Source organism: Phaethon aethereus, assembly GCF_964289735.1.
Source record: "Phaethon aethereus genome assembly, chromosome: Z".
Classification (NCBI taxonomy): domain Eukaryota; kingdom Metazoa; phylum Chordata; class Aves; order Phaethontiformes; family Phaethontidae; genus Phaethon; species Phaethon aethereus.
In genome coordinates, this window is record NC_138577.1 from 77,388,495 (window position 1) to 77,460,583 (window position 72,089).

The 72,089-nt window shown below is 39.3% G+C and overlaps 1 protein-coding gene across 7 annotated transcripts; it reads left to right on the top strand.

The window, feature by feature from the left end:
- Positions 1–740: 740 nt before the first annotated feature.
- On the top strand, positions 741–57,579 carry ELAVL2 (ELAV like RNA binding protein 2; the record flags this gene model as incomplete). 7 transcript variants are annotated; one of them, XM_082012840.1, is made up of 7 exons in its annotated part: positions 741–827; positions 3,212–3,452; positions 23,526–23,629; positions 42,581–42,734; positions 45,231–45,456; positions 56,741–56,779; positions 57,249–57,579. In XM_082012840.1, the coding sequence occupies 7 exons, from the start codon at positions 756–758 to the stop codon at positions 57,577–57,579; spliced, it is 1,167 nt and encodes a 388-aa protein (XP_081868966.1). The 7 variants fall into 7 exon arrangements, with proteins under 7 accessions (XP_081868966.1, XP_081868967.1, XP_081868962.1 ...); XM_082012841.1 differs by having other exon boundaries at positions 744–827; positions 57,252–57,579; XM_082012836.1 differs by having other exon boundaries at positions 756–827; positions 3,215–3,452.
- Positions 57,580–72,089: the final 14,510 nt, after the last annotated feature.

Here is a 72,089-nt window from a genome sequence, read left to right on the forward strand (position 1 = left end):
ACTGTTCAATTCAAATCCAAATGGCTTTGCAATCATGTTTTATTTAAAAACAACAAGGATGTGCTTGTGGACAACCGTACCCTTACGAAGAACCCTCTTGCGTATTTTGTTTGTTAGTCCACTTGAGAGATCCTTAACTCTACTGCCACTTCTGTGTCCTGTGGTACTCTTAAAAACAGCTGTTGGAAGGAAACTTACTGAATACCATTTGTGCAAGATTTTAATCAATTTTTAGAACTCGGATTTTAAGAACAGACTGGATTGTAGTAAAGTAGTTCGTTGTCTTTCATATATTTCTTGGTGGGCTGGGAAAGGCATGTGAGGGGAGCTGTTTTTCAGTGGTGCATGGTAATCTTATGTGCTAATGGAAAATAAACTCACTGTGTTTTCTTTCTTCCCTCTTCCTTCAGTCTTGAAGATTTAAAAATTTGTCTTACGGTATAGCTCCTTTTAGGCATGGTGTGGTTCTGGAGGTAGTTTCCAGGGAAGATGCAGGGGTAACTAGACTGCATTATCTTTTAAATCTTCTTAAAAATAACCATCTTATTTCGTGTAAGAAAAAATAACTTTAGAACTGAATTTGGAAAGATTAGATTGGAATTGCCTCAAATCCAATTAAGCCACACTGTATGGACGTGCTGGGAATATAAATGCAATTACTGTAAATTTGTACAAACTGATTTGTTTCATTATCTTGCTAATCTAACATACGGTACTTTTTGTGTCCATATTGCAGACGGCAACTCCAAACTAACATGGCAGTCAGACTGTGTGATGTGGCTTCTCTGCTTAGAAGTGGTTCGTGGGCAGCAGAGCCTTGGACTGGGGTCTGTGGGACTTTTCTTAAATTCTGTAGGCTACTTTTTTACATGTTAATAGTGCTGAGGCCATACCAAACTCTTCAATCTCCCATTTGGAATGCTAACTCTCTTCTATGTTCTGTTATAGGCTGTAGGTTGTGTCCCTATTCTGTGAGAGCCTAGAGTGCACTGGCAGACCATGACAACTTTTTCTATAATGTGGTGATCTCCTGTAGAAATTATACTGCAGTGGCTTGCCTTTCTTCTAATGTTAATTAGATTTTAGCACTAATTCGAAATACCTGGTGGATAATTGAAGAGTAGTATTGTACTAAAATGGTTTTGGTATGGTCTGAATACTAAATTGCAGTAACTTTAAAAGCCTGTATACTGTGTGTTTCTGATTACTATTTTAAAAGTATATTTGTAAGTCTTATTCTAAGAAATTGTTTGAAAACTGTAAACTTATCTCTTTAAATATTTTCCATCCAGAAAAATAGTTTAACTGCTGAAGTGCTTTGTGTTTCATGAACAGTTACATTCAACCTATCAATGGAATATGCGTTATTTGTAAAACGTATTAGTATCACTTTATTCAGAGCAGATGGTTCTATAGCTGAGAAATGCTGTAATTTCAGCACACACAGGCTACTGCAGCTGTTCACTTGAATGTTGGCTTAGGATCTCATTCTTGCCACCTGAACGTGAAAATAAATGTGTGATTGTTTGTCCTTTCTAAATCCTGCTAATTTTGATCAATGAACACTTTAAATTTAGAGAAAAAGAGGGGGGGAAAAAGAATCCTAGAGAGCCTTAGAGCACAGCATTTGTGGCTGCTAGTTCTGCAAGATGATATACTAGGTTTTTTTGAAGAGTCATTTTTAATTGGGATCATCTACTTTCTCAGCTTTTCATCAGTGCCAGGACCAGGTTACCCCTTGGAGTTTGTCACAAGGAAAGAAAATGCAGTTCCAGTTGTAACTCCTCAGGAAACCTAGATCACATTTAATATAAAAATGTTCTTAATTGATCCATCTTTCCTTTTTTGTGTTGTGTTGAAGTAACCTCTTGGAAGATACTTCTGTAGGTTGAACATAGAAATGTGTGCCCAGGAATGTCTGTATTACAGTTTAAGACACTCAACTTACACTGTCTCATGTTTTTAGGAAATGCAGATCTGCAGTCCCTGAGTACAGTTGACCTAATCAACTGTTTGGGTATGCATTGATTGCATATGCTCCTTTGAACAGGACAGTTAGGACAGATGACCTCCAGAGGTCCTGACATTATACTGTGATTTTTACAATAGGCTTTTTTGTGGGAGAACTCCTAGAAATTTAAGTATGAGGTTGCATTTTAGTGATTGCTGAATTTTTTTAGTGAAACTTCTGGATGAGTTTCTTCTGTGTTGAAATGTTTTATTACTGGAGAATTAACTTACAGAATTTTCTATTGGACGTTGTCCTATATAGTTGGTCTCAAACAGGGTATGCTGCCATTAAAAATGCACTGTGTTTACCAGCTATTACCATTCAGTGACTGACTGAGATGGCAGATGCCTTTTGTACATGTGGTAGCTTGTGGGCAAGTACTGACACTTCTCAAAACGATTGCTGACTATCTGCCAGTCATACAGTCAGTTACTTTGAGGTGGAACACAATAGTTCCTGGAGTGGTGATTGCTCCCTGATTTTGATGTCTAAAAGTAAACAAAATTAAAGTATCAACTTTAACTATTTCCAGAGTACAGGGGATGGAAGAAGTGAGAACCGGGAATTGTCAGTTTAATCAAATAAAAGCATTTAGGAACCTATTTCAAACCTGTGGTGACAGAAGGTTGACCTAGAGGTTATCAAGGAAGAGTTTGTTTTTCATCCCAGCACATTCATATATCTCTAAGTATCTCTTTAAATTGCTAATCTGCTCTCTGCGATCGCTTATGAGAAGTAGGCTCAGGACACAGTTAACACTCACCTCTTGAAAATAACTGAATACTATCACTTTAAAATCTACGTTTCAGATCATTTCAGTTATCAGTTGTAAGTTAATAGAACTGATAACCCTTGCAACAGGTCAGTTCTGCTTGGTAACTTCTATACTAGAAAGGCTGTGATGCCCTTAAGTGAAGGGAATGGGGGAGGACAGAAAGTAAGCTTTGAGTGTTGACTTCATTAAGAGAGCTCCTAGCAGATTTTAGTGACCACTTTATTTGCCTGTAAATTTTCAAGTATTGCCTTGATGAACAGTTAAAATCCTTCTGTATTGGTGGGTTTTTTTCGCATATAGAGGTAGTATATGGCCCTGGCAGTACCACTTGGGTATAGTGACAGGTCTTTCAGATTCTTGTCCACACTTTCCTAGTAAATGGTGAAATATGAATTTTGACGGTTCTTGTTTTCTGTGTCTTTCAGCAGGTAATTGCTGCCATGGAAACCCAACTGTCTAATGGACCAACTTGCAATAACACAGCCCATGGCTCAGCCACCATAAACAATTGCTCATCACCAGTTGACTCTGGGAACACAGAAGACAGCAAGACCAATTTAATAGTCAACTACCTTCCACAGAACATGACACAAGAGGAGCTGAAGAGTCTGTTTGGCAGCATTGGTGAGATAGAATCCTGCAAGCTTGTCAGGGACAAAATAACAGGTATGTTGGTTTGGGGGCTTTGTGCATCTTTTCATTTTCCAAGCAGTGACCTGTCAGATGGTGTTTTGCAGTTCTCTTAAATCATGGAATAAAGGCGGAAGAAACCAATGCTGATGTTGCTAGTCAGAAGGAACTTAGGTTCATTATTACCTAGATTCTACACACCAAAATGAAGTGTCTATATTTGCATTTCATCCAGGTTTGTGTGAGTACTGTAAATGCGAACAGGGCATTGAAATCTTCGGAGCTGTAGAGTCTTTTGGAAAGAAGATCCAAGTGTGGAAAAGCAGGTGTTTATATAATGTTTACTTGAGTTCAGCTCCATTGGAGTCATGACTTCATGAGTCTAAGTTGATGCAAAACTTCCTTTTTCAGGGATGCAGGTAAACCTTGTACCTTTGGAAAATGGTGGACTTCATTCGTTCAGCCTTGTAGGTAAAGCTGCTTTAGCATTGCAGCACTTGAGCAGTTTCTTTAGCATGCACACTTGAATCAGTATGTGCTGTTTTGAGAGCGTATGAACTGCAGTGTGATGTATTCTGTTAGTATGTTATTGTAGCAACTGCTGATGCACAGATTACATGTATTTACAGCAGTTGTTGAAATTTGAAAGAACTACCAGATTGATGCCTACACTTTAAAACAAGAATGAAAGTATAGTTGACAAAGTTCAGTTTGCCTCATTTCCGTTTTTCAACTCTAAGCACTCTCAAATTGAAAAACATTGATGTACGACTTATGTCAACATTTCATTAGTTTTGTTCAGAAATGCTGACTTTAGTACTTTATTTTCTAGCCTTTTGTTGTTGTTGCAGAATCCTCAAATATCAAGCTTTCAGGAACATATTTTATGTTCTTGGTTGCAACTCTTCAGTGTGCTGGTTAGTTTCTGTGTGCTTAAAACTACACCTCTTCAAGGCTGCATGTTCTCTATGCTTTGGTTTAAGGGATGGAAGTCAATACTTTTCTATTGCGAAAAGGTAGTGGCAGAACACAGATATTTTTCTCACATTAAATAAACTTTTTTGTGACTCTGTTCCCTGAGCAGCAACAGTGGGAAGACAAAAGCTTTAGTTGACACAGATTGCTTGTGGCTTCAGCCACTACTGTACATATGTACCTATTTGTGTTGACGGCTTGGGTATGCTGGAGAGATGTGTTCCCCAGCTGTGTACATCAATAGTGGAGGACAAGGCCTAAAAACCTTCAGGCAGCTCTGGCACCAGCCCCAGGACTTGTCTTTGGTATGCAGTGCATGCTTTTTTCTCTTGCCTTGATGACATATTTGTACCTCTAGCATGGCTGAAAGAAGTTATGCCACCTTTTCCCACATTGATGTGGACACAATTGTATAATCGGTACAAGGATGATGCTTAAACAAGAATCTGGCAGCAAAAAGATACTAAGGGGAATATTTCCTGAGTGTTAGTTTATCTACGTCTGTACTTGCTGAGGGTTAGCAGAGTGACCTAATTTAGGGATCTCTTCTCCTAAATTTGACCATCTAGTCTGCTGCCCAGTAAGACTTACTTGAGCCAGAGCCTGTACCTTTTTTGAATAATAGTTTAGTTGCCAGTGCTCATACTTGAATTCTGCTAATACACAACTACTGAAAATACTGGTATGAGCTGAATAATGTCTGTATCTTTTGAGGATGCTTTTTTATGTCATCATTCTCTGCATGCTGGAGACAGTGTGTGTGACCATGTCTGACAGTTTTTTACTTGTCCATGGTATGTTAATAACATGTTACATATAATGGGATGTTTTTGGCATTGGTCACTCATGATGTCACTCATGATTATAGGTCTTAGCTACTCTAATAGTTTTATATATACAGTTTTTTGTCTCTATACAGTTTTTTTGTCAAACTATGCTTCTGTGTCCCCAGTCACAAGGTGGATTCTCAAGCCCTAGTTCTTGAACTTACTGCAGCTCAGCTCTATACAGCATCAGTCAGTTTTGTACTTGACTTCAAGTGCATTACAAAGCAGAAATGAAAGAGAAGGCAAAATGTCCACACTCAGGCCTACAGAGGTGATACTGTACTTCTGAGGCTGCAAGAATGTGATTTTATGTTTCTAAGTCTTGATCTTTTCTACTGACTATTCTACACAGTTTAATTTAAAAGCAAATTGCCCCAAAACAAGGGAATCCCACCTGAAGAGTATGACTTAAAAGATGACTGCCAGAACATAGACTTCTGTCTTGGTGAATTCACTAGACCATGCTTCATGTCTGTTCCTCATTTCAGTTAGTGATGGCTGACAAGTTACCCTCCCTGAGGTAGGGACCATTTAGTGGAACAAAAATGAGTCAAGCTAACTTGAAGCCCAACGCTGATCCTTTGGCTTCCTTCTTATTGAATAGTCTATGGTTCAGGTTGGTGCCTTTGAATGAAGGTTGATTTGCGTCCCTTTTGGATCTGAACAACCAGCACTTCCCATGGCAGCAGGTGGCTTGCTCTTAAGACGTTAGGTAGTGGAATGGTTAAATCTGTAAAGTACCCTGCTTCAGCACGGTAGCCTTGGCTGCTGGAACCACTGCTTTTAATCCTTCTGAGCTGACCAAACCTCAAATCAATCTCTGCTCTTCATTGTGAAGGCACCTGAAGTGCTTGGGGGATACCAAAGAAACTAGATTGGGCTGATGCCACACCTTGCTGTCTTCAGCTGAAGACTGGTTCATGCAGAAAACAAGCCTGTCTGCTCTATAGGTAACAACTTAAGTGCTTCAAAACAAAGTCCTTTACTTAGCTGTTTCCTGACCCTTTGTTCCAGGAGTGGAAAGATATAACTGGTACTTGATCAGTTAGTGGGATGGCTATTTGAAGTGTTTATCTGTCTTGCAGATCTGAGTTCACATGTTTGGCATTCCTTATTAAAGTTGCTTAAGGATTACATGCTTCTCCCAATTAAGAGGCTGCTGCAGGCATACAGGCCTCGGGACCTTAATGATGGATGTGCAAATTGCTCACATCCTTAAATTGTATTTTACATGCTAGAAGCTCACATTGCTGCTTAGTGTCAAGACTCCTTGCCAAGGAATGGAATGGAGCAAGACTTAATTGCAGACCTTGCTAGAAGGTGTGATGTGTTCTGTATAGCATAAAGTGATGCCTAGGAAGGATCCTGAATTTAAACTACATTCTTAGTAGGTGGGAACTCTAGGGTTGGAACTATTGGAGATACAGTTGGTGCCTCTCATTTATCCAAGAGCAGCTTCTCAGCTTTGAGGCATACTTAGAGCTGCCAGGAAAAACATAGCATCAGTTTTGTTCCAAGAGGTTTTAGTGCAAATGAGATTGAGAAATGTGTTTGATCTTACAACTCCTTTGCAGCAATACTTCAATTTAAATTGCCTGGAGCAAGACTACCTTGTGTTTGTGGATGCTGGGGAGACAATGCTGTAGTTCCAGTCCAGTTCTTACTAATTTTCATGTTTCCCCCCCGAGTTCTTGAAAAGCAAATTTTCTTGTTCTTTCCACAATTCCAAACAGGTATTGTTACCAGGTTTCTGTGAAGGAAGAGATTTGGCATGCATTTCAGAATTATGTTGGTTTAATTGCTGTGTTAAAATAGTAATCTTTTGTGATTGAATGAACTGTCATGAGTACTAGATACTTGGTGAATATCTTTAATTGATGAGAAGTTTAGGGGAGCATAGGAATTGAAATGCATTTATACAAGCTAAACTGCAAATGAGAATTGAGGGGCAAAGCTTTGGTCAGCCTTTGACTGTCTAATTGAGGCTGGCTCATATCAGTATTCGATGCATCCTCTGGCTACTTCAGGAGGTGGAACTTCATTTATGACATGCTGGAACTGAGAGCTGTTTGCCAAGCAGTTAAGACAGCTGCAGTATAGAAATGCTAATAAGTTTCATAGTATCTGCATGGGTGAATGAAATGAGCCATGCAGGTGAACCACTTCTCAGCAGTGAAATGCTATGTGATGAAGAAAACAAGAAGTTCTAACCTGTCTGTCCATATTAGCAGGCAGTGTCAGAAGCCCAGGCCATACCCCACTGATATGATCCACTATTTAAGATACAAAGAAGCCTGCTATATACTGGATCAGCAATGCCACATGTTGAAATTCAGAGGGATCAAGGATGGCTACTGCTGTCTTGACCCAAATACTTGTCAGAATATCCTGTGAATTTGAACCAAATTATCTCCCATGCTGTTTAATATTCAGTCTGGTCACATCTGTAACACTGGAGTGCATTTAAGACTGCCATTTTAGCAGTGCCCCAATTCCTTGAAGCTGTCTGCACACCTTAGGACTGGGATGAGTTGAGCTTGAGGGCCTCCCTGCTTCTGGAAAACCTATTGGAGGGAACAGAGACAGCCTGCAGCTCACTTTTTAATTCTATGTGAGCAGTCTGAAGCCCTGTTCCTTAAAGGGCTGTTGTAGTAGTTTCAGTAATGCTTTTACCATTGACTGGAATTTGCTAAAACGACTTCTCAATTGTTTCAACCAATGGTTGTAGTTCCTTGCAGTGTACTGTCAACATAAAGTTTGTGTCCCTTACTGATTTTCGTAAGGGTTTAGATGTGGGGGAGGTAGAGAAGAAAGATGAATTGCAGAAGGTTCCTGCTGGTATCTCCAAGCATGCAGTTCATGGACAAAACTTGCTTTTGTGGCAACGTAGGTAGCTAAAGTGAAAATTACTTGCTCAGCTAATGGAAAAACACTGAAAGTGCTCTCAGCAAGAATTAAAATAGCTGATTGTTCTGTTGTTCTACTAAAGGTAGAGAAATTAAACCTTCATACTAATGAAGATTTTTAAAGGGTGCTGAACAAGAGTCTCCATGTGAGAATCCCATCAACAAGAGCAGCATGTGAGAAGTGGGGCATGAATGTCACTTATCTTCACTTGCTAAACCAGAGAATGTCTGGAATGAGTCATTGTGCCCAGATATTTTAAAGTTTCTGTTAACTCTTACATGCTTTTGACTAATGCAGATGTACGTATATACAAGGTACAAAACTACTACATGAACCAATTATAGTTGTACAATATGTGGGAGACCCTGGTCTCAACAAAGCAGCATAACTGAATTCTTACCAGCTGCTCTAGTTAGTGGTTTAATTTAGTTTAAGTGCTTTTACATATTTGAAAGCAGCAGATAACATTTTACTTAATGTTAAGCATGTATAATTATAAAAATTAAACTAAAAATACTTTAAATGTAAGGGAAGAGGGTAAAATGGGATGAAGTCTAGTTACCAAACTTCCCCTGTTCAAGTATGTAAAAACACAAGCTTTCTGCTTGTGCAAGACAGATGGATTTAGCAGCTCTTGACATAATGCAAGGGACTGTAGTAGCTACCACTTAAAAATGAACCTTAGTATGGAAAACTGCATTTTCTAGACCTACCTTTCTGAAACTTGATTTAGGTAAAAATGGCAATGGTGTCCTTACAAAAAAAGACTGTTCAATGCTCACTGTCTTTAGTGCCAATTCAGTTGTACATGTGGAAGATAAATGCCTAGTTTTCATGTTGTGGAATAATCTCCATGGTTTCATGCCTTTGCTTCTTTGTCATTTACCCAGGGGTACTTAAGGAGTTGTTAACTAAACTCAAACTGTGGAATTCCAACTCTTATTTTGGAGAGCAGCTGAAATCAGATATCATAAATTTGGGAGAATTTCTTAGTTTTCTTGGCTTCAAAGTTCCTGTACTGTTCTCCTATTATTATTATAATATGCTCAAAATTCACAACTTGGTTTCTGTGAAGGAAAGTTTCTTGATAGGGCAGTTTTTCTTGTCGTCTTGACAAAGTGTGTTTGAACTGCTAATAATGCATAGATGTAGACTTTGTTTATGGTTTAGCATGCCTGCTTTTACTACCTAGAAAATGAGGCAGGATGTGTTTAGAGATCTAACCTGGAACAGTATTTCACATTCATAGATGTGTATAGCTGTGAAGCCATGGTAATAGACTCTTCCATTTATTACCAGGAGCCAGGTGCTCCCCACCTGAAGGTTTCTTTTTGCATTGCTTCCTGCTGTCAAACTTCCTTCAAAACCTGAAGACAAAGAGAAAGTCTACTACAGGACATTCTTGCTGATCACTGTTATGTGGGCCTGTTTTTCAAACTTCATCCAACTGCCTTGCTGTGAAGCTTACATGTTGGTTGAAAGCCTGATCCTATTGCACACCTTTTTTTCCAGAAATCTGTTTCAGTTTGGCCTGTGGCTGGTAACTGTCTTGTCACATTGCAGTGGGGTTTCTTTTATCCTCAACATTACAGGCTCTCAGAGTGAAATTCTTCAAGTTTTATGTGACTCCTAAAAAATTTTTTAGACTTACAATCTAGAAATAGTAGTGTGATGGACAGGCATGTAGTGAAAGGGTTGCGTTTCCTTCTCCTTATGTTGTGTCAACTTTAGTCTTGTGGAAATGGGCATATCTGTCTTGTTTAATTGCGCATATTTCATCTTGCCTTCTGCAGATACTAACTTCTCAAATACGTCAAGTATTGTCCCATTACTGCTTTGCACATAGTGCAGATGCAAAATGCAGCATGTAACTCAGTAGGTGTCTAGAACTACAGTTCTAGAAAAATTGCCTAGAAGTTCAATACTTCCAGAAAATTGATGTGGATGTAATCAGTATATTTGCAGTTAAAGTTTGTACAGAAATAGTTTTTAGTTGTTAATACTGAAATTTCTCATGCGTATTCTCTGTTTTCATTGAAGAACCATGGTAATAAATACAAAGGATTTTAGGCTGGTCACAGAAAAAATGTATGGAGTTGAATATGATGTCATTAGAGTTGAGCTCATGTTGTTAACAGCAGTAATAGTTCTAGTAATATTGATCATAATTCAGTATGCAATGTATATGTATACAGTCAGTGCAATGTTAGGGACTCTGCTGTCAATTCCTTGGTTGTAGAGTACTCTCATATGGTGTGGAGTCTGAGGAAACACCTGGTGACAATGCTGAACTGTAGTCTGCCCAAAACCTGATGGTATGAGATGGAGGAGGATTCTTCTGTCTGTGAGGTGGGTGCTCTGTCTCAGCAGAGCATGGGTAAAACACTGGTCTCTTCGTAATAGCTCCTATGCTTGTTGTGGCTTCTACAGCAATCTTCAGGTAATCAAGGCTGGAAATGTTACCTGTTGCCAGTGCTAAGTTCCTAATTTTTTTTTCTGTATGTGAACTTTTAGAGTGATGTCATTGTTCAGCTGAGCCTAGCCTGGCAATTTCTTTCAAGTCTCTTTTCTGTTGCATTAAACAGTGTTAATTAGCTTACTCTTCAACTCTAAATCTTTTACTTGCCTTAATGCAAGACTAATTCTAGGGCATCTAAACTAACATTACAGGAATATGGGAAGAAAGTATGGTCATATACTTAATGCCTTAATTGGAGATTCTAGACTTGTTGCTGCCTTGAAGTATGTGGACATGAGGTAGGAGACCAAACTAGGCAAGTCGTTTTTCCTTTTTTTCATGTCCCAGAGGAAGGACGAGGAAACAAATAGTATAGCATATCTGTGGAGTGGCATAGTCTGCAAAGTGACTATTCATTTACCATGTAGAATGTGTTAAACATGCCCATGATAAGAAAATGAAAATTTTGAGGATGGTAGGGCAGTGAGTAGCTGGAATTCCAGGTATCTGCTTATATAGCACAAGTGCCTGATACAAGGCACAAGGGGGGGCCATGTGAATGAACAGACAACTACAACTTTACCATTTTCCAAAAGAGGTTTGCTATTTTTGTGAAACTCCCCAGCTCTTTTTCCTTCTCAGCCTTTATTCCCAATGTGCATGATGTTTGCAGTCCTATACCACTCTAATCCATCAGATGTTTCTGCAAGGTTTTCAGTGCGCTTGTGGTGGGAGAGTAGAGTAATTTGGCAGCTGAAGGAGGAGCTAGCTAAAGCTGGATGCGCTTTTGTGGTGTCAAGTCTGTGAGGCGGGGGTTCTTGCTAGCTGCTGCTTAGTGGTGTGCTGAGATAAGGAATGAGTTCTGGAAGCCTGACAGTTTCTGACTGGGGCAGAGATGTGGGCAAAAGGTATTGCCTGGCAAACAATCTTGCCAGCAGGATGACTTCTGCAAACTTTGACTACAATGTGAAATTAAGAATAAAAACCCAGTGGGATTGGAGGCAAATTTATATTTATATATGGTGTTTGACCTCTTTTCTGGAGCAACTTAAGACCTTGAAGCATAGATTTTTCTAGGGGTGGGTGTGAAGGGGAGGATTGTTTTTAACATCAGCTTTTTACTTTTCGAGATAGTCCATGTTTTGAACTCTGCAGCTGTTAAAATGCAGTCTCTGATGTGGCCTGGGGCCTTGGTGTGTTGTGGCATGAAGGTAATAAAGTAGTTTTGAACTTTGTGTGCTTGTTGGAAGAAAGTGCAACAGCAGAGTGTTGGCCTACTTACTGGTGGTTGTGGTAGTGTCCTGTTTGCACTACAGGAATAATCCTGAAAGCTCAAACGACCCTCGTGTGTGGATCCAGAGCACTATTAATAGGGACTTGTGTTAAGCCTGTTAATACTGTATCGTATAGTTACTCTTCTCTGATTCTGCGTATTGGTATTTAATGTTAGTGAACAGGACTTAGCGGCATTTACTGGGCTTTGTCATCGTAAACTGTGTAATTTATTGCACTTCATGTCTCCTGGAAATGAGTCATGCAAGCAGGTGATGTTAACCAGGATAGCACTTGGTTGTCTTTGCAGTTCCATGTACTTGTTTTTCACTCTTTTGCTGACACTGTTTTGACCTTTCAGAAGTTTATAGGCTTTGTTTTTAAATAAAAAGGTAGCAAAAAAAACATTTGACTAAACCTGCATAGTCTGTTCCAGGGATTCAATTAAGTTGCCTGGTTAGTGAGTTCTTACTACTGACACTGGAAACAAGCTGTGTTTAAAATGGTAAACAGTTTATTCATCCATATATTAACCTGAATTAATGAGCTAATCTCAATATATACAGCATAAGCAAGGACTTCACATTTTAAAACTGGAACTCTTTATAAGGCTAAATATGATTAGGGACCTCTCAGTGTAGTGAATCAGAACATTTTCATTAAATCACTCTGCAGCAAGCACTGTACTTTTTGATGGGAATTAATGCAATATACATTCTCTGATGGTTTTCTGCAGACCAAATTAAAAATCACTTTTGTCAGTGATTGTGGTAACTTAAAAGAAGCCTGTGAAAGTGTTGGGTCTTGCAAATTGGCACTGGTCCTCTAGTGATGTGGAATATCGTGTACTTCTAGCAGAGATAGTGTGCTTTGCTTCCTCCTTGGGACTCTGCAGGCTACCTGTTTGGCATGTTTTACCACTCCTTACTCCGCCATAGGTGCTTGTAGAGTATATGATTCTGTTAATGTCCTAGTGATCCTAGGCCAGCTGTTTGAATAAATGTTCACACACTAGTTTCCACTAGAATTAAGAGACCTTGAGTAATCTGAAGGTTTTTTATGGGCATCACTGTCTTTCAGGGTAACTGTGCTATGAGATTAGTGCAATATATTTATAATGAAGGTGTGTTTCAGTGAAGTCTACCTCAGTTTGGGTAGCAGTGTTACTGAGCTGCCCACCATAAAGCCCTTTCACTCTAAGGATGTCATGTGGCTTATAAGGACCTGGGTATCCCTACAGAAAGTGGGTACTTCCTCTCAGCCACCACAAGCAGAACGGTAACTAATAAAACTACAAGCTGCACATGGTCCTAACTGGTTCATGGTTGGTCCATTATGTATTGAAGCATTTAGTATATTGCATTGTAGAAGCAAGACCTTAAACATATGCAAGGAACTTTGTTTAGTTTCATGTATTTATATTTATTGTCCTATATAGAAGCACTTTATTTCTATATTTTATATTCTTTCATCATGGTAGACTTCAACTGGCAGTTGCTAAAATACAGTTTTGCCAGGCTGACATCATATTTCTTGGTGCACAAGAAAAGGAATTACTATTTTCTATGGATTTTTTGTCTTTCTGCAACATGCCAAGTGTAAGTAGGAGTAGGTAGAAAGTTGTAGAAGGCAACATAAAAAATTGCAAGCCTCTGGTTTTAGTGACATAATACTTTAATCCACGTGTAAAGGGAAAAGAACTGACACAAATACAGCTCAGATCCTGCATTTATTTTGATTCCTTTAATTTTCATAAATCCATCAACTCCCAGAGTTATCAAAGACAGCCATGTTATCTTCAAGCTTTCCACACTATTGACTAGTTGTTTCAGTAACCTTGTTTTTATCTTTTTCTTATTTGAGACATTTGGTAGAACTGGCTGAAACAGGAGACTTGTAGTCTGAATTCTTTGTCTTCTGAGTTTCTGGAGCTACTGAAGATAAAAATGGATTCTTTTCCTCCTGGTCTTTCTGGTACCTGTGGCTTCAGGCATGTTAAGCCACAGCCCTTTTTGAAATGTATTTGAAGCCTGATGTTGCTGCACAATAGTTAGGAAGTCTTACATCTTAGCAAGATACATTGATTATTCCCGCCCCCACCTTTTTTTTTTTCCCCAAATAAAAAGAACCGTGTTCCTGTAGAAATTACTTTGGAGACATACTTCAGATTAAAGTAATGAAAATGTCAGCTTTTCTCTGCATATTCTTTTCCTATGTGTATTTACCAACTACAATGAGAAATGGCTTGTTTTCTACTACTTGACATTGCAGATTAGTAGTTGTTCTTGTTTGTTAATCACATCTATTAAAACTGAAAGAAGTATATTCCCCTTTGACATACTTGCAAGGACGTATTTTTTTGAGCTGACAGTTAACACTTAGGCTAGGGAGAGAATTTATCTTTTGACAACAATTTATCATTTTGTCACTGTTTTTCAATTGTCAGTAAAGACAGGAAGGAAAGCCATGTTTGAAAGCAGAACTGCAAGTTAACTTTTCTGAAATGTGCCCTAGGCAGGGAAAACAGTTTTAAAGCTTTTCATCACGGCACAGTTCAGGATGTCTTTCAAAACTCGGATTAGGTAGCAGATAGAGTCTGAAAGAAACACAAAATGAAACCACAACAATAGTATTTTTTAAGAAAAGAATTTATGTTCAAGTGTCATGCTGTTTTTTACTTGGATGCACGGATTACTGCATGCTTCTAAACACCCCAGCAGCAGAACAAGGTGCTTTATCCACTTGCATATTACTTAAGGTGACTAGGTGGTACAACAGGATAGAATATTTAACACTGCTGTCCATATTCCTGACAAGGAACAAATTTACTGCAAAGGACAAAACTTCTCAGCTGCATAGAACGTTACTACTAATAGTGGTAAAAATCAAAGATTTAAGCCAGCTTTCAGAAGAGTAACTGATTCAGCGAATTTCATGGTATACTTTCACCTTAGCATACTAAGGAGCTTCTACTTATGACAAGCTAGTTTATAAGAAAGCATGCTCCCTAGGTCAGTCATCATTATTTCAAGCAGTTCGTGGTTGTCACTAGTTAGTTTGAACACAAGAGCAAGACTATTGATGTTCAACCTCCTGTAGTATCCGTAAGGTAATGTCCTGTTACTTTTGCTTGTGCAACAGCATACTCCTTTACCATGCAGTCCCTGTTTCCAACTGTGTGTTTTGTGGTTGAAATTTCCTATTTGGACATGGTGTATCTTAGTAACCCTCAGTTAATGTCTTTCCTGGCTTACTTGAACATCTTTGATCAGATCCGTGTAAATCTTAGCATCCACAATACTGCCTACCTTTGACTTTCTCTGCCTCCTGTGGGGAAGAAACAGAGCTGCACCCTCATCTTTGTATCTAACATGGAACAGATACAGATTGTGTTGATGAAGCAGCAGATGATGATGTTCTTCATGTGTGAAGAACCATGCAACATGTAGGGCAAGAGGATAGCACTGGGTTAATAAAAAGGTAGAATTGAACCTGCTTGAGATGACTTCAGTTTCTCTTCCTGAAAAATTCTGATTTTTAGGATAACTTAGAGCTTTGTTAGTAGCTATTTGATTACAAAATGATCTTACTGTATGGCAGGATAAACTGTCAAGTACTTTGATCAGTGTTTGATCCTTTTCATTCAGTCTTCCAACTTCCATTTTTTCCAGATTCAGAGCAATAGCTGAGAAACTGGGTTTGGAAGAAAGAGGCATCAAAGTATCAAATACTGAAATCTAGTAGTGATCGTGGTTTACAGCTGTTTTCTTGCAAGCTACTTAGCTTGCTAGCTCAGTGCTGTATGAGTTATGAGTGTTCAGTAAATAGAATCCTACTGGAACTATAAGCAAACTGCATTTAAATTGGGGATTGCTTAGTGTCTCAGGTGGTTTCTGTCATTTTGCTGAAGCTGCTTTTAAAATGCAGTTCAAACCTTAATGCAAACTTCAACAGACTGTGAAACTTGAACAATAATCTGTGTTAAAAATGGGAAGAAAACAACACTGATATTCTGTGCTTATTGCTTTAGCCCTTCTTGTTAGAGACCATAGCTATACAGGTGGTTCTAGGTACAGTTCTGCAATTGAGTTGCATGTCTGGGTATGTCCTAGCCTTATTCAGTGTAAAAGTAATATAGTGGTAATCTCAGTGCCTTAGATGCAGTTGTTAATGGTGATTTATGAAGATGCGGTAACTTTTTTCAAAGAAGAACTGGTATCAGCTGAATGATCCCTGCATCTTGGCACACAAGTGCTTTGTGGGCTTGTCTCAGGAGGATCAGCCTAGCATATTGTGGAGCATTCTGATGTCTTGAATTGCGAAAACAGACAAGCAAAAGCTTTGAGCGTTTCATACTCCTGTATCTGAAACTCCTTATCAAACTTTCTATGCTCCTGAGCTGTACTACAGGCCAGAAGTGCTATGGATCTTTCCCATGGCCACACTGGCTTGCTTTCGGTAGGCTGTGACTACTTGCATTTTTTTGATAAATCTTAACATAATGCTGCGTCTGTGAGGGCAGTCAAAAAATTTTTGATTTTCTAGAGTATGATTAGTGCATGGTTGTAGTAAATTGTTGTACTAGACTATGAAACTAGTTTTGTAGCTTAGTGTCTATGTTTGGTCTGCAGACCTTGCAGGAATGTTTAAGAATACACGACAAGGTGCAGGATTAGCTGGGTGCTCTAATCAAGTCCTTCCAAAAGGTACCTTGCTCAGCCCTTGCATTAGGTATTCCGGTAGCTCTGATGGGGAAACAGCAGCCAAGGACTCCCTCGTGTGGTGGGTGTGCCAAGGTTTCAAAGGCATCTTGCTGCTTTGTTAAAAGGCAAATGTTCTGGTTCATGCAAGTAGGGAAGGGACGTTGAAATAATGGAAGGATTTGACCCCTGGAAGAAATGCAGCAGTAGAAACTCCTCTAGTACCGAAGATGCTGGGTTTTAGCACCTGTCAGTCATCTGCTAATAATACCATTGTATACTAAAGGACCAGTGCTGAAAAAAACCCACCAGCTGTGTGCTCAAGCAAAGATAAAGTTCTACAGTATTGGCTCTGGATTTTGTCTGGGAAGTCAGGCTTCTCTCAATCATGTGCAAAATTAATTTTATCTTCAGGAAAATTATTTTCAGCAGTAACTATTTAGGGGGGAGAATCATGAGGACACAGATTCAGTAGACAACCGGACAGCAGGAGACTTCAAGAGCAGAAGATAAGTAGGCTTGATACTGGCCAGAAATTTCTGAGATCTGACTTCATGTTTCTGCCCAGAAAACATTCAGAGAAGACCTAGTAACTTACCAAGATATTTTAATGAATCATGAAATAAAACTACCATACTAATCTGCTTCTCTCTAATCATGGTGTTATGCAGAAAACAATACACATTCTTTTTCAAGAGTCATAAAATGTTAGACTACTGAAAACACAGCATTCGAGTTCACTTGTGCATTTGTCACCTCACAGGGACTCTTCCTATGTGATACAGCTCTCTCAGTATTTCAGAAGTAGCTTTTGAAAGGGCTTACTTAACATCCCTTAAACTAAAGCTCATACTTATCTACCTTTCAAGCCTTTCTTTTAAGGTGTAACAGATTGTAAATGGCACTGGAGCACTTTCAGGCAATCTCTTATTATAGTTCAGATGACTGAACTGTCTTTTACTATGCATCCAGTCCAGTACCATTGAGTAAAGACCTGCTTAAGATGCTGCCTTTGGCATTTATGTCTGAAATAGTATTTCTTTTTGATCTGAAATGCCTACAGGCTTTAGGGAATGTTCCTCCTGAAGCCAAGTGGTAGCTCGTAGGTTGAAAACATAACAGAAGCATTTTACAGCCATTCTTCACTCCAACGTCTGTTATAAAACACACTGTCATCCTTTGGCCACTGCAGAAGGGAGCAGCTACACGGGGACATTCCTGCATATCTGTCTAGTTACTGAAGTTTTCTCTTGTTACATGCTGTAGTCCCACTTTTTCACTTACTTTAACTTGTTTTGCAGGTTTATGGGTATAGTAGTCAAAGGGAGAGGATCTCTCTAACAGGCCTTCAAAGAAGCTGTCAGATCTGAAGGCTTTTTGTCCTTTTGGAATTGCAGCATGGAGAAATTTTAGCTGTTAATGTGGCAGGTATATTAATTAAAGCTTTAGAAAACTAGCCACTGTCTGTGGCCGTTGCAAGCTGCTTTCAAAGTGAAAAAGGAAGGAAATGAAGGTTTGTGAGTATACTTGTTCTTGCAAGAAAAGCTGACAGGCAGGCTACTTCCCAGGGTGGTTTAGAGGAGAGGCTGTAAAACATCTTAATTGCTGGCCTGGTGTCCTCAGGCTAAATGACCCGGTTCAGTGCTTTGTGTAACTCCTTAACATAACAGTAGAATCTTAATACAGGTTTGTTTGAAAGAAGAAAACAGGCTTGGTGGAGGTAGATAATTTAGTCTGGAATGTCTTTCAGTTTTTCTTACTTTCCAGTGTAATTGAATTAGTGTTTGAAAGTAAGTTCTGGATTTTCCAGAGAAACGGGAAGCTTAAACACAGAAAAAATTGAGAAAACAAACTGCTAAGAGGTGGTAAATAAATACAGATTATCTAGGGAGAGTAAAACCTTTGCCAGTTTATGCTTTGTCTCTAGATCTCCTATTCCTCCCGAAGTTTATGATAGCTTTGCATAAGTAAGTAATGGTGATCAAGTGAAGAAGGCTGGCTTGTAATAGCTTTTGAGCATTCAGGAATTCAGCAGTAACATCTTTTAGATGGTGTAAATAGCTGTGCCTTATGGAAATGTACAGTGCAGTATAGTGATGCATGTTTTATCCCACAGTCCTTTACTTTTTATTTAATGTTAAATTACTTTGTCCAAACTTCTAGTATGCAGGTGGAACTCTACTCGGTCTCTTGTAGTCCTTTCAAAGACTGGTTAGAAGTAAATTGTTCAAAATTACTTTTTGCCCCTGTCCTCTCAAAATCTACTTTGCATATTGACTGTAGTGCCAAAAAGTAACATGGCATTATCTAATAAATTACTCTTTAATTTGCATCATCATTATATATATATGCATCATCATAATATATATTCTATATTACATACATATATATCATATATGTATATGTATGTAATATAGAATATATATATTCCTATAATACTTAGGAAGCTCATAAACTTGAAACACAGTTTGTGCCCTTAAAATGAATAGCAGAGTGCTGTCCAGTTCATGTTTCATGTTTTCTCTACACGTGTAGAGGTTGAACATTTGTCAGTGACCCACTCAGCGGTGGATATAGCATGCCTAGGTTCAAAGAGGCGCCTGGCTGAAAGGATTTTTTTTTTTCTTGCCACTTACGCTTGAATTTGACTTTGTTGCAAGTGTCAGTTACATAAAACACAAAATTAATTAATGAATATGAACTTTAAAATCATAACCTTTGCTTTTAAGTCCTTTGCTGTCTTACAGGCTTGTGCAATGCACTTCTGCTGTGTGGGGTTTTTTTAAATCAAATTTTGTTGAAGCAAAATTGAAGTCAAACTGCTTTTCCTCATTCATTTCTTCACTGCTTCCAGATCATTTCATCATTTTGTCTTTTCCTGCTTCAGGTGACTTCTTTTTACTAATCATTTAGCTAACTGTCATTTTATTCTACCTTGTTTAATAGTCATAGTGTCCCAAGGATAAAAATCTAGTAGAAAATGTACAGAAACTGCTTTAAACAGCTGTGAAATAGAACTATTGAGAAGAAGCTGAACTGATAGTTTGAGTATGTAACTTCTGAAGTATTGCTTACTTCTGCAAAGGAGGGGAGTATTCCTGTTGAAGGGGGTGAGTGTTTCCTTCTTACTGCCATGAGTAATAACACACAAAAATAAAACTCAGTCGCTCCTTTCTTTAGGATAAGATGCGTTTAATACTGTTCATATATGACTTATGGAGTAAACAGCTGATGTGCACAGATAGTCTGTCTGTGTTGAGGTTGAGTAGGCCGTAATTTTGAACATCTAGGAATGACTAAACTGGATATTCATAATATATAAACATGTAATAGCTGTCCTGGTGTGCTCCATGTACTAACCTGGAGAGGTGTCAGAGGTTTTTCAGACTACAGTGTCACTAAGCACAAATTGGAAAAACAAAGCTGAGGCAGGAGCCTGATGGAGCTGACTGTCTTAAAACAGTAGGAGACTAAGCTGCTTTTTGATAAACATTTAAATCAGAGGATTATTTAACTTGTGGACAACTATAGATTTATCTTCTTTCTTCCGTTACCCTGTTGTGGACTCAAGACACATAATCTACTTCAAGTGTGTTACTAGTCTTAGAAGCAAGTATGTGTTCTGCAGGAGATTTCTGTCTTGACAAGTAGAGTTTGTTGTAGAAGAGGCACAGATGGAAGAGTCCAGAGGTGTTTTCTGTTAGTATTCAGTTTCTTTGGCTTCGAGCAATACAATTAGTCATTGCAATTACTAAGTAATGAAGTTACTCTTTTTAGATATTCTACGTGGTGTCTAATTTGGTGTAAGTGCATCTAGCTTCTACTTGGTTTGTCTTGAAAGCAAAAAGTTTAGACACTAAGAAGGGGAGGGAAAGTGGCACAGAAGGAAAACTTGTTTGAATTAAGCTGGCCAGGTGCCTCTAACTTTATTTGAGTAAAATTTGTGTGCAGCGGGCATGCTGATCTTTCTCCATCTGAAATTCATAATTAGATGGGACTTCTGTCTGGCTTGCACAGCTGCAGTGGTTTAGCATTAAGTTTGGACTGAAGTCCCTGAGCTTCTAAGTTCTTGCAACCCAGTTGGCACTTCCCCACCAAGTGAGAAATACCACCAGCTGTCAGACATACTGTACAATAATTGGGATATCTAATGGGTCTTTTGAAATAGCTGCTTCTACTGCATTTGGTGAAATGCTTGTCTGGATTTTCTAAAACTCATCCATGTGCATATGAACTGACAAGTCTCTTAAAGAAGCATCTTCCTGATGCAAGCAGAAAGACTTCAGAGGTCTCTCAAGCATCCGATTCCAGAAATCGGGTTCAATTCACTTGTTGAGAGCAGAGATTCATCTTTCTTCTGTGTTTCTGTGAAGAAAATGATTTTTTGAATGATAATGTGTAATTGAACCACTAATTGTCAGGCACAATTTGGACCTTTTTAAGAAGTTTTACCTTCTCTTAATCTTTTCAAATATATAAGGCCTTTGGAATGCTAGATCTGAACACCTTTGAATTTTAGATGATAGCCAAAATTAAACAAAACTGAATTAAATAAAATAAATAATTCACAGAATTTTTGAGGGTAGATGGACTTCTGGAAATAATATAGTCAACTGCCCCTCCTCAAGAAGGTTCTCCCTAAATAGGTTGCCCAGCACTATGTCCAGCCAGATCTTTAATCTCCAGGAATGGAGACATCACAGCCCCTCTGGGTGGCCTGCTTCAATGTTTCACCACCCTCACAGTGAAAGATTTTTTTTTTTAATTGCAAAACTGCAGAAATTACTTCAAGCTTCTCCTGAATAAGTTACTGGATTTTGTTTGTGCAGCTTCCTAGGTTAGTCTACTAATAGTCATCAAGCTTAACTAATAGAATGTCTGCTGAAGAACTGGGCATGAATGATACCCTTTAACAGCTGTGTATGCTCTTTGCCTATAGTTGCCTGGGTGGTGTTAATGTGAAAAATAGATGACATGAACAGAGGGGTAATAGAAATAACTTCTGCACATCTTTTTCTGTTCACTCTGGAATTAATGAGTAGTGTATAGGGAACTTCTTACATGAAATAGCTTTCTCATGTCTTTCAAGGTTGTGGTTTAAATGGGTTCCTTCATAGGAGATTAATAGCACCAAAAATCAGCATTTCTGTATTAGGAGATAAAACCAAAATAAGCCACGCACAAAGAGACATTCCTTTAAGTTGCTCTTTTTTGGAGAAAATGCTGGGAAGAATTTCCCCACACAGTGGGAGTGATGGAGGTGACAGATACAGAAATTCGTGTATGGTAATCAAACTAAGAAGGAAGAAGGTACTTCTAGGATAAGGAGCAAGGTAGAGCTGTAAATTAATACAGAAATGCTTCTGCATATTTCCATAGTTTGTTAGAGAAACACCAAATTTCTCAGGTTGGAGGCACTTCTGGAGCTTGGGTAGTCCAACCTCCTGCTCAGAGCAGGGTTGTCTAGAGCAGGTTGCTCAGGACTTCGTCCAGTTGGATTTGAGATGTTTTTTGTTAATAACTATTAACCTGCTCATGGCTTCATCTAGCCAATTTGTTTGTGTGTGCAGTTTTGAGGAGGAGATTGGGATGAAGTGGGGTTGCTTCAGGGGTTGGTGGTGGTATCCTCTAACTTTTGGTGCTATGGTAGACAAATTTGTACAAAATGATGAATGCCAGCAGTGGTGGGCTTGTTACTAAATCCCCTCTTATATTATTCAGTCAGCTACAAACTTCCCATCGGTTTTTTTGCTTTATATACAGAATGTATTAAGTAGTATAGGTACCATACAACTCAATACGGCATAGGTTCCTTTATGTGTTTGCTGGCAATGAATGAATTTGCTATTTGTGCTTTAGGTAATATTGTTTATCCTTTCATATTGTTGTATCTCCAAGCTAATCTTAAAAAAAATAGCACTTGGTGAATTGGATATGTTGGATGCTTCCCTTTGGCTTGCTGACTGCTTTTTGTACCTCACCCCTTTGTTTCAAAAAAAAAAGTCAGGGAATATGGGGCAGTGTTTCTGAAAAGGTCTGTGCTAATAAAGGACAGTATTCTTACTAAGTGGTATCATTTTGCTATGTAAAATTCTTCCTATGTAAAATTTTTCTACCTACTTGCATTCTTATGCACTAGAAATATTTTTAAAGGGGTATGCTGAAGGCAGCTAGTTAAGGATGGTATACTTCAGGTTTTGAAGTTGTCAAGAGATGGCTACTGCTAAACTCTCAAGTGTTTTAAGTGCTTAGATTACACTGTTAGAAATGGGCTGTGGTTCAGTGATTAAAAGGTAATTAAAAATGCTTTATGTCTGTCTAGCATCTGAATTACCAATGCTAGAAGAACCTCAAAATGTTGCACCTTGGGATGATATTTAGCTTATGACAAGTTACTTGTACCAGTTGTTTTGAATATAGGAACAAAATGAGCTCTTAAACTCCTTGTTACTGAGAGGCTCTATTTAGTGTGTGAATAACATCTGTAGAGATGTTCGGCTTCAAATTTGGAACAAATTCTGATATTGACGTATACTTGAAACGCTCATTTTCAAGCACTCATCCAGAATTTTGGCATTTACTTGTAAAATTGAAATGTTCAAAAGTGAGTAGTGGATTTTTTGATGTCACCTTAACCTTGAAGCTCCTTCACTTCCTCTAACAGATCGTAACAAAATCCTGAACCTATTTTGCATAGCAATTTTTAAGTCTTTCATTAAACCTACTGTAGCTGTTTTTGCATTGAACTTAGGGCAGCCCCTGGGAACAGAGGAAGCTAGTTAAAAAACACTAACCTTACTGGAAAAATTAGGTGTTGTGAGCCTTTGAAACTTTGTTATCTGTGGCAGATACTGTTCTTTAATATAAACAATTTTTGCTCAGTGCGTCCGTACAGATTTTAAATGCTGTTAGTTATCCATTGTGTAGCACTGCAGTACTAATGATCACTCTTCTCCCTCTTTTTAATCAGGACAGAGCTTGGGTTATGGTTTTGTGAACTACGTTGAGCCCAAGGATGCCGAAAAAGCTATCAACACTCTGAATGGATTGAGACTTCAAACTAAAACCATAAAAGTATGTAGTGTTACTTATGATTTAAAGAAACTGAAGTGTTTTGACTTCTTGTTGAGCACATGCATGATTTTTTTTCCCTTTCCAAGTGTAACTTAAGCATTCTGCTAATGTTGTTAGAATAGACTAGGACTTCACCATGTAGCAGGTGGTTAGTCCTTTCTAGTCTGTTTAGCTCTACAGGTATATTATTAAAGGATAGAAAATTTTGATCTTTTTAATGCACTTAACATTTTAGATACGAGCTTGAATTGTTTTAACTGAGAAATTGTCGTATGCGTTTGCAGAAATGCAGTATTGCGTATGGTGTGACCACCATATGCGTGCTTCCTCCTTACTTTATCAAAGATAGCGTAACTTGCTTATTAATACACCCTTTTTTAGGTTGCTAGTGTCTTGTTTCTCTTACAAATCCTTAAAATGAAATGCTGAAATTACTGTTTTGGTTATCTATGAATTACTGGACTCCTAGGGCTCTAGTATCTAGGTCTCCAATGTTTGGGATTCCCGTTTTTTGTGTTGTAACTCCTGTATCTCATGTTTACTAAATTCAGTTTCTGAATTTCTAGAAGCAGAAATCTTAAGAGTTACTTTTTCTCACCTACCATCTTACTCCATTATCAGAGTGGCAATACTCATTTGAGCAATTGTCTGGGCTCTGAAATCTTGGGAGAGGAAAGGAAATAGATTCTATCAGGGAATGCAGACCTCTGAAAATGTTTCACAGGTGTTGGTGCCTGAAGGCAATCCATGTTCCAGCCATCTCATTCTTTCTCATTACACAGCAGGGTTTGCTAGCTTGAATAGTGACTGCCCTTTAACTAGGATCATGTTTGAGCCATAAGATAAAGCTTACTTTTAAAAAGGTTTGAACTTAAAGCAATGCAGAGCCTCTTAAAAATGACTGAGACAAAGATAAAATGGCAGTAATTATGGTTAGAATGCTCTACCTGTTCTGGATTCATAAGATGTAATGAAGTGGATTACACTATTAGAAACTTAAATACTGCTGTTTAACAAATGGTGAATGATGACTCACAATAATGGATGAAAGACATGGATAGATGCTTTGCTGTAGAAAGCTTGCTGTGTGCTTCTGGCAGACTTCTTGCCCACAGGCAGTCACTCCTACTTTCTGCTTTGGGGAAAATTGGGGAAAGTCAATGGTCCAGTTTTTTTGAAGCTCTTTTGGGTGGTGGTGAAAAAGGGAATAGGTTTGCATTCCAGTAGTATTGCAGGTGCACTGTATCTTTGCATTTAATGTCTTGGATTGGACAAATAAAAAACACATCTGTCCAGGGTGATAAGTTGGAAGTTCTCGTGACTACATAGCTAGGCTAAAAAGGATATTGTTCTTAGAGAATCAAGCCAGGTCTCCCAAATCAAAATGATCCCTTAAGGGCTTTTCCAGTGACTGACTTTATGCTGCCAGTATATGAATTCTTAATCCTCTTTTACCTTGCTAAGTGGTTAATGCAAACAGTCTCTGTATTTCTGCAACTAAAAAGTGATTGTAAAAAAGGTCGGGGTGGGGTGGAGAGAGGAGGAAGTGAAAATGGAGTAGACAGATGTGGGTAGTGACACTGGTGCTTTTCCTTTCCTGCCTTACCAGGACATGAAAATGGAATTGTAGGTTATAAACAATACAAGACAGTGACCCTTGCAGGGAGACTAAAGCTGATGTGTAAATTTTCAGGGATTTGTGCCTTAGATGTTCTTAGCTCCTTAGCTAAAGAAAATTTGAAACATTGGAGTTGTCACAAGCCATAAATGATGACCTCTTCACCAAAATAAACAAAAGCTCTTTCTTCAGAAAAATACCTGTAAAAGTCTTACTCTAGATACCCACATTCAGCCCTGTTTACCTTCAGCAGCACTTTCTCAGTGTTAGTGTACATGACTTGAGGGGAAACACTGCTGTAGTCCTTTATCCTCTACTTACCTTCCTTCGTGTACACAAGCTGGATTTCAGGACAAGTTTTCATGACTGGATTCTCTCAAGATGCTGTTGAAAGAGGCTGGTTTTACCCCTTTCCACATTTCAGAAGGGGCAGAGGCTAGGGGAATCCTTAATATGTTTTAAGACTAAGGCTTCTCTTATTAAAAGAACTAACAGTTCTTCTGTTACTAAAAGAACTTTTAATAAGTTCCTTCTCTTATTAAAAGAACTAAGATGTCTGTGTGGCAGTTACTCGAAAGGAGACTTAACAAGAGTGCCTCTATCTGTGAACCAGTAGAAATGTTCAGCCTACTGTGAAGCACTTCGTAAATTACATACTCTGCAGATCAGCCTGGAGGCAATATTGAGCAGAGGCAAAGTTGATGTCTGAGGCGTTTGCTGCCTCTGGGGGCAACATCTAGGATGGAGAGAGTCGCTTAGGAGATCTCAGTGCCAGGACCTTTGTGGAGACTACTTGCAGTTTATAGACCACAGTGTTGCTATTAGTCTAGGGGTCATACTTAAATTTAAAAAAAAAAACAAACCTGTTTGACTAACTCAGAATCCAAACCTTAAGACTTAGTTTCAGCTTTAGAAAAATGGATGTCTCTTAGATTTTTGTATATACATTCACATGAAAAAGGATGGATAGTGGATATTTTGACTTCAAAAGAAAATTAGATGTTTGTTCTCACTGTACATTTTTAGGAGTTCTGTGGAAATGTTTACTAGTTCACTAGATTGATGGTTGAAAGGCTTGTTTCCTGTCAGTCTACAAAACTGGAACAAACACCGTTGATTAGGTGATGGACCCTGACATTGTGGCTGAACTGAGAGCATTCCTGCTGAGAAGGAATTGTCATCATCCTGATGTGTGATGTTCTAGATTGGGGCCATGACACACAGCTCTGATCCACGGCTTCTGTACTAGACTGTTAGTCACTGGATATATTCCTCTGATCCCTAAAAGGGGATCCACCTGCTGTTTTCTTGAAATAAAATATTTTGAAAAGGTGAATTTGCGAAATGCTGGCTTAAGTTTTTCTGTACAGGTAGCAATATTAAAACCTATTATCTGATACCTTTCTAAAAAGAACATCCTATGGAATACTTCACTGAATTATTAGCAAATTATCTTGATCAAATTTCAGATCCATACCTCTAAAGCAAGTCATAGCAGTCTTAATCTTGTCTAGCCTGCTGCCACTTGTGTTGCCTTCTGATTTGACCTGAATCCTAAAACTGTGGGGTGGGTGTGCATTGATGTTGAAGGCATGTTTAGGTTTGTTAGATGACCTGAACCCCTCTCTACTAGGCGATACACATACACATATTGGATGGTGCCCTCTGTGGCATAATTTGATTTATTTGTGATGTAAACAGGCTTGTGTATTGCAGGTAGCCTGTGAAGTTTTGGCTTCATTTAATTATGCAACTTCAGTGTGAAAACCAATTGTATATTAGAGGAGGTAAAACATTTTCTGTGGCTTTTCTTTTGGAAGAAGCTGCTGCTGCGAAGCTCTTTGGCTCTGTTCTGTTTAAGAGGTAGTGGAAATGCGTATTTCTGTGCATGGATTGATTTTTCTACTTACACACTTGCTTGTCCATGACTTTTTTTCATTTGAATTGTCCTGGAAAGATCAGTTCTTCCCAAACATGGAAAACTCAGAGAGGCAAACAGCATATAAGAATCCCTAACTTGCATATAGTGATAAGAAAACTCAGTGCATGTCTTGTTGGCTTGGCTTCTGCTTGGGAGAGGGGAAATCCCTCCCCTTGCTACTGGGAAAACTCCTTCAAAACAAAAAAGATACAGGTGAATTTATTGTGAAGTTACCTGAATAGAAGTATCTTCCAGTTTGGTGTAAAAGACTTTTACATTAACAACAAAGTGTGGTAAGATTCTCTATCTAAAGAAGAGTGGGCAAACAAATGGCCTATGCTTGAACTGGCATAGAGCTGTTTAAGATGCTGAGTAGGAGGTAGATTTTTACCTAGGGATAGCAGGAGGACACAGGAAAATCTCTTTGGCTTTTCTGTATGGGTGCTAGACTGCTAGAATGACAGACATGGTTTTTTGTGGATTGTACCTGCCAAGGGGACACTGCAGATGGCAGTAATGCAGTGCTCCTTCCTCCCTCACCAGGTGAGCTGGGGCTGAAGAGCATCTTTGCTTTCCTGTCCCCAGCTCTCCAGTGTGAGAGGGCCTGAAGTGGCAGAGCCTCTGCATATGGGAGCTGGCAGACAGCTTTCTTACTAATGCTGGTGGTACATGCATAGATGTGTATGCAAATATATGTTGGAAAGGGAAAAAATAGTTTATCCAGGCCAGAGGCCTAGGAGTTGTCCTTTTTTGTAAGATAGCATTGATTATCTAGCTGTATTTTACTTAGCTAGTGCTTCTTAAAAATCAGATTTAGTAAGGTTTCCTCCTCTTTTAAATTCTTTAGACTATTAGGGTGTTTACATGGATAATTATCACCTGTCAGGGGAATAAAGATTTAAGAAATATTTTATCTGAAGTATTAAATGTGTAGGTTTTCTTCCCACTCCTTTATAGCTTTGCATATTTTTAAAAAAATAAAATCAGGCCTAACATGTACCATTCTTTCAACTTCTTGTTGGAATGAAGTTTGACAAATTCTTTGTCTATAAGCATAGATGTCCCACTTTGCCATCATCACCTAGTTAACTGCCCTACTGTAGACAGCTGTACAATGAGAAGAGCTAGTTATGACTTAACCTGAAGAGTGAATACTGAACTGTCAGCTTTTGCAAATGCCCAAAGAACTGCGGTACAGCAAAGGAAGACTTGAAGTGAGGGATGTGCCACAACTTCTTCACTGGTGTCCTCTGAGGCAGAGTGTCCTTAAAAATAGGCATTATGCAATGCAATTTCACTTGGTTCCTTGAACCATTAGTTAGATTTACAGTAAGATTAATTTTAAAGGAATTATCCTCTAACTTAACTGCTCAAGATCTCCATCCCTATGAACTTCTGCCTATGATAGTGCTCTTGAAAATGCTGTGTACACTTAATGGAAAAAAACCAAAAAGCTGAAAAAACAAACATGCTAATTTTGGTTTCTGAGTTAGTGCAGCAGGTAAAAGATCAAGATTGTTCCTATCTCCACCATTGATAACTTGTAGAGGAAAATTTTAGTAGTGTCACTTTTTGTAGTAATTTTTTCATTAACTAATGTCCTTGGGGAGCAATGAAATATGAGTTGTATAAAAAGTCTATTAAAATACCAGAGGCAACCGAGCTGTGAAGGTGAGAGAAACCCTCCTTACCTTGATTTTTTTCTTCCAGCACTAAAGAACATTGATCTACTGAGTAGCAAAAGAGGCTTTTATTCGGAGGTTTAATTAAAACTACTGAGTTTTACTGATGCTATCAATCAGCAAAGACTGAGAGAGGGGGCATGGTGCTAGATCACTTAGTGGTCTTGACAGGGTAATTAAATACGTCAGGACTGTATTCTCAAGGTAAAATTGAAGTGCTGTAGCAGATATGAAGCAGAAAAATTTGTCTTCAAACAGAGGAAAAGGTTTGTTTTTCCCTTAAATTTCTGCAGGAGTTATATAAATGGTAATTATACAATCTTTTAACTATGTTACACTTAAAACTTTGACAGCATTTCTATTTTAAACCCCCTCCCCACTCCACACATGCCTCTTCACCCCCAGGTAAAATTTGTTATTCACTGAAAATCAAATCCCCTCAGACTTTGAATGTTACTTAACTAGCTTAAGCTGGCTGCTTGTTTTTCATGTTGCTGAATAATACAGAGAGGAGGATTCAATCCTGAATGCGTATTGCTGTCACTTCCTGTAAACCACATTACAGCCACACAGTTGCTCATTAATGCCTAACCACTGTGAGGAAAATAGCACAACAACTGAACTACAAAATGTGCTAGTCTTACCTTAAGCAACTACATAGCTTGTTTTCTGTTTGGACCTCATGTGCAGTGTTGCAGCTGATTAGAGTTTCTTGCAGGAGTCTTGTCTCTGCTTTCCCTGGGACAGAGGATCCTTAGACCAGTGCAGCTCACCGTAAGGCTGCCAAGCAAGCTTGCAGCCAAAAACCTCCATGGTTTGAGCCTGCACAGGGAGTTTCTGACACAGAAGTAGAGATGTTAAAAGAGGACAGCTGTATGGAGCTGAAGGAAGACTGCAAGTGTTGCTCAAAAGCCAAGCTCTAAGCAAGCGAAAAAAGCCAACAAAACTATCAAAAACCTGCTTCTTAGTGCTGAGCTTGATGCATCTTCCTGTCCTCTGACCTCCTGATGTTATGCAAAGTGCTTTAAGCAGAACATGGCTTTCTGCATGGGTCCAAAATGCTGCAAATGCCAGGTGTGGAGATCTGTCTGGGTTTTTTCCAAATCCAAATAGTTTTCTTTATAAGAATGCTTTTACTATTGTAAAACATGTCTACACTTATTTTTGAAATTATAGAATTCATGAGACAAATTTATCTCTAAGCAGGTGGCTTTCAAGTTTTTTGACATATTAATTAAATATTGACTCTGGGTGTCTTTCATCCATTCAGTAGTAGTTTTTCCTGAAAGATTGTAGGATATTCCAGTGAAGCAATAACTGTAAGTGGCAATGGATATGAGTTTTGTGCATTTCTATAAGATGTGTCTGTGGAATGAATTATGCAGGAGAGACTCAAGGGATATGCTTGCCAGTGTCTCTGGCAGCAGCAGCATCTCCCTAGACACAAACATGCAGAAGATGAAGTTGTTTCCTTCGGAAGAAGGGAAAACTTGTGAACAAATTAATCTCAACTCAAAAAAACAGGAGGAGAATTGGGGTCTGCTGTTTTGAGATTTTGGTCGTGCTATTCCTGTGGAAGGCTGGATATTATCCTGTGTGCTCTTGTCCTCTAAAGTATAAAATTGTGTGGTTTTTTACTGGAAGTGTCTGAAGTTTGTGGTGCTTATACCCACTCATTGGGCATGAGTGGGGAGGGAGTGTTCATCAGATCAGAATCAGGAATACAAACCAGGGAGGAAGGACTTTCAGACTATTATAAAGCGAGAAGTAAGAAACTGAAAATGTTTGGAGATAGGATCTCCTTTAGTTTCTTACCTTGTCTTTGTACTTAAATTTTAAGTTAAGTATGTCTTATTTTTAATGAGACAATGATAATTATGACTGCAAAATTTAAAGTGTTCTTCTATATTAGTCCTTCTAAAGTTGAAACAGCAGAATCATTTTTGTGATTAATAGTGCATAATTCTCATCTCAGTGTAGAAAGGAGTTGAAGTTAATTATTATCTTTCTCTTAAAGTGGTATGATAAGCTTCTGATAAGAGGTGAACTGTTTTATTATCTTGAGCACTTCTGAGAACCTCTGATACTGCTTTCATCCATAGCAGGGTTTTCAGTTGGTTTCTGTTGTTAATAGTACCTACATATTACGCTTGCATCTGTTCACCAAATGGCATTTTGGATCTCATGTATCTGCTTCAGACCCGGTCTTGTGAAAACCTATTTCTGGTGTTCCTTTGTGGTATGCACAGCAGCAGTTTTATGAGGTCTTCCTCTGAGCAGTGTGCTGTCCTTATTCAGTTACTTTATTCTTCCTTATTCTTCTTATTCTTCTATTTCTTCTATTTCTTAAGGAAGAATACCGGTCCCCTTCCTCTCAGACATACGAAGACTGGTCTTAAGTCTAAATTCTTCCTGGAAGAAGGCTGTTATAAGAGAAAGCTAGCATAATGGAAATGTGTAGGCCTTGAAACTAGTAAAGAGAAACTGAAGAGAAAACCACACAAAAAACAGAAACAAAACACAGAAAAAAGGAATACAATCAAGAGCTAGGAACTAAAGCTGCCAACTGGAGATGAAGTGCAATGTCAAATTAAAGTTGGAGAAGAGCTAACCAACAAATGTGGCGAATTCTGTATTTCACTTATCTCCTCATCCACTTTTTTCTTGCAGTAGCATACATGTGTTTAGAATACAGAATTAATTTAATAGAAACAATGCAGTTTTAAAGCCCATCCAAACTAGCCATCATACCTCTCCTTCCAAATCTTAACCTTTGCAGCAAACAGCTCCTTTTGTCTTCATCAGTGCTTATAGCAGGAAATGGAGAAGGAAAGCAAGAGCACCCTTTGCAAGGTCAATCTCTATTAATCTAAAATTCATTGAGCCATCCTTGCAGAACATGGTAACTATTGTTCAGAGGTGTCCTCTGGCTTGATTGCTCTTTCAGTCTGAGAACACAAATGCAGCTTTTGCATAAGCTGGCTATATTTGAAATACATTGTGCTGCCATTTTACAGTGGCCCTTAGCCTAAGCAAGGCCAAAAACAAATTTAGGAAGACTGCTTTTTCTCTGTAATGTTGGAAAGTCCTGATCTGGTACTGTGACATGCTCTGTAAAGATCCTTTTGTTAACTTTGGTCATGGCTTTGACTTTTTTCAAAGTCTAGCCATAAAGAATTGGAAGGACTTCAGACTCTTCAGGCATATTCTTAGTCTGTCACTGATGTTTCTGAGGAATGTTTTCAGAGAGCTGGTAGAACCATACAAACATGCAAGATACCAGAACAGTGCATTTCTTAAGAGCAAGATGAGTTTGATCTGTTCTTGCTTGCAGAGTCACAAATATACCACTCTTACATGAAGTAAATTCAGATAAACTTCTTTTAGAAGCTATGTTCCTCCTGAGAACTATGAAACAAGGGATTATTTTCTGCTACAAAAAGTCAGAACAAGCCTGCTGATCTAATTGAAGCACCTCCACTACCCAAAGAAACCTTCTGTTGCTTGCAGACATCCTTGTCAGACAGCCAGTGAACTCTAGTTGCTATTTCTCTCTGGCTTGTAAGAGAACCAAGGGTGTAAATCCTTCTGGAGCAGGTTTAGCTGCTGGGAACTGCTACACAGGGTGATGCCTGAAATCCCGTAAGACTCACTTTCCTTCATGACTGCTGCATTTCCAAATGAAGGATGGTTCTCTTGGATAACATAGTCTTATCCACGAGTGTAAGACTGAGCTAGAATTGAGTGTCCTTGAGTCCGAAGCAAAGGTATCCATCTCGCTGGGTACTCTCAGAATAGGGTGGAGGAGGGAAAGGGTCCGTTAAAGTCTGGTTTGTCTTATGTGTGTCAACATGAGTGCTCTCGTGCTTTCCTCAATATCATACTAAGTCTTCAGCATGTTGGAAAATAGCTTGGCTTCACAAGAAGTCATTTTGGTACTTCATTTCAAGATAACCTGGGGAAAAATGCTTCCCAGACTGGAAAATCCCCTGCTTTCTTAAACATATAATATCAAGAAGAACTGATTATGGGCTTTCTCAGCTTCTCAGTAGAGTTGTCTTTAACTTCTCACTGCTATCCTAGTCCTTCATCAGTCTTCTCATCCAGACAATACTTGCTCATGGTCAGAGTTCTTTAAAAGGAAAGTTTTAGTTCCTCTTCCTTTCTTTGCTGTGCTGAACTTGCTGCTACCTGTGCTTTAATGATGGCTAAATCATGTTCCATTCTAAGGAAATTGCAAAGGTGAGAGGGAGGAGCAGATTAAAATGCTGAACTGGGACTTAGAGACAGAATTGAAAACAGAATTTTCCTTAGGTTTCATGCTGATCCAAATAACCCAAACTTCTTGCTCAGTTTCCTAGCTTTGCTTTGTAACTAGGGCTTTTGACCCACTGTCTGCTGGAAAGTGGGGTGAGCATGGGCTTTGCTGCAGGCAAGTAGCACAAGTGGCTGTGGTGGTTGTTTTCTGACTGACGAGTGTCAAATACAGAAATATGGTCAAAGAGGGATGAAAGTAAAAAGAAAATCTGAGTTCCAGTACTTGTATCAATGATGCTCCTCTGTGTCCAGTAATTAATCTGAAAATTGGTGGAAGTCTTAGAAGCTGGAGACCTATCTAGTGTCCATGCTGTGCATTAACATGCTTAAGAGTGAAGGTCATAAATATGTAGAGGTGAAGGACTTTCCTGTGAGCAGCTACTTATCGAAAGCTGCAAAAGACTACATCAGTAAGGAGACTTCACTTTATTTTAGTGGAAGTTGCTTGCAGAGAGGTCATTCCTTAGTTGTGAAAAACACATCCATGTATTGTTTTTCCCGCCAACTCAAAAACTGTGTTGGATTCATGCTATGAATCTTAGAAGGTGTGGTGTTTTTAGCTTACAGCTCTTTGGCAAATTCATATTATCTAGATGAAATTATTCTAGTTAAAAGGTGGAGCTTTATAAAATACAGGTACTCCTCTGGCTAGTCATGCTCATGTGAACTACTATGCCCATCAGTAACGACTTTGAACACTATCTTTTAAGGTCTGCTCGTGTAAGAAGCTTGTAAAGGAACTGGAGCTTCAACACTGTTCTAGCTGGGCTGTTTATTCGGGCATGGAAATAGCTGCCATGGTCAATGTAGCTCTCTTTGTGTGCCAACTGACATGATTACTCTGTGCTGCAATATTCTGAGAGAATTACTAACTTTACAGATCTCTTATACATGTACCCTGTTCTGTACAATCCTTGAAGATAAACAGGTATCAGGGTAGTGCACTGATGAGCCATTTGTCTCTGAAGTGTAGCTCATCATGACCCCCCAACAGTTAACTTCATGACCAGATCTGGTTCTAATTGTCTGTTTTGTGAAGGAACAAACTGTCAGGTTGGTCCATTCATGCCCTCAGCTGCATGGGCACAAAACTGACATGAATCCCATGGGTGACCTCAGGGCTCCAACTCTAGCACTGGCTGTAGTTTGAGCTGGCAATCTTCATGAGATGTGGACTAAAAATAGCAAAAATCTTCTGATGGTGGTGTTGAAAGGCTGTTAGTTCTGTGTCCATTTTTTAGTTACTTATTGCAGGGTAGGCTGTAAAAGCAAATATAACCATATGCCATACAACCTTTATTAACTTAATCTACACACATAAGTGAAGCTGTATGACAAGTATGTTTTCATAGCTTCACAGAGTTGAGTCTAAATTGCCTTTACAGAGGGAAGTCTATTGTGTTTCCAGTTTGCTTTGCCTACAGAAACAACTGCTGCTGCAAGCTTGCACCACAAACTCAAACTGAGCATGTATGTTTAAGAAGGCAATCTTGTGTATACTGGGAAAAATGGCCTTAACGCTTTGTTTGGCATGGAACTGTAATTTGAGGGGAGACAGAAAGTAAACTTGATGAATATACAGTAACATACTCTCCTGTCTTGGACAGCAACCTATCACTGGCTAGTGACAGCTGAGACCTGGTCTCTGCTGTGTGCTGCAGCACCTTGTTACTAGAAATCAAATTAAGAAGAAGAGTTCTTGAGTCATGGTGTCTCACATACTAATTTAAGTGCAAGTTAAAAACACTTGCCTGGCACAATGGTCTCCAAGAACATTGCTGTAACAAAAACAAAGAAATATGTCCTTGTTTTTATTATGCTTGCCAAGGGGGCTTATAATGTATTCCTCTTCCCAATATAAACTTGTCTGGCTTGAAGGAAGATTTAATCCATTTTCATCTGCACAGACTGCATGGTAATTTATTTGGATTTTTTTGTTAGATTTTTTTAAAGAACCCAATACTATCCATAAGGCAAACAGTGTGCTAAGCTGAAAGTTTACACTGGAAATTATTGGAGGCAAACATGTACTTAATACCTGATTTTAACACTTAAAGATTTCAGATTTAAAGACTCATAGGAGAGGTGTTTCGAATTTAATCACTTCTTTCCTATAGTTCTTGCAGGTAATGAAACACTCTGTTTGCCCTCCATAGTACTAATAAGTAATAAGATAAAAGATGGAAGTATGGTGCTGAGGTGTCTAAAGGTAGCAGCAGATAGTAAGAAACTGAAACATTCATTTGTAGGTACTGGGTCTCTATTCTTTTTGGCAACTTCTTTCTTTAACCTGTTAAATTTAACAGTTTTGACTTGAAAATTGTAAAACAGTTCACCTTGATGTTAAGAAATTAAATATTTAAAACAGTGAAAATAATTGGATTTGGTGTAATGTTTGAATTTCTAGAAAAAAGTGTCTTTCCTACTAACTGCAGTGGAAAATTCCAGTAAAACTGTTTTTAAATTAGTGTCTCCAGAGTAACTGTGTTCAGTGTTGTACAGTGTGTGTCATCATTAAATATTTAAAACTGTAGGCTTTCTGATTGCTGCTTGACTTGCATTGTGTTTGCTGGTTTTGACATTGCATAACCTTAATGTTTATCTATTAAATAGTCACCTGTTGAAGTAGTTATGGAAGCAGTATTTTAGCACAGCTGTTAATTCAGTGCATATGTATATTGTTTGAAGAGATTAGAGCTATGGGCAAGTAATTACTGAATGAGCAAACTGACAGGATAGAGGTTGGGAAATCAATGTGGAGAGTCTCTGCTTTAAATCTATATCACAAGTGCAATAGCTGGACTTTGACATCAATAATGAATAGAAACTGTATATCCCATACTGCAGGCAAGCTTCTTTTGTGTAGAAATTAGTACTGTTAAACCAGTAACATTTTGTGGTGTCCTTGTTTTTTTTCTAGTGATGCTGACTTGCAGTAAACACAGATTACTAGTAATGGTTTGTGAAAGAAAGTCGAACTTCAATTACCTTGGGTTTCTGAAGTTCTGTGTTTCTTTTAGATTTCTTGCCTGGGCAGAATTTCCAGTGCTTAGCAAGATGACTAGAGATAGTGTTTGGATATTGGTAATGAAGTAGGGATTTCAGTTAGATGTATGTTATTCCTATGATTAATCTGCCCAGATCCCAATATGTATCAGTCAGGATACAGGAGTAGTCACTGGGGTACTTTCCATGTAGGGAAATCTTTGATCAGCATATGCTCTTGGACGTGAAAAATATCTTACAAATGCGATTCACTAATTTAAAGGGAGTAACACAAACTGAACTTGTAATAGTAGTATTTACTGGTTAGAACTTACTGCTTTCATTTACTTGCGTTCTTTAAATTGCATTAGGTACAGGCCTTGACTGCTATGTCAAACTCCATTTCATTTGGATGTAGATATAGCATTTACCAGCGAGGGCACAGGCAATAAACATCACTGGATCAACTGTCACCATGAAAAGTCATACTCATTTGACAGAGGAAAAGTGAGAGAGTTTTGCAGATACTGTTTTATATTTTGACAGATACCAGTTCTGTAGCATAAAGTAAACTTGGCAGTAAGTTAGCAAACATTTTTTGTGGATTTCCCTTCTGAGGAGCTCAGATTGAGTTTATATCCTTGATAAGTGACAGCACATATCCAGCAGTGTGAATTCCCTTTTGGAAGAGTGTGTCTCTATTTTTTAATTCCTCTTGGAAGAAACTGGGGGGAAATGACTGTATCACTGGTTTTATACAAAAAGCTGAGTAGGAATCCTCTGTCTTGGCTCTTGTTACCTTCACTTGATTCAGGTTACTTCCGCAGTCTGTGTAGAAGTCCATTTCAAATAATTTTCTTACAGCTTGTTGTGTTGTTGCAGAATTGCAGAATGGCTGAGGTTGGAGATACCTCTGGAGACCTCTAGTCAAACCTTGTGCTCAGAGCAGGTTCACCATAAGAAGGTTGCTCAGACGTGTGTCTTGATGGGTTTGGAACATCTCCAGGGTTAGACTCTACAATCTGAGTAACTTCTTCCAATGCTTGACCACACTTTGCCATGAAAAGATGTTCTCTTACGGAATCTTCTTTACTCCCTTTATCAGATTTTTATGGCTAGGATCCTGCTGAGCTGCCTTTTCTCCCCACTGAGCAATCCCTGTTTTCTCAGCTTTTCCTTGCATCAGAGGTGCTCCAGTCCCTTAATCACGTTTATGGCCCTTTGCTGGGCTCACTCTAGTTGTAAAGATCTGTCTTCTATCTCCACCCCTGAGCTGGAGACAGTCTCTCAGAAGCCTCACCAAAGCTGAGTAGAGAGGGAAGATCACCTTGCCTTGCAATTACATCCATCATCTCCCGCAGCACTTGTGGTTGCAATCTTTCAGGCCCTATGGACTTTTGTCTGTGCAATTTAAATATTCCTTGGTGTGATCTTCCTCCAGTAGTGTAAGTATTCCTTGTCCCAGACTTTGTCTTGTGGGCGTGGGGTCCCTGAGACCCAGTTGTACTGGTATAGACTGAGGCAGGGGAAGTACCAAGTATCCTGTCCTTTTCTGTGTCCCTGGTTGGCAGTTTCCCTGCCTTGTTCAGCAGTGCGTTAATGTTTTCCCCAGTCTTCCTTTTGCTGCCAATATATTTGTACAGATGTTTTTGTTGCCCTTCAGATCTCTCACCAAATTCAAATCCAGGTGGGCTTTACCTTTTCTAACCTCCTCCATGTGTGATTGGACACAATTTTTATATTCCTGCTTTTACATCCTCTACACGTGGTTTTTTTATGTTGGACTTTAATTCCTTCTTCATCCAAGCAGGTCCCCAGACACCTTTGTTTGATTTCCTGCTTGCTAGGATGGGACCTTAGCTTTGGAGGTGATCCTTCAATCACTGGAGATGGTGAGCAGGGACATCAACAGGTTTTGTAGACCTATAGAGCTGTTCTAGCTGCTTTCTTTGTAAGAACTGTGGTACCCGTAACAGTGCTGCTGGACTGTGGTAATCACCAGGGAGGTCCATCAGCATGACGTGTGTAAGAAGTGTGAATTTTTACTTTCATTCTCAGCACTACTGAACTTGAACTATGGATCAGGTAGATCTTGTGAATTAGTTATTTGCTTCTAGCCTACTTTAATGTCACTGACCAGGAAGGAAAGAAGTTTATCTAATGTGTCAAATCAGAATGACTTTGACAGTTAGTAGGCAGCTGGAGGGAAAATCAAATTACTGCATTAGATTGCTTAAATAGCTCCATTTTCTATCAGCATGTGTAGAACTACTTTTAGAGCAAAGTCTAGATAATTTGGAGACTGGGAAAACAGTAGCACCATAAATTATGACGGAGGGATCTTGGCAGGCCTCTGGTATCTTCTATTCATACAGACTTCTTTCATCCTGTTTGAAAAGACTTTGTGAGGCTTATGTTCTGCAACCTCTGTTCTGAGTGCCTGTAAGCATGCAAGCTTAGAAAATAGCTTTAACAGGTATTTATTTGAATTTGAAGCTCATGTGAAGTCTGCAATACCTCCTTAATCCTCAGGAAACCGTAGGGGTTTTTTTTTTTTTTTCAGTTTCTCAGTGAAATGTTGTTTGACCAGCACTTGCATAGGTTTTCTTGTTAAAGATAAGTCCCTGCTTTTCTTCCCTCCTTAGCTGATTGATCACTCCCAGGAATTCTGACTTCTCTCCAGAAGATCTGACCAAATGCATATGGAAAGAAAAATTTGTTTGACAGCTTACATAGGACTGGATAGAACAGTTTTCAATGTATCTCAATTCCAGAGAGAACTAAAAACTTAGAGGTAAAATTGAGATGTGCCAGTGATGCATGCTATACATCTAGTTTATAAACCAGTTAAACTGTACATCTAGTTATCTATAAGTAGTGCCTGTCCTTGCTTGCTTCCACTGGTGTCAAATTTTACATGAATAACACTTGTGTTCAGTTACAAAATGGACTTTGCTGTGCCCTTCTACCACGTAGAGTTAAATATGGGGGTGTGGAAGATTCCTTTTGAAAACAAAGGTTTACTTAACTGTTCAGACCTACTTGTTTTCAGTAATTCAGGATTTTATTGTGTCTAGTCCTGTCCCCCAGCCAGTCTGTCTCTTCTCTGGCCTTGAGGCTCCTTAAGGTCATCCTGCCAAGTGTGGCATGGTGCATTATTTCTTAAAGAAGCACATAAATAAGTGGGCAAGTTCTTTCATTCCTTAGCTGTTGTATTTTTCTACCTCTTGAGTAGCCATTACTGTCCTTGCTGCTTCTTTGGCTGAATGCAGGCAAATTTTATTCTCTGTTCTGTCTCTGGTGCAGCTTACCTCTCAGACTATTTGTGCACCTGGGAATATCATCATATCTTTTACTTTTGTCTGTAAAAGAGTAGGAAAATGACTCAAGATCTAGAAACTGTTTTTTTCAAATATGGGTGTATGTAGTGTGAGGGTTGAATGTACAGAATAAAAAAAGAATTTTGTTTCAAGCCCAGCTTGCAAATATTGGGCTTTGGCTGTACAGCCATGTAATGGTAGCAGATTTACCACTTCAAGAAAATAACTGTTTTTACAAAACTTAAGTGTTAAACCCTACAGCACAGAACTGGCAAAATCAGTCACTTGACCCAGCTGCCGCAGAATCTTCCATACAGCTGGTAGCTGAAGTCTGATTCCTGTTCTTTGCCTGACTTGCAAGACTGTGCTTTCCCCTCAAATCTTTATTTCTGTAGTTCCACTGGTGCTTATTGTCCTTGACTTTGCAAATACTCATCTAAAGAAAAGACATGGTTAGTTAAACAAAAAATGGCAAAATGGTAGAACAGCAGGATTTCGTCTTTTCTTCCTCTGAAAGAGCTGATGTTGCTGGTGGTATTTAGACTTGAGTATTGAACCTACTTGTCATGAGTCGTGAACCTACTTGTCCTGTCTGAAACCAGGACACTACTCTAGCAAGTTTTAAGAAACCAGAATTACTTGCTTGCCTTTCCTGAAGGACCTGTTAAATTTCTCATCTACCTTGTGAAAGGCTCTTGGGAATCAAGTATTGTCACATGCAGAAACACGCCTGCCGTTCCTGTAACATCTATTATCTGGTGTCTTGTTTCCAATAGTTTACAAGATTCCATCATTGATGCTGCATAATATATGGATAAATTAGTTATGATGCTGCAAAATGGCCATAATCACTTTTTGCTACTGATAGAGAGGCTTCCTCTGGCAGGTTACAGGCACCTAAGTCCTGAACACTTGTGCTATGTGAATCTTGACTCTAACTAGTAGTTGATATTGTCTTCTAGCAATAATACTATGCTGACTTTCTTAAATGGCAAGAGTCAAGTCAAAATAGAAATCTAATCTATCAATTCCCAGCTAATTTACAAAATGAACTACTACTTTCTGTTCACACTGTATCTTGAAAAAATCACAAGATATCAAAGGCATTTTAAAAAAAATTAAACTTCTAACTTACTGGAAAATATCCATTGTCAATGTTGTGACTGGATTATAGAAGAGGTCCCTGTGATATGAGAAGCTGAGGTGGAAAGATTTGTCCAGAGTCACATCGCAGATTCCTGCCGTGACCAGATGTCAGGAATAGTTTTTAGTATTTGGTGTGGTCTTTGTGGTTGATTGGTTTTTTAGTTAGCACCATAGACACTGAATTCAACTTTGCTGAAGGGTCTGGGGCTTTCTGCCTGGCACGTTGATGGTGGTAATTTTCACGAGCTCTTCTGTGGATAGTTCCCTAGGGCATATTTCTAATAATATAAAAGAAAAGCGAGGAGCCATGTAGAAGAAAGAGGACTGAGTAATCTCTAGTTCAGTGGGCTCAGCTCAGTGGAAAATAAACTGTTCTTCAGTGTGGCTTTACTGGAGTTGAAACAAACTGTATGGAAACTCAGAAATTGCCATTCTTGCTGTAAAACTGGACACAGGCAGCTTTTCTGTTATGGTTAAGTTTGCACATCTTCACCAAAAAAAAGTAAATTGAGGAGAAAAGGCTGAGGTTATTCCTAGCTGCCTGTGTGGGAGATCAGAACACAGGTCTCCCTCTCTTGTGTGGCTCTGATGTTAAAAGAGCAAGGCACTGTGGCTCGCAGGGCTCTATATTGAATAGTGTGTTATCTTGGACAGCTGCAAGTTTTGTAGGTCAGCCCTATTCAGCCAGCTTTGGAAGACACCTTGCACAAAGCCTCTGGGTAGAACACTGAAGGATCACAGCAGTGTTGAGGGTACTGCTTATTTAGTCTTTGGAGTGTTGCATCTCAGTTGCCTTTTTTGGTTTGCTTCCACAGGGGTCTTTAAGAATCTACTGATAACGCATGGAAATGAGGCATGAATTTGAGAATTTGAAAATAAATGTCAAAGGGTTAGGGAAAAGATATATTTACAGAGATAAGTTCCACCTGCCCAGAGTTGGCTGATCCTGCATTGCAGGGAGGGAAGAAAAGGAGAGAAATCTGACCACTTCTTGAGGCTCCTTTTTACCTTTACATTTTGTACAGTAAAAACCCCAAATAAAGTATTTTGTCCTGTCCTATTCCATCCCACAAGCATGGATGTTCTGTTCTAATTTTTCCTGTAATAGGGATAAACCACTTGTACAGTCTTCAGTGGGAGGTACGGAACTCTTCAGCATGCTGTTTTTGTAGCATATGTCTAAGGGTTGAAGAATCTAATTGATAATCTTAATTAAATATTTCTGACTGACACTTTTGAGACAGCAGATAAAAACTTCTGTCCAAAAGCACCTGAGAAGCTCACTGTTACTTCACATTTGTTGTAAGACCTCTGCATTGCAAGAATCGGCAAGCTGCTGAACAGCTGAAATGCAAGTTGCAATCCTGTTTCCACCATTGATTTGTAGGCCTATAGAAGTGATGCAACAGAGTTTTATCTTGATCTCATGAATGATTATGTGTCATTTGGTAGCAAGCTTAACACATGTACAAAGAGCACAGCACTTGAAAAACACTTGGAAACCTCCGAGTGCTTTGGACTGCCTTTCTGTGGTTTTGACTTAGACATCAAATTGAAATCTTTTTTCTTTATATTTTTTAATGATTCTTAATGACAATTAAAGGAAAAAATTCTTGGATAGTCTTAAATTTTTCTTTTTAATCTTATAGTAAGCTAACTGAGAACACTTTTTCTCCACCAAAGCTTGCTGGCGCATGTACCTAGCTTTTCTCCTTTATTTGATTGTAGTCATTAAATTATATATCAGTTCATGCAGTCAGCCTCTTCTGTGTGGTCTATGTTGCATTCCTTTCAGTGTTTTCACAGAAGCCAGCACCAAAAAAAACATGTAACTGACTTTTCAAGGTAACTTTTCTGGCTGCCCTTAAAAATATTGCAATGTCTGAGAACAAAAGGCACTGTCCTACTTCAGCTGTTTTTAAAGTATTTGATTTCTAGGTTTTTTACTTCCTTTTTCCTAAGGTTTCCTATGCACGACCAAGTTCAGCTTCTATCAGAGATGCGAATTTGTACGTTAGTGGACTTCCAAAAGCAATGACCCAGAAAGAACTGGAACAGCTCTTTTCCCAATATGGACGCATTATTACTTCTCGTATTTTGGTGGATCAAGTCACCGGTAAGTAGGCAGCTTTGCACTTCCTCTTATATTTGGACTGACAGTTTAAGAAATATTTCACCTTTCAGTACAATAGTCTTGTCTCTAGAATGTACGAAAGGTGTATGTAGGCCACAAAAAGCAATTTTATGCTGGAATTGTTCATAAATATGCATGGACAAAAATAAATTGTGGAGTGTACTGAGCCAGCTTGAGTAATTTCCACCCTGAAGGTGCAGGTTTGAAGGCTGTTTCATGGCTTGTAATAAATTTACAACTGCTATAATCCTCCTTTCCAAGCTGCTGTGTGAAAATAGTCCCTATGTGCATTATGAAAGGCTATTAACACTTTTTTTATAAAAATGAAGTTTTTTGCAGAAATGCACAGCTGGTTCTCTGAGGCTAGGATTACAAAAGACCTAGACTGGTAATTGTTGTTAAGACTGTTTTCAAGGTTGCCTCATTAACTTGGGGCATACTGAAGAACATGAACTTTGAGTTCCTTGGGAGATAAGAAGTTCTGTGCTTAGCAGTGCCTTAAAGAACTAAGCTCTAGCAGATTAGTTGTGTTGTTACAGTATGTGTCTTAGCCAGTGAGTGGCTGTCAGTGACAGTCTGGTTACTCTTCAGACTTGGTCAGTAATGCATGTGTTTTTCACTGTCTCAAATGGCTGATCTTGAGGAGATTTATATCTTGCTGCCTCATCTGCTTCCAGCAGGCCTGTTCCAAAAATAAGCAATTAAATGCCAAGTACATGACAGAAGTATTGAGTGTGCAAAGCAAAACACAAAGGAGCGGGGCTCTCCAAATTCTCATCTTCCCAGAAAACTAGTGGTGTGGAAGAATTCATTTACTCACATAATTATTCCCTGAATGATCTAGCTTGGATTTTTTTATAGTTGTACCTTTTCATAGTCATATGTCACTGGGTGACAAACAGCTTTTAGCTGTAGGAGGTCATAAAGTTTTCACATGGTCTTAACCTTGAAAGGATGGTGCATGCCAGTGTTTGACACTTGTTTGACCTCATATGTCTTAATTTGCAATTCCATTATGTTAACAGAAATCTCAATATTGACACATAATACTTATGGAGTGTTTTGATAGTGTGAGTTGGTAAGTGTAGAGAAACAAGAAAAGGAAAGCTAAAGGCCAAATAGTGACTTGTAGAAGCAGCAGATTTGCAGGTCAAATTTCCCGTCTTTGTGCAATAGTTATTTACAGTATGTTCCTGTATATTCATGCATAGAAATGGTGTAATTTGACAAATGTGTCAAATAAGTAAAGGTAATTAAACTTTTAAACGTGTACTGTAATTCTAAGTACTCATAAATCCTAGTATGTGCACAGTAGTTCTCTGGTATAGACTGTTCAGGTTTAAGCTTTCTCTCTTCCTTCTTAGCAATTTGGAAGAGGTAGACTCAAAATGGTATGAATAATAAGGTTGTGACACAAACTGACAGATAAAAATGGAAAGTTGAAGCTGTGATATTTGCCTCTTTAAAGCTTTCTTATGCCTGCTTATTGTCACTTTGATGGTTTAAATTGTCATTGTTTAGGAACAGAATACATTTCTTACTGTTAATGTCTTTCTGAAGTGAGGACAAGTGTCTAATTTGTCTGTTCATTCATGAGCCAAAATATAAGGGGCCTCTAGGTTTAGGAATATTACAACAAAGCATGCAACTAACTAGTGTTGGCTGTAGTAGCTTTAATGTTAATTGTTTCAAGTATTGAAATGTCAGTGTGTTTATATTTAAGCCACGGTATAAATTTTTGAGGTGTGATGCTCCTAATACCTTCCATAGCTGATCCTCTTGCATGTTGTCTTTTGACTTACCTATACCAAGGAAGAATCTGGGGCCCAAGAAAAATTTTTTTCAAAAATAACATCTACAAAAGTATGGTGGTATGCTGAAACTGAATCTTTTAGTTAGAGGTAACCATATTGAAAACAGACCCATAATTCCCATTACTGTAATCTAGAACCTGCACTCCATTCTTTGTTCTCTCAGCATATTTGCTCCAAAGGGAACTTCAGGGGGTGCTGCAGAAGAGCATAAGCCATTTCTTGCTGCTAGGGAGCAGATCACTAATATATAGAATTTCTGTGAATTTAGATACTGCAGAGCAGCATGAACTGAACAGAGGTTGCAGTGCAGCTGATTCTGGGTTCACCTCCATCCCCCCCCCGCCCCAAATTGCTTTGTTTCAGAATTATTCTTTGGCTCACTATGTTTAAATAGTCTCCACTGTGCTTTCCCTCAACCTTCCAAGCTTTCTACACCATGCGTCTTATTGTCAGTTAAATTTAAAAAAAAAAAATGAAAAGAAAGACTTAGAGTAGAAAAGTCTTGCTACTTTGTGCAAAAGCTCAGTTCTAATAAGTTTGAAATTACTGTGTGTTCACAGCAGTTGTCCATTAATACAGCAATTGGCTATGAAAATCAAATGTTAATGTCTAATATTCCAGAGTCTCAGAATTAATTACTATATGCTTCCTTCACCCTGTGCAGGGGTGTCCCGGGGCGTGGGATTTATCCGGTTTGACAAGCGAATTGAAGCAGAAGAAGCTATCAAGGGCTTGAATGGCCAGAAGCCTGCAGGTGCCACAGAGCCCATCACTGTAAAGTTTGCTAACAATCCAAGCCAAAAAAACAATCAGGCCATCCTTTCCCAGCTGTACCATTCTCCAAACAGAAGGTATCCAGCACCTCTAGCTCAGCAAGCTCAACGTTTTAGGTAAGTCAGATACATACCTGCTTCCAATACAGTTGCACACCACATGTTCCCATGGGCCACTCTTTTCCTTCTCTGTTTGTCTGATTTCTGTGGAAATGAAGGAAGGAAACACATGAAAATGTTGAACTTCAGCTATGCTCCAACAATACAACTGAAAGCAAAAATACATTCCGTCCTATTGCAGTTCAGTAGCTAATAAATCTACTTAAACTGAGATGACATTTTTTCTTCACACGGTCACTAAAAAAACCCCTTTTTAAAGGTTATCTTTAGTTTCCTAGGTTATTGTTGATTAATGTGCAAGTTGATTCAGTTTACATTGACCCGGGCAACTCAATTTTCTTCTTAGCCGTGTGGCATGCCACAGCCAGCCTCCTCTTCCTCACCTCCTATCTTTCCTTCCCATTCTTGCTTTCAGTTTTTTTCTAGACAGTTGTCTAAATTCTGTATGCCACACTGTCTTCTCTTATTACAAACTTACCTAATAAAGATTATTTCAAATGCTTTCTGCATATGTTTTTTGTGGATATATGTTGATACTGTGCTGAAACTACAGCCATACAGTTCCCCATGATATTTAGTTTATTGTGAAGGATAGATGGTGAGAACAACTTGAAACAAATGTTATATTATCTACATTCATGAGTACCTCGGATTTTTTCAGAGATTTTCGTCGTTTCTTCCCATCCTCTGCCCCTGGGCTATGTGACTGGAATGTGTTAAACAGTAATATACTCAAACAGTTTGGTTTACTTTTCAAGAAATAAAATCAGCTAGCAGTTTGCTTCAAAGAGAATATACCAAACTTTTTAAAGCTCTGCATTGGCTACCCTTGCTTTTAGGCCACATGTTCAGAATTCATGGACTGCACTTTTGGCAGAACTTACGAATTTTTCTTTTCTTCAGCTTTTCAGCCTTATGTGCTGCAAGTCTCACAGGTGTGAAAGTCAGGTCTAGAGTAGACTTTCTGCCTGAAGGGAAGGAATAGCCTTCTGGATGGCTATTAATAATTCTGGTGGATTTTCTTACCATTTTTTAGGGAATAAAAGGGTTAACGTAAACAGTATGCTGAATATTGAATAAAAGTAAGCTTGCTGTTGTTTCATAGGCAGAGCAGAAGTTGCACTTGCAGCATGGACCCAAGTGCATTATATTAAATAAGGTAACGAGGGAACTGTTCTACAGCCTGTGCGTTGCAGCATTCAGCATACTCTGGCGAAGTGTGGCCTGCTGACTCCTTGAGCTCTTCTGAGTGTAATTGTTACCGAACACAACAAAGTACCTGGCATTACCCTGAATACTGGCTAGGATAGCATCTGTATTTAACTGTTAGCCCAGGCAGACCTATTATGATTTGCACAAATTCTCCAACTTTTGGTGTTTTTGTTGGGTAGAACCTAAAGTTTTTTGCAGTTAAGTAAGTTCAGTGGACTAGCCCTGTCCTGCAACATTAGGCTTTAAACCTTAGATTTTGATTGTTTGTGGGTTTTTTTGTTTAAAAAGGAAGTATTTTTTTATGAATGCCCATCTAAATGGGCTCTGTATGTTAGGGAGTGTTTTGATTGTATAGAAATCAATGATTGTAAAGACCAAGTAGAGTACTTACGGGTAAGGATGAGGGGGAAGGCCAATGAGGCAGATATCCTGCTGGGAGTCTGCTACAGACCACCCAACCAGGACAAAAAGACAGATGAGACATTCTATAAGCGAATGGCAGAAGTCTCGCATTCGCTGGCCCTTGTTCTTGTGGGGGACTTCAACCTACCGGACATCTGCTGGAAGTATAACACGGCAGAGAGGAAACAATCTGGGAGGTTCCTGGAGTGTGTGGAAGATAACTTCCTGACGCAGCTCGTGAGTGAGCCCACCAGGGGAGGTGCCTTGCTGGACCTGCTGTTTACAAACAGAGAAGGACTGGTGAGAGATGTGGTGGTCGGAGGCCGTCTTGGGCTTAGCGACCACGACATGGTAGAATTCTCAATTGTGAGTAAAGTAAGGAGAGGGGTCAGCAAAACTGCTACCATGGACTTGCGGAGGGCAGACTTTGACCTGTTCAGGTCACTGGTTGAGAGAGTACCTTGGGAGACAGTCCTGAAGGACAAAGGTGTCCAGGAAGGCTGGACAGTCTTCAAGAAGGAAATCTTAAAGGTGCAGGAGCAAACGGTCCCCATGTGCCATAAGAAGAGCTGGCGGGGAAGGCAACCGGCGTGGCTGAACAGGGAGATTTTGCTGGGACTCAGGGAAAAGAGGAGAGCTTATCTCTGGAAGAAGGGGCAGGCAACTCGCGAAGAGTACAAGGATGTTGTTAGGTCAAGCAGGGACAAAATTAGAAAGGCAAAAGCCCAGCTAGAGCTCAGTCTGGCCACAGTCATAAAGGATAATAAAAAATGCTTCTACAAATATATTAACAACAAAAAGAGGGGCAAGGAGAATCTCCATCCCTTACTGGATATGGCAGGGAACATTGTCTCCAAGGACGAGGACAAGGCTGAGGTACTGAATGCCTTCTTTGCCTCAGTCTTTAATAGCCAGTCCAGGTATCCACAGGGTATTCAGCCCCCTGAGCTGGAAGAAGGGATGGAGAGCACAATAACCTGCCCATAATCCAGGAGGAAGCAGTTAAGGACATGTTAAGCCACCTGGACACCCACAAGTCTATGGGGCCTGATGGGATCCACCTGAGAGTACTGAGAGAGCTGGCACAGGAGCTTGCCAAGCCACTCTCCATCATTTATCAGCAGTCCTGGTTAGCAGGGGAGGTCCCAGAAGACTGGAGGCTTGCCAATGTGATGCCCGTCTACAAGAAAGGCCGGAAGGAGGATCCTGGGAACTACAGGCCTGTCAGCCTGACCTCTGTACCGGGGAAGATCATGGAGCGGTTCGTCTTGAGAGTGCTCACAGGGCATGTGCAGGACAATCAAGGGATCAGGCCCAGCCAGCATGCGTTCATGAAAGGCAGGTCCTGCTTGACCAACCTGATCTCCTTCTATGACCAGTGACCCGCCTAGTGGATGAGGGGAAGGCTGTGGATGTTGTCTACCTGGACTTTAGTAAAGCCTCTGACAGCGTCTCCCACAGCATTCTCCTGGAGAAACTGGCGGCTCGTGGCTTAGACGGGTTTACTTTTCGCTGGGTGAGGAACTGGCTGGATGGCCGAGCCCAGAGAGTTGCGGTGAATGGAGTTAAATCCGGCTGGCGGCCAGTCACAAGCGGTGTTCCCCAGGGCTCGGTTCTGGGGCTGTTCTTGTTCAATATCTGTGTTGATGATCTGGATGAGGGGATCGAGTGCTCCCTCAGTAAGTTTGCAGATGACACCAAGTTGGGTGGGAATGTTGATCTGCTGGAAGGTAGGAGGGCTCTGCAGAGGGATCTGGACAGGCTGGATCAATGGGCCGAGATCAACTGTATGAGGTTTAATAATGCCAAGAGCAGGGTCCTGCACTTTGGCCACAACAACCCCATACAACGCTACAGGCTTGGGGAGGAGTGGCTGGAGATCTGCCCGGCGGAAGGGGACCTGAGGGTGCTGGTTGACAGCCAGCTGAACATGAGCCAGCAGTGTGCTCAGGTGGCCAAGAAGGCCAACAGCGTCCTGGCCTGTATCAGCAGTAGTATGGCCAGCAGGAGTAGGGAAGTGATCGTGCCCCTGTACTCGGCACTGGTGAGACCGCACCTTGAATCCTGTGTTCAGTTTTGGGCCTCTCACTACAAGAAGGATACTGAGGTGCTGGAGCATATCCAAAGAAGGGCAACAAAGCTGGTGAGGGGTCTGGAGCACAAGTCTTACGAGGATCAGCTGAGGGAACTGGGGTTGTTTAGTCTGGAGAAGAGGAGGCTGAGGGGAGTACCTTATCGCTCTCTACAACTACCTGAAAGGGGGTTGTGGCGACGAGGGTGTTGGCCTCTTCTCCCAAGTGACTAGCAATAGGATGAGAGGAAATGGCCTCAAGTTGTGCCGGGGGAGGTTTAGATTGGATATTAGGATAAATTTCTTCACAGAGATGGTGGTCAAGCATTGGAACAGGCTGCCCAGGGAGGTGGTGGAGTCGCCATCTCTGGAAGTGTTCAAAAACGTGTGGATGTGGTGCTTCAGGACATGGTTTAGGGGACATGGTGGCTCTGGATTAATGGTTGGACTTGGTGATCTTGAAGGTCCTTTCCAACCTTAGTGATTCTGTGAAATTTCACTGGAAAGTTGTTGGGTTTTTTTCCTGAGATACTAAGCGATTCAAAGAAATTCAAATTGAAGAAATTCAATCTTAATAGCATCAAAGTGTTATTAAGCAGACATCGCTATTACAGTGCCGGATGCATGGGGGATATCTCCTCCTAACATGTGCCTCATGTTACCGGCATCTGAATTATATCGAGTACATACATTCATATTCATTGCAATTGTTAGCATATTCATGATACTTCTGAGAAATGTGTAACATGCTCAAATGTCCCTGACGCATGCGCTGTTCAATGAGTCGGTGGTCCTCTGGTGGTCTCTGGTGGGTTTTTGCAGTGCTTGGTCCCCCTTAACTTGTCTGTCCTCCAGAGGAACTCTTTTCTTACCTACTTGCTTAGCTTGTATTTTAACATTGTACTGGTTCTTACCGGTTCCTGCCAGTTACTTTACCTTACACAATCCTCGCATACAAAAGGAAATGTGTAAAACTCACATTTGATTTATTTTTACATGTTAAAAACTTCTTCATTGTCTCAGACCTTTGTTTCAATCCTCCCTTCTCTACCATCCTTGCGAATCCTTTCGCAATCCCTCATAACATACCGTTATCTGTCTGGCAATTAAAATACTTCCCTGTTGTGACTTCATGCTTGTTCTTATTTTTCCTCCAGGTAGCATAATCATCCATATTCTATTGACAACACCACATTGAACATTGAATTATACAACAAATACACAGGATAAATAGGCTTCCAATTAATACAAACAACAAACAATTCTTTAACTTCAGAGTCCTGTTGTTCTGTCACCCATGGAGAGGAAGCCTTCTTAATGCTTGAATAGTGAATCCATGCCGACTGTTCTTTAATCTTGATAGCAGTAAGTTGTTGGCAGCACTTGGAAGGGTCTGTTCCACTTCTCTTCCAAGGGTTCACCTGTAAAAGCCTTAATATAAACCCAGTCTGCTGGCTTAAAAGGATGAATGGGATAATCCAGACCTCTAGATCTGGTTCCTAAAACTATCTTGTTTATCTCATTAAGTTGTTTTCCTAATATTATTGTATATTTCTGTAGATTATTTTCACCTAACTGGGTGAGATCTTGCCCTTGGTAGGGGGGATTGGTACGGCCTCCCAAACAAAATTTCAAAGCAACTTAGATTCTCTTTTGTTCTTGGTTTTATTGTAATTCGTAATAAGGCTAACAGAAGTGCCTGGTACCAATATAAATTTGCCTCCTGGCTAATTTTAGCTAGCTGCTGTTTAATTAGATGAATAATTTTCGACTTGCCTGTGACCAATATGGGGTGTGTAGTTGCCAATTTATTCCTAAAATTTTACTAACCTGTTCTACTAATTGTGCACAAAAATGAGTACCCCTATCTGGGGACATCACAGCTGGTACCCCGAACCTAGGAATAATTTCATTTAAAAGTACTCGTGTCACTTCATTGCCTTAGTAGTCCTACGAGGGAAAACTGCTGCCCAGCCGAAAAAGGTATCTATTAATAATAACAAATACTGAAACCCCCTTTTCCTTGGGAGTTCAGAAAAGTCTCTAGTTGCCAATTTTGATCTGGAACTTTCCCTTGTATCAATACTTTCATATTTTACATTATTTTCTACCTTTGGATTATTCTTTAAGCATATTTCACGTTTATTAACCATGGTTTTTACAGTTTAAAACAAATTCCTGGCTACTATTTGCTTCGTAAGGGAATTATACAAGGCTTCAGTTCCCCAATGAGTCTTGTCGTGTTCTGCTTTTACCAGTTTCCATAATATTCTAAAGGGATCTATTATTCTGTTACCTTTTAATTTTGCCCAACCTGATGATTTAACTTCTGCTTCCAAATCTTTAATCTAAGATCCTTCTCATCATAATCAAGTCTGGTAGTGGCAAAGCTTTTTCAAGAATCAAACTTAATACCTCACCTTGTTCCACAGCTCTTTTTGCCTCATAGTCTGCTGATTTATTCCCTCCTTCCTGACCAGTGTTACCCTTTTGGTGCCCCTTGCAATGCATAACTGCAACCACCGAAGGTGATTGTACCTCATCCAAAAGTCTTAGGAATGTGTCAGCATGCTTAATATGTTTTCCTTGGGCCGTCAAAAGTCCCAGTTCCTGCCAGATAGCCCCATGGGCATGAACTACACCAAAGGCATATTTTACTCTTTGTGCAGATGTATCCTTAGGGAGTGACTTTGCTTCCACCACTTGATCTGTGGTGGTCCCAGCATACCCCACCATTCGAGCTCCATCGTTTACAGAACTACTCCCATTGGTGTTCAGCTTCCTCCAGCGGCTCCTCCTTCAAGTCAGGCCAGCTTACATACACAGTCTCAATGGTTTCTATGCAGTCATGTACAACAGTCTCCATTTCTTGCTTATCACATGGTTGGTTCTGGAGTCCTGCAAACAGCTTCTTCTCAGTCATTCCTGAGCTGTCTCTGTCACTTAGAAATCACAAATCCCAGGTATATTACTTCTTTCTTCAAGATCTGGGCATCTCTGTAATGAGACTTGGTAACCCCCTAGTCCAAGAAAATCCAACAAACTCACAGTCCATTCTTTACATTCTTCATCCTTTCCTGTGGCTATCAAAATATCATCTACATACTGCAAAAGAATCCCACTTCCCAGAGGTCTTTCCTAGGCCTCTAATTCTTTAGCTAATTGATTTTCAAAGATCGTGGGGCTGTTTTTAAATCCTTGGGGTAGCACTGTCCAGGATAGCTGGGGTTTTCGTCCTGAATCAGGGTTTTCCCATTCAAAGGTGAATAAACTGCAGCTTTCAGGGGCCAAGCTGAGGCAAAAGAATGCATCTTTCAGATCTAATACTGTGAATCATTTCTTTTAAATTAGTCAATAAGATGTATGAGTTTGCCACTACCGAGTGTAAATTTTCAACTATCTTATTTATTGCCCACGGGTCTTGTGCCAACCTGTAGGCTTTGCCATCAGGCTTTTTGACAGGCAGAATAGGAGTGTTACACTCTCAAGAGCATTCAATTAATAATCTGAATTTTATAAGTTCTTCTCCAATGCTTTTCACTCTTTGCCTGTCTTCAAATTTCAGGGGATATTGCTTTACCCTAACAGGTTGTGCTCCCTTTTTGAGCTTAACAACAACTAATACTGCATTTTTTAGCCTTTCCAAATATTCCTGAAGCCCATACTCCTGGGTATACCTGGCCTTTTATTTCTTGTATAATTTCTTCCCAAATTTGAGTTTCAGTAAAAGCCAAACTTAAAATTTCATCATAGTTCTCATCTGGTATTGTAAATTCAATTTCTCCATCTCTAAATCCTATTTCAGCATTTAATTGTTCTAGTAAGTCCTTTCCCAAAGTAGTTTAGGAACCTCGTGCAGGTAGAGGAATTTATGAATCCCTACACTTTTCTCAATTTTGAATTTTAGTGGTTTCAAAAAGAACACCTTCTCAGCCTGTCCAGTTGCTCCCACTATATTAACAGTTTACCTACTCACAGGTAATAAGGTCTGATTTAATACTGAAAATGTGTCACCTGTATTAAAATTCTACAAGTTTCTCTTTTTTTCCTAACTGAACTTTTACCAAGGGTTCTGTTAGGGAAGATTCCCCTGGTCCCTGTCAATTATCTTCCAGGTCAGTAATCATCACCGACTTGCCCAGTCTCGGGCAATCCTTTTTCCAATGCCCCATTTGCTTACAGTAGGCACACTGATCTTTTGGGAGGGGTTGATTTCCCCTAGACATTTACGTTACTTCTCCTGGCTCCTCTCCTCCCATTAGCGTTGTTTCCTGGCGGGTTCCCAGAGGTTACCTGGCCGCTGTGGTGTGCAAAGCAGCCGCTGTAGCATTGGCAAATGTTTTGCCCATTACTCTCTCTTTCTGACTGCATCTATTCCGACAAACAACCCTCTAATCTCATTCTGTGAACCAAACTAAGCATATTTGTCCAATGCTACAGGCCGAGCAACATCTTTTTTTGCTTCCTGTTGCGCTTATTTTTGTCTTTTTCTATTGCCAGGACTATAGGGTCGTGGGGTGCTAAACTGATTCCACATTCTTTCTGCCATTCAGGGTGATTTCGCAGAGTGAAAAACATCTGCATGAACCACTTCATCCTATTTTCTCTCCAAAGGAACAACATTAGTTGTAGTAATGTATTATATTTTAATGTCCCGTTAAAGGGCCATTTTTCTCCATCATCTAATTATAGAGAGGCCACCACTGATTACAATACTTAATTAAAGTTTTTCTATCGACAGTTCCCAACACTCCCCCCACGTCTTTCCAATGCTGTAATGGACATCTGCACATCCTAATGGACTCTTCTTTAGAATTCCACCACTTTGTGACTCTCCCATATCTGATGGAAATTTTACTGTTAATAATCAAAATCCAATAAATGACAAACCAATAATCAATACGCAAAACGCATTAGCTAAAAGTCAGATCCAGACCTCCAAATGGGGAAGTTAATCCCCTACCAAATGGGAATGCAACCTCTACCAAATGGGGAAGTTAATCCCCTACCAAATGGGAATGCAACCTCTACCAAATGGGGAAGTTAATCCCCTACCAAATGGGACCTAAGTCCCCCAAATGTATACCTATAAGGTGCTAGCAACACGGTATATGCTGACCTGCGTGCATGTCTGCACGTCTTGTAGACAGTCCCAAATAGATCGATCGTTACCAAATTTAGGATTTAAAGATGTCTTCTTACCAGAGGGTCTTTGTCTGTTCCCACAGTGATCCGACTGAGAACAGGAGTCTCTCCGGAAAAGAGCTCCAGGGGTACCCAAGAGAGTCCCAGACTCATCGGGTCCCGCAGCCGAACAGAAGATGTCCCACCTGGGTCGCCAAATGATTCAAAGAAATTAAATCTTAATAACATCAAAAATGTTGTTAAGCAGACATCTTTATTACAGCGCCGGACGCATGGGGGATATCTCCTCCTAACGTGTGCCTCGTGTTACCAGCATCTGAATTATATCGAGTACATACATTCATATTCATTGCAATTGTTAGCATATTCATGACATTTCTGAGAAATGTTTAACATACTCAAATGTCCCTGACACATGTGCTGTTCAATGAGTCGGTGGTCCTCTGGTGGTCTCTGGTGGGTTTTTGCAGTGCTTGGTCCCCTTAACTTGTCTGTCCTCCAGAGGAACTCTTTTCTTACCTACTTGCTTAGCTTGTATTTTAACATTGTACTGGTTCTTACCGGTTCCTGCCAGTTACTTAGTTAAGATGAAAGAAGTTCTCCACAGTAGTTTATTTTACACAATCCTCGCATGCAAAAGGAAATGTACAAAACTCACATTTGATAGATTTTTACATGTTAAAACCTTCTTCATTGTCTCAGACCTTTGTTTCAAAGTGTAAAGTGATGTCTGAAACAACCATAAGACCAACAACCATATTGTGACTTGCTCCCCTTAAAAGTATAATGGTAACAAAAAGCACTGAGCAGGTACCAAGCCTGTAGCGAATAGGAGGGAGAATAAAATCTTTCTCACTTGTACTGATGTGGAAGGAAGAACAAGGTTGAACTGATTGGTCAAAAGGTAAACTGCAGTTGGAGACAAATTTTTTTAATAACATTTTTGGGAAGACCTTCAGGCTTCTGTTTCTTCTCTAAAAGAGACAGCCCTGCCAACCTTCAAAATTTATAACTGCAAAGGGAAATCTGTCTTTTTTGGGTTTTTTAGGTCTTTGCTTTGCTGTCATTGCAGCATTCCAGCTCTGCTGACTATTTAGTTCAGTTGCATTGCTGCTTCAGGTCTTTCATGTCTTTCACATGCAAGAAATCTTAGCTGCTTACATTTCAGGCAGGATTACCTGATGCAGTTACCCTGTCCCTGTTAATGGTTGAGAGGCCTTAAAAGAGAGTCACAGTGAACTTCGGTAGTGAAGAACAATAGGTCACTACAATGCTTTTTTCTTACTAAGAAAAATCTTGAGCTGGACTTTTCAAAAGCAACTATATATAACTGTTCCTCAGTTTCTGTAGGATGTGTAACTTAAAGCATCTTTAAAAATTGTCTGATGAATGCCCCTGAGAATTTTTCCAGAGTATTTTTTAAGTAATCCAGATAACTGATGACAACTGTTACAGTGATACCATTACTGTAACATTACTGAAGTCCACAGCCGACTGCTCTACAGCAAGGACCTGTAAGTGGTGGTGTTTCTGGAACTCTTCACCTTCCTCTCCGCTCCCAAATGTTAATGCCAGTAGATCTCTGTCATCCACACTAAATCTATTGGTAGTAGTCAGGCATTTTTTCACTTCCTCTCTTGTGCTCTTTTAGGGGTTCAGTGGCTAAATCAAGTTTACCTTTTCTTTAACCTAAGGTCATATATTGTGGAGTCCTGAAGAAAACCTTTCACAAGACTTTCTGTTCACATGTCTGAGCTTTGCCAGGAAGAAACCAGAGCTGCTTCAGGGTAGAAGTTTTCTTAGAGGTTCAATTCAAGGGACTGGAGGAATAGAATTAATAGGACTAGTAGGCTCTGCATGTTCCAGTTATTGGCTAGGTAATTCCAAAGGATTTAGAGTTGTGGTTGCATACTGTAGTTCAACAGCTTGGAGGAAGATGAGGGAAGGAATAGATGGAGAAAGCTTACAGTCTAAGATGTGTGTGTATATTCTACAAAAACTCCATTCTAGAAAAGAGTAGGAAAATGAAAAATCTTTTTTGCAGTTCATGTTACAACATTTGTTTATGGCTCCAAAACCCTGTGTCTGTCTGGGTATTCGTATCAGCAAACTGTCAGAAGGTTCCATAAACAAGTTAGTAATCTGGGAAATTTCACTGAGGTGGTCACTGACTGTAACTTTATGCTAACAGTATTTGACTTAGGCTAAACTTGTGATAGTGGTGCACTTCCTGAACTGTTTATGGCTGTGGCTACTGCACAAGAACACCGATTTTGTATTCACTAACCTGTATCAGGTGTAATAAGGTGCAACAGCTCTTTCAGTGGTGACCCTTTAACTTTGCATGAGGTTCTGTACAGTGCAAGGGACATGGTAGTAATATACCATGTTTCCTTAAGATTAAAGGGTGGAAACATCTGAAGATTGAACACTTTGCTAAATGTTTTGCAGGTTGGACAATCTGCTCAACATGGCTTATGGAGTAAAGAGGTAATAAAGGACTGTTAGGTTCATAATAACCAAATTAAGTACTCTGCATACTCTTTACTTTTTTCTGTAAGACTTAAGTTGGATTTTTGCATGTTGATACCTCAGCTGAAATTGTTCATTTTGGTGCATTGTGCATGAAAGACAATACTTTTGTACCAGCTCCATGGAATTCCTGTTTCAAATGACTTACTAATCCTCACTGGTTTTGTAGCATGCTTTTCTTTTGTTTTTCTATGCTACTTCATTTCAGACAGACCTAGCAGTGTTCCTCTAATTGTTTGTAGTATTGTAGATAGTACTTGTGCAGTTGAGGAAAAACAATTATTTGCAATGTTACGTTATTAGTCTGGCCACTGTATTCATGCTGTGAAAAGCCCTGTATCATCAATTTTTATTTTTAAATTTCTTTGCTGTGATTTTCTATGAACGGCTACTTTATTATTTCTGTTTTGTTTCCCCCATTCCTCAGTAGGTTTCCTCCAATGACCATTGATGGAATGACCAGTTTGGCTGGAATTAATATCCCTGGGCATGCAGGAACTGGATGGTGCATTTTTGTGTACAACTTGGCCCCTGATGCAGATGAGAGTATCCTCTGGCAAATGTTTGGACCCTTCGGAGCAGTAACCAATGTGAAGGTCATCCGTGATTTTAACACCAACAAGTGCAAAGGTTTTGGATTTGTGACTATGACAAACTATGATGAGGCAGCTATGGCAATAGCCAGCCTGAATGGATACCGCCTTGGGGACAGAGTATTGCAGGTCTCCTTCAAAACAAACAAAACGCACAAAGCCTAACAAGTTATTCTCAGTGCATTAATACATGAAAACTCTACAACAAAGGCAGTTTACAAGAAGCTTTATGCATTAGTAAATGCCTTTGTTGTATGCCAGTGTGGAAATGGGGATAAAATGACTACTTAGCATCCTAAGAATATGTGAGATTTTTTTATTGCTAATATTTGAATTAAACTTCTTAAATATCTTTTGTGTTTGAATATTGACAAGAGGTACAGGGTTTTTACCTGTCACAATGCATATTCTATTGCCTTCTTTGAAGAAGGTGGACCTTTTAAAATGTTTCAGCTAAGGAAGAAGTTTTTTCTTTTTATGACTGCCTTTACATATGAGTAAATATTGAGGCTTTGTGTTATACTTTCTAAGTTGGTTTTTTTGTTATTTCTTGATTTGCCTTGTTTAATTATACATGTTAATACAATGCTGTTTTGTTGTTCAAGAAAAGTATTTGAAGTTTACATTTTATTTATAAAGTTATAAGCAGTATTTATTTTATAATTATCATTTGGGTTGGGGAATGGGAACACATTATAAAAGCTTATTGTAAGAATACTGGAGAACTTTTCGTAAAGCAGTACCTTGCCAAAGAGATAAGAGCCTCTTTGATGTGGGTTTAAAAAAGCATCTATTTTTATAGAAAAAAAAAATTTGGAGAAACTTTTTACTGGTCCTGGAACAATATTTTGACTTGAATACTTTGAGAAATCTCTTCATATGACACCTAGTGAGCTTTTAAAACTTACCAGGAAATTTGCAGTTGTTGGGGAAAATTTAGAAAGATTTATGATGTAGAAATACTTTTGAGACCTTTGTATTAAGAAGTAGAGTCAGTGGGATGCACTGTTGGTTTCATTTTTGTAATCATCAGTGGAGTCTTTGATCATCCTGGTTATTAAGTGATAGATGGCTCACATTAATTTGTGATTTTGAAACAAATGAAAATTTAAAAAAGAATCTTAAGAGCAAGCAGGAAACTTAAAATACTGAGAGATGGGGGAAAAAAATCTGTTCTTCCTAAAGAATTCCCTTCAGATAGAGCTCATGGTGTTTAGTGATGTACTTGCTATTGTTTGAAGAATTGTTTTGTCTTAAGAAAAGACATTGAGCACGGTTTGCGCAGTAGCAAATCAGCAGAAGTTGCCTGAGTTGGATATATTTGGAGGTATTTTGAAAGTTATGTTCAAGGCTAACACCTGAGCTTTGTGTAATGTAAATAAGACCTTGAGTTATGAACCTTTCAGCTAATTTTGATTTAATTTCTTTCAAGTTACATGCCAAGTGATGTTCAATTTTGAATGTTTTTGTATGAGTTTTTCTTTGTAAATGGCATTAACATTGTTACTTGAGGTCTGCTTATTCATTTCTGTTGTCCTGAGGACTTGAATTTACAGTGCATCAAATCTGTTGCTATTTTTGTCTGTAGATAGTCTAGCTTCAGCTGTTTATGGTGATGCTACATTTTTGTTTATAAATATGTTTGTGGTAAAAATGAGTATAATCATAGGTTTTGAACAAATTTCCTTACATTTTTCATACAAAAACCATAAATACCTGTATGCTATTGAAATTTAACTTTGTATGATGCTTAAATCACTATTTGGGGAAATAGAAAAAGTCTTTACCATGTACTGAAGAAATTTAAGGAAAAAAAAAACCAGAATATTTTCTGATTAGCATCTAGCTTATAATTAAATTTTTAAAAAAGCTGAGGGTTTGATGCCTTCACCAGGATGCACTGACAACTATGTAGTTACGTCCTGCTTTTTGTATAAACTGAGATGCTCATGCTTCCCCTTAGAAAAAGCAATGTTCTATGCATAACATAGTTGTACACAATCTTTGCAGTTGCTTTTGGTTCTTATTCTTTTGTAGTTATAAAATTTTCAGTATAGTACAGTACATATACTGTGAAGCGCGTGCTAAAGTGAGTAAGCGAGTTTTCATGCTGACCCACTCAATGCTATTCAAAAATCAATTGGCTTCCTGAGCACTTCCTCATTCTTAGGTACGTTTAGATTGTTAAAGCTAATCCTCTGCATTAAAAATTGTATATACTATAGAAATCACAAACTTTCCAATGTGGGGAAAACAGTAGCTACATGCTTCTTTCCTATACTACTGTAGCAACTAACAGCATTGATGAGAAGGCATGTAAATTGGGCTTCACTTTACAGTGTTTATCAGAGCACTTAGTAAAATATAAGGCTGGTATTTATTTGAAGTTGTATAGTATGACTTAATTCACATCTGTTGGAATAGAAAATATATTCTGTTGAGTATTTAAGAGGTTGTACATGTTTTCTTTTGTGTTTGGATCCTTTGTACTTTTTCATGTTCAGTACATCAATAAACAAAGTTGAAGGGAAAACAGTGTCATGGGCAGGTCTTTTACCATGTTGACCTCTGCTTTAAAGGGTAAGCAATCTGAGAGAAGGATTTCTGCAAAGCTCTTGAGCTCCTTTTAACTTAGCTTAGGATCACAGTTACCAAGGAGGTAAAACAGAGCTGTGTACTGGTTCTGTTATGTGAGAATTAGTATCAAGTGTTTTAACTTTGGTTTTATATGAACCACTCAATATTTAGTCTAATATAATAAATGAGGATCATTAAACACATTCAGTAAAAATAAATTTGCTGTCTGTCTAGCAGACTGCTATTCAATGTAGCTAAGTTAATGCCCAGTGTGTTAGGAATAAATACAGAGGAGAGAGAGGATTTACTCTTTATTGCAATGTTCATTTGCTGTTTAATTACTGCTTTAATTTCTGGGCTCCATTAATTGAGTGGGTATTCAGTTAACTTTAGTTGGCTGTTCTTTTCCCTTCCTGGCTCTTGAAGAAATTCTTTAAAAATTAGTCAACTGTCTCTTGCCTTTTTCAAGTACATTTACTCCTAAATTCATTTGCTTTGAATGAGAGTGAATTTCTACCAGTGAGAATACAATTCCTAAAGTGTCTTATGTGGAATAGCTTTTATTTTTTAACTGTTTTCTTTCACCTTCTCTTTTACATCTCTGCTGTGAGATTTTTTTGATACAAAACCTTGTAGCATGCCCATGGGTGAACATCTCCTACCACTACAGTGTGATGGAGTTGAATTTACTTGGATGATGGGGTCACAAGTCTGTGAACAACACACATGGTACTTCACAATGTCATTCATAAACAGTGTTAACAGACTGACTCTTTGTATTTAGTTATAGAAATAGTGTGTATTGATGACTTTTTATATGGTTATGTTCTTTGATAGCTGGAGTAATGAAAAGGATGCAAGAGTGTGCTTGGCAGCAAACAAGCTGTATTTGGAGTTCATATTCCAGCAGGGGCATCTGTGTGTTCAGCTTGCACTCTTTCACAGAAGGATAGTTGTAGTTCTCAACTTACACTAGTTTGAGTACAGTGTAACTACCTACAGTTGAATTACTTTATTACATGAAATGAGGACAAAATGTGTTCATAAACTGCCTTCAGTTTAAAATCAAAACTGCTTATATTTTGAGGGTTAGCTGCGTATAAGCAGGCAGTCAAGGAGCAACACCAAAAATCATCAGTTACAAGTGTAGTTGCCCAGAGGAGAGTTCAGTGCTGAAAAATACAAATGTGATTATACGTAGCTAAGCACCTCTGGGTAGTCAGAGCTCATGAATAAAGGAACCTGATACAAATTTATACTGAGGAAGTCATTTTCTTACTATATTAAAGTTTTATGATAAAGCTAAGGGATAAAATGTGAAACTGCTTCATGCAATATGGTGGAGGAGGAATAGTTTCTTTTTGTACTGAATAATAAAAGAGTTTCAGGAAGGTCTATAAACATCTGTGTGGTATTGTACATGGTGTGTATATCTTGCATAACACCCAGGGGTCATCAAGGACTAGTGAGTCTGGGGTACTCTTACCTGTACTGAGCAGGTACTGAGCATTTAAAATCTATTTCCCTTTGTCACTTCAAACACACTACATTAAGGTGACTAAATGTATAGGAATGGTGACTTAAGTTAAATCTTGAAAAGCAGCAACTGGTCAGGACTTACTATCAAAACATGTATAGCTTTGCTTTATGACTAGCAGAGTCTCAGTTTTTATGCTACTGAGAAATAACACAATGAGAGATGCTCCATCATGGGTAAAATAATAGCCTGGGTTTGTGCTGTGTCAACCCTGCCAACACTGATCCAACTGTGCTTGCACCTGCTTTAACGCTGGGCTTTGTCTGCTCAGTTGTGGCACTGAGCCTTCATTGTTTCAATGTGTGCATCTCAAAACCAAGAAGAGTTCCCCTATTTTTACACTGAAATTTTCCAAATGAAACTTTGCTGTAGAGGCACCAGTCTACAAAACCACTATTGTAATGACTAATACTTTGGGCCAGCAGATATGCTAGCACATCAGAGGTCATCTGGGCCAAGTAGCTAAAAACAAAGCTTAGAGAAATTGGGTTGTTTGGTGGGAGGAGGTGGAACAGGTACACTGTGATAATGTAGGAAGTCTCCTGTTGGGATGAGGAGCAGTTTTAATCTGAAAAGTGTGACTTAGTTACCAGAAGTGTGGGGAACATGACAAAAACTGAGGAAGCAATATAAACTTCCAGGTATCTTCAAAGCAACGTGAGTGACTTCAGTGTGTTAAGAGGTTGCCTAACTTTATGCTATCAAGTCTGATGCAGTACTGTCTTGTCTTACAATTACTCTCCTATTTTCTGCTTTTGACCATCATTCTGCTCTGGGACATAAATGCGAACAAGGAAAACATTAATTTTTTTGTACTTGCAAGGCTACTCAAAACCAAGCATAACTGCAGAAAGTTAATAAAATGTCTTATTTTATGTACTATATCATGTGACTCCCATACATATGTGAATTTAAGTCAACATGACATTTTTACATTACATTGTTAGTGACCCTATAATACTATAAGCAAAGTTGCTACAACTGCTGGCAGAGTATCAATTATAAACACTGCACAGTTTACAAAAACATGAGAGCTAAATTTTAATTTGAAGCAACTTTATAAGTTAAATTATACTCACTTGTGCAGTAGGACCCTTGCTTTGTACATCACATGTATTTCTGTTGCTTTGAGTGCAAGGATGTTCTTAGTTTCAAGTGTGTACATGAATGTTGTGCAGATAAAACCTTCTGCAAGTCACCCAGCTGCTGACGAGGCTATTTGCCAACACTTAGGAAAGACAACATTCTCTAATAAAAGATCAAATATCCCTGAAAGCTAGTCCACTACTTCTTGATGTCTACTGGTCTCAAAAGCTTGATATTATTAGAAATGCAAGGTATTAATTAGCAGCCTGTTCTGTCAGAACGAAGGTGGAGATAGGTCAAAGTGAAACCTTCTTTTTTACTACTATCTGTGCTTTGTGCCATCATACAAAACACAACAGGCAAAAGTGTGGTGGCAGGCTTTTTTTTTCTGTTATTTTTCTGTTTATTTTAACATTGGCACTATTCTGATAGATCCAAAACATTTGAAGTTGTACCCTTCAAGCTGCCTGTCTTCCCTGTTCAACAGTTCATGTTTTCTGAGAAGTTGTGACTCCAGAGACTTTCTGGTTGAATTCTTTCTTGCAGTGGTGTGTTGCATATTCATTACAAACAGCTGCAGTATCCATTTTTTTGCCACAAACTCAGATATGTTACAAATCTGAATTTTGACTGTAACTGTAATGCTTGCCATAAATGATGCCCACTGATGGTGGGCTTTTTTCATACAGGCAAAATATTCAGTAAAGTGAGTTTAGGCTTCCTCAGATTCCTGTTTGTTGTGCTAACGCTTGTCAGCCACATGACATGTATGGTGTTCCCCATCCCACCTCTCTGATCTGTTATTAACCAACCCATTCATTGTGCATCCAAGCCATGCAAATAGATTTGTGCATGTAACAGATTAAAAGCTTAATAACAAGTTTTTTACAGACTTCAGGGAAGACCAGAAAGGGCAAAACAAATCTTCAAATTAGTTCCATTTTGTTACCTATACAACACTTGTATAAACTGATCCACAGCGGATTAACAACTTACTTTACTAGAAAGTACTCGTTCCTGGATGCTACTGCTTACTGTCTTGATTGAAAATGGGGTCTTGCATGTTCTAGATAGCCTAACCATATTTTCCATAACTGTGAAGTTGATGCCTTAGAAATTTATATGGCCATCCCTTAAAAATTGGGGGAAGAGAGAAGGAAACCCCAGAAGGGTCAAGTCTGGACCAAAAAGGAAAGGTAAAAAAGTTGTTGAAAATTCAGATTGCGTCTGAGGCTCATCAAGATGGCTCTTGTTTCAAAGATTACCCTCCTTAGTTCTTTGGCTTGTTCTTGCTTTCTCGGGGAAAATGGGTATTTCATTTCCTGCTACCAAGATAGCTTCTCTAGAAAAGCAGAAGCAAAGCCAAGAAGGTTGTGAAAAAACTAAAAGGCAGAAGAAGCCTGAAAAAAGCTTTCAAATTCTGATGCCAAATTTCAGCAGTTCTGTCAGTTGACAGTGGGCTGCTTTGAAATCTATGCAAAGCATGGAGCACAGAAAAATAAACTAAAAAATTGTAAGTGAACTACTAATAAAATAACTTCTAATTTATTTTATTAGAAATTTAACTTCTTCCTTCAGTTGATTGAATTGCTACCTGTGGTGTATATTTCTTGAGGACTTCACCTGGTCATGGTAAATATTTGAAGAGACTTTGAGAGCCCCTGCTTTAAGCATTTATTCACAATAAAATTTTGTAGCTATTACCTAGAAAAGGAAATGGAGCATTGAGCAAATTTCCTTCCTCATGATGGAATTTGGAGTAATTACTAGAAATATCAAAATAGCTTATTTTGTTCTCTGTTTCACACGAACATTTTTCCTTAGCAACAGCTTGAGGTATGGATTTTTATACAAGAATGAAGGAATTGGTCCATACCAGGTACTTAAATGCAAACTCAGTTTTCTTGGAAAAACTTGATACTTCTCCAACTCTGTGAATCACAGAATCACTAAGGTTGGAAAGGACCTTCAAGATCATCAAGTCCAACCATTTATCCAGCACTACCATAAAGTTCCTGAAGATGCTGCTGCAAAGCCTTTCTTATGTTTCTTGTCTCTGAGAGCAGATACTTTCTTCCATTGATGAAGATCAATTTTGCAAAATATTCCAGGTGGGAATGTTTTTGTTTTACTTCAGGGTACTAAGGCTGAGTTCTTCTTATAACATGGCCTAGTTCTTAATCTTCTACTTTTATAAACTTTGAACTGTAAATAAGCCTTGCAAGGTCTAATCCAGGGAATACATGGTATATGATTTCAAGGAGTCTTGTCAGGGCACTATGTGACCGTGTTTGCTGCTATTTGACAGTGTTTTCTTCTTAGATGATTCCTAGACATGAAAGGTCTTTCAGTAGTATGGCAGCATTGTGACAGATGTCACAAAATATTGCTCCTTAAATTGTGGTCTTTAGCTTTTTCCAAATACCTGGGTTAGAAAACAGCCCTGTCGTCTGGTCACTCTACCCTTGTGTCAAGTATCCCTTCAGCAGAAGGGGCTTTGAGGAGTTGGATAAACTTGCAAATTCAAAGCTACTTGGCAGAATCCAGCAGTAGTCGTGGTAACAGGTATCAGCAGGCTTTTGGACTGGAAGCTCATTTGGGATTTTGTGTGGTTCGGGGCAAAGCAGTCTTCTCCTAGTGTCCACGCATTGGGAGAAAACAGTGTCAGGCTCTGGGAGAGACCCCGTTCCCATCATAACCTGGTTTCACTTAGCCACCAAGACAGGTGGAAAATTAAGAGTTGAGACTTTGGGTTCAGAAAGTTGCTTTGAACATCTTTAGTGTTTCTCCAGGAATGCATACACTATGCAGTGGAAGTCACCAAAATGACAGTAACAAATGGGATGAAGTGAGCCGCTCTGCACTTGGAGCCTATTTATCCAGAAGAGATGTACTTCAGCTTCTTAAACAGCTTAGCCTGGCTGTGGAGGAGAGGAGATGGGATCTGTTGGAGGCATCCAATGTGAATCTTCCATCAGACGTACTGACATGCTGTTCTTTACCTAAATGAACCTGCTTGCACACCAGAGCTTTGGGAAGATAGCTGCATTTTTCTTCATGTTGGTACTGTCAACTCCTCACCTTGAGTAACTCCAGGCTGCCATAGAAATACCATCTGGTTTCTAACTAGTTTAATTGTTGCTGTTTGTTCAGGCTCCTTTGCCTGTAGATGAGCAGGTGTGTCATGTTCACAGTGAATGGCATTTCACTTTGAAGGCCACGGAGCTTTTGTTTCTCATTAGGTCCCCTTAAATGTCTTCAGGTATTGGCAAACATTACAGATTCTGAACTGTTCTTTCCAAATCCAGTCAGCTGCTCACCAGCTGAGCTCTATCAACCCTCTTAAGAATCTGATTTTCTTAGTAAACGAAGCAAAACTGTTTTGGAGGAGGTTGAGGGTTTTTTTCATCTCTCAGCCTTAGCTGCCCATGTATTGTCACTTCCATCTTCAGCCTGATATTTTGTGCATAATGCTTTATGGAAGGAGTGTTGCTTCATATTCAGATTTATTAATATTAATATTAGTATATGGGTATTGCTAGTTTGATGTTTTCAGATTCTGGAGAAAAGAAGGAAGCAGAAGGATATGAAAGTTTCATTTCACTTTGAACACTGGTATGTTTTTCTTTCCTTTTGGCTACTAACATGAGCTTGCAAGCTAAGCATTTTTCACTGAGGCTGTGCTCTTTACTACTGTGTGGACTGAAATGCGGCACTCAGCTCAAACAAGTCTGTCTTGTTAATTCTTTTCTGTCCTAAAATTACAGCGGTGCCTTACTGCATGTATTACTGATGCAGACAGAAGATCATAAAGTCCCACTACTACAAATTAAGTTATGAAATAAATCAGGTGTTCTGGAACTGCTGTGGCTTCAGCAGATACACAAAATAAAAATAAATATCCCCAAACATGAGGGAGCAATTCATGGTGGGGGAAGGTTTAGGAGGGAATGAGAGTTACCTTGATGTATAAATACTTCTTTTTTCTTTACTTCAGACTGCTTTTTCTATTGCTGCAAGATGCATGGATGCAGTTGACGAGATGCATCTGTTCAAGGTGCTGGTAGGGAGAAGACACAAAGAAAGAAGATCCAACCACCTTGTTGGCTGGGGAGGGTGAAAAGACACTTTCTTAAGCAATTGGAAGCTCATCTGGATTCCCCTGCCAGCAGAGGTCCCTACAGGTAAGAAAAGATTGCATTGTTCATGACTTCAATGTAATATTTTTCTTTCTGTGCATTTAAGCATGATCATTTTGCTACTCCAGCGTTGAAAGGAAGATTTGGGAGGCGTGTAGGACCGCCAACCCAAGTGGTTTTAGATATCAAACATAGCACTCATGCTTCTGCATGTTTAGCTTACAGAGGCAGAGATCCCTCATAAGGTAGGCAAATCCACCATGTATTTTGTGTGTGTCAACAGCACTAATATTCCTATGTAGGCATGGCATTTTTTATGCTGCTCTTCCCCCACGATGTATTTCTGGCATGTGTGCTCTTGTAAATAACATAGTGAATTTTTAACAGGAGTAGGTTCCAAAAGTACAAAATTGTTCACAGATATAACAGCTCTGTAAAAGCACACGTCAGGAAATCATAAATTTAGCGTTGTCGTACAGTGCTAAAGATATACAAGAATAGCTGCATAGGAAGAGTAAAACAAAGGTCCTTTGCGTATGAGAAATGGGATGTTGTGTTGGGTACCTCCTGTGTGAGGTCTGGCAGGCTTATTTAAAGAACCTGTCACCCCTTGTCCCTGCCTTTCCTCAGAGCTGAAGTGGAGACAAGACAAAGCCCAACTCCAGGTGTAGAGTGGGAGCATTGGCATCTCTGGCTGATAGTCCGGAGTTTGCTTGGTCTTTTCAGCACAAGAACTGCCTGTACAGAGTCAAGCTGGTGTTGGGGGCACAAGGTATCCTGGTATGGCTTCCCTCTGGCCACAGGGCTACTGAACTTGTGGTAGTTCACTATCTGGTGCATAATGTGGCAAGAAGGCAGGCCTAGCCTTAAATGTCTATGGAGAGCTACTCTGTCAGAAATCTGTTAAAGGGTTTTTGGGAAACTGATGTTTAAATAGATGATAAATATTAATACAACTTAGTGGGATAGTCTTTTTTTTAGGAGCCTTTGTCCTAGGAAATTTCATAAGCTCACTGTGAAAAGTAGAAAATTATGTGATAGTGATGAGTTCAAAAGAGAAAAATGGCACTGAGAATTGCTTTGTTTTTCCTAGAACAGAAATAAATCTAATAATGGTCATTTTTCAATGTGATCTTCTTAACCCTTTCTTCTGTAGCTATGCATACTCTGTATGTTTCAAATTGAGTTTGTAAATATACTGAAATTTTTGGAAGCTGCTAGGTGATTATTTTTCCTGAAAGTAGGCCACTTACTGTGTTTCAGTGAAAATGTTAGAAACCGTAACTGAAGGCTTATGTTCAAATCTCTAATTAATGAAACTACTAGCCTACATGATGGTGTATTCTCTTGGTGCTCAAGATTTTTCTAAGAGGTTAATGAAGCATAGAGCCCATTGTGAAACCAAGAAGCTGATTCTCACAAAAAAATGTGTATAGAAAAATGCTTAAGGTTAAACTAGTCTTTAAAGGCCCATATCTATGAAAATGCTTTCTCTTTCTCCAAGACTCTGGATGAAGCAAAGGTGCATTTGTTTAGTATTAGGTTTTTGGAAATACCAATAACTCATTGTCCTTAGGTAAGAATGGTTATCAATTGTTCTGTTAGGTAGAGGTAAGCGGATTCCCTTTTTCCCAACATAGTCGAGGGAAAAAATATTTTGACCCTGTCTACTGCAGGAAAACAAACTGTGCAAAAACAAACCACCATTTAGTTTGAGCTCTGTTATGTAAATTCCACTGCTAATGATTTCTTTATTGCACATTGTTGCTGTAGAGAGGAAAACCAGACTTCCCACTGATTTCTGCTGTACCACTGGCAGGTGAATCTATATGGAGTTTTGTTGGTGTGGTGGGTTGACTGTGGCTGGATGCCAGGCACGCACCAAAGTCTCTGTCTTACTCCCCTCCGCAGCTGGACAGGGGAGAGAAAACATGACGAGAAGCTCACGGGTCGAGGTAAGGACAGGGAGAGATCACTCACCAGTCACCATCACGGGCAGAACAGGCTCGACTTGGGGAAATTAGTTTAATTTATTACCAATCAAATCAGAGTGGGATAATGAGAAATAAAACTAAATAATAAAACACCTTCCCCCCGCCCCGCTTCTTCCGGGGCTCAGCTTCACTCCCAGTTTTATCTCCCTCCTCCCCCCAAGCGGCGCAGGGGGACGGGGAACGGGGGTTGTGGTCAGTCCATCACACGCTGTCTCTGCTGCTCCTTCCTCCTCAGGGCAGGACTCCTCACCCTCTGCCCTGCTCCAGCCTGGGGTCCCTCCCACGGGAGACAGTCCTCCACGGACTCCAGTGGCATACCATGGACGTGGTCACAAACACAAGCAAAGGCTGACATGTACGTGATAGTGGATTCTGCCCGCTTGTTTTTGGAGGGTGGGTCATGAAGCCCTTGCCTATGTGCAGGACAGGAATGAGTCCTTGAAATGTTGAGCCTTACAATCACTCCTGTCCAGAAGACGAGCTGATTTGCCCTGACCTTCATGTGTATTAATCACTGGAGGATCTTATTACAACCATTATTTTTAGTATGCTTGCCATACCATGACTATAGCTAGGTCCATTACATTTTATCATTGATTCAGCTTTAAGTGCTGCTGCTTTGAAAGGCTGCTTTGAAACAGTTTTTAAGTGAAGGGTATGTCATAGAATCATAGAATCATTAAGGTTGGAAAAGACCTTTAAGATCATCAAGTCCAACTGTCAACCCAACACCACCATGCCCACTAAACCATGAAGCACCACATCTACAATGTTTTTGAACACTTCCAGTGATGGTGACCCCACCATCTCCCTGGGCAGCCTGTTTCAATGTTTGATCACTCTCTCCGTAAAGAAATTTTTCCTAATATCCAATCTAAACCTCCCCTGGTGCAACTTGAGGCTGTTTCCTCTCATCCTATCACTAGTTACTTGGGAGAAGAAATCAACACCCACCTCACCACAACCCCCTTTCAGGTAGTTGTAGAGAGCAATGAAGTACCTCTCAGCCTCCTCTTCTCATAAGACTTGTGCTCCAGGCCCCTCACCAGCTTCGTTGCCCTTCTCTGGACACGCTCCAGCACCTTAATAACCTTTTTGTAGTGAAGGGCCCAAAGTTGAACACAGGATTCAAGCTGTGGCCTCACCAGTGCCAGGGGCACGATCACTTCCCTGCTCCTGCTGGCCACACTATTGCTGGTACAGGCCAGGACACTGTTGGCCTTCTTGGCAACCTGAGCACACTGGCTCATGTTCAGATTTTGTTCAGTTCAAATTTGGTTCAATTTGTAAACTGAATGTAGTAAATGTTGGTCAAAAGGAAAATGCTTTTTCAAGAATTTGCTTCCATTGGTTGGAATAATCCCTACTTAAAAAGCTTTTAACATTACAGCTGACTCATTGAAGTGACCTGAAAAATCTAAAAATACTGCCTTAAACTTCCTTCAGATACTTTCTCTGGTGTATGAACAAGGGCCTGGCTACCGTGATTTCATATTTCACCATGATTTCATATGCTTCACTGCTGGTCTACAGCCCTGCGTTCACTTAGCTGGAGACATACAATAATGTATGATTTTGTGCATAATTGTGTGGTATTCTTTATGGCTTACATTGCTAAAACTGCAGGGAGCATCTTTGCTAGTGCCTTCAGTTTGCTGCACCAGGTTGCGTGATGCCAGGTGCCTCTGTTTTGAAATGCCTAATCAGTGACTGCTAAAGAGCAAATCTGTGCTGCAGAATCACTGAAGCAGCTGCACTGATTTGGTAAGAGATACACTGTGATGTCATGGAAAATGTGCTCACAGGCTCAGTGAAGAGCAATTCCTAAGAAGTTACAGATATCAACAGGCTCCTATAGGAAACAAGAGAATGCAAAGTTTAACCATGTTTTGGGTATGCTGTAAAATATTTCTATGAACAGGTGTTGCTCTGCAAGATTAAATAGTCTTAGATAAGCAATAATCTGTGAAACAGGAAAAACATAGCACTGTTTTCTATAACAAATGAATGCAACTTTGACTGAAAAGGTAAGTGCTGAAGATTTCCTGAAATCTTTTCTAGACCGTGCTACCCTTTTTGCTACTCTCTAAAAGCAAGGTAGAGGAACAGCAACTTACAGGAGTTCTACCTTTGAGAAAACTTGAACCAAGATCAGGGCAAACAGCAGCTGCCTAAAAATGCATTAATATTTCACTGGCAGAGAGCCTTCTTCCTGTAGTGATTGTTTATTCTTTTTGTTGCTGGGAGTAATTAGCTAGAGCAGTCACTTGCAGCTGTTAGATACTCTGAGCTCTAGCGGAGATCATCAAGGCTTTGTGTGCATTTAGGTTCTGTTTAGAAACCAGTGAGTCTCTGTAGTAGTTTACATCAGGGAGTGTTTTTGGCAATTGGTGGGTCCACTGAAAGAAATGAGATAAACTTAGGCTTTTAATTTTCAGTTGAGCAGCTGGGGTCTTACTGCGTAATCCAATTTGGTGTGTATATAAAAAAAAAAAGGCAAAACCCCTAGATTGACCTCTGTGAATTCCTAGGTTTTGTTGTCTGTACATCTGGAGGATGTATGGTTTTGACAGAAAAAACCCTAAATGCCCGCCAGACCAGGTGAATGGTTGTATTGCGGCATCTCCTTTTCCCCTTGTGTGTATATAGAAAGACATTTGTATATAAAACTGTTTTCTGCAATGATGGATGTGGCTGTTACTCACCTGGAATGAGACAAACATGAGCATCACTTGGTGGGTATTTTTTTCCTTCCTGCAGGATTGGAAAACAGAGCTAATAAAAAGTCAGAGTTTAGTTTTAGTCTCCTGACCTCTGGTATCAGTGTGCATATGTCTGGTTCAGAAAACAGGTGAACTTATTTACTGTTCATGACCCTATGCTTTGCAGCAGCTCCCTGCAACAAGACACCACGTAGGAAACGGAGTTTGCCTTGCAAGTTATTCACACAAGCAACATGCGAGTTCTACCTTGAAGTTCTATAGTTTGCTTCATGTCGAGTTATCTTTGAGGAAATAGCATGCCATGTGAATCCATAATAACTTCTTTAGCTATTCAGATTTAATGTAATTAGGAGCTCCTTCAAAAAGTGGAACACCACCATAATTGAGAAGACTTCATGCTCAAGTGTTTGAAAATAACTGGTGGTGTTGCACTTTTGATTCTTTTAGTAGTTTCATTTTTACCCCTGTCTGGGAAAGAAAGCTCATTAACTCACCAGCAAACCAACAGAATTTAAACATTTGGTTGAATCATGGCTGGTTTCATTTGTGTTTTTTTTAAGTAAGGCAGTTACAGTAGCTTTCCTACCCTGACATCTGGTCAAAGAACTTAAAATTCTAA